The sequence below is a fragment of the Erigeron canadensis genome, chromosome 7 (genome assembly GCF_010389155.1).
Source record: "Erigeron canadensis isolate Cc75 chromosome 7, C_canadensis_v1, whole genome shotgun sequence".
In the NCBI taxonomy this organism is placed as follows: Eukaryota; Viridiplantae; Streptophyta; class Magnoliopsida; order Asterales; family Asteraceae; genus Erigeron; species Erigeron canadensis.
Window position 1 is genome coordinate 35,581,080 of NC_057767.1, and position 51,692 is coordinate 35,632,771.

At 33.6% G+C, this 51,692-nt stretch overlaps 3 protein-coding genes and 2 long non-coding RNA genes across 5 annotated transcripts; 2 read left to right on the top strand and 3 right to left on the bottom strand.

Annotated features, from left to right (window-relative positions):
* Positions 1 to 1,204: 1,204 nt before the first annotated feature.
* On the bottom strand, positions 1,205 to 6,253 carry LOC122608096 (probable terpene synthase 11). Its single transcript, XM_043781188.1, has 8 exons — positions 6,057 to 6,253; positions 5,763 to 5,848; positions 5,409 to 5,676; positions 4,111 to 4,486; positions 3,357 to 3,575; positions 2,256 to 2,394; positions 1,906 to 2,157; positions 1,205 to 1,569 (listed from the first exon to the last, which is right to left on the bottom strand). The coding sequence occupies exons 1-8, from the start codon at positions 6,235 to 6,237 to the stop codon at positions 1,273 to 1,275; spliced, it is 1,818 nt and encodes a 605-aa protein (XP_043637123.1). The 5' UTR covers positions 6,238 to 6,253; the 3' UTR covers positions 1,205 to 1,272.
* A 7,191-nt stretch (positions 6,254 to 13,444) lies between these two features.
* On the bottom strand, positions 13,445 to 14,126 carry LOC122608626. Its single transcript, XR_006325278.1, has 2 exons — positions 14,085 to 14,126; positions 13,445 to 13,682 (listed from the first exon to the last, which is right to left on the bottom strand). It is a non-coding gene; the product is annotated as an uncharacterized LOC122608626 (long non-coding RNA).
* A 4,507-nt stretch (positions 14,127 to 18,633) lies between these two features.
* LOC122607218 (mitochondrial substrate carrier family protein ucpB) lies at positions 18,634 to 23,447 on the bottom strand. Its single transcript, XM_043780149.1, has 10 exons — positions 23,391 to 23,447; positions 23,165 to 23,227; positions 22,908 to 23,021; positions 22,045 to 22,106; positions 21,713 to 21,949; positions 21,461 to 21,628; positions 20,822 to 20,871; positions 20,209 to 20,341; positions 19,424 to 19,461; positions 18,634 to 19,035 (listed from the first exon to the last, which is right to left on the bottom strand). The coding sequence occupies exons 2-10, from the start codon at positions 23,202 to 23,204 to the stop codon at positions 18,939 to 18,941; spliced, it is 939 nt and encodes a 312-aa protein (XP_043636084.1). The 5' UTR covers positions 23,205 to 23,227; positions 23,391 to 23,447; the 3' UTR covers positions 18,634 to 18,938.
* Positions 23,448 to 41,556: 18,109 nt separating this feature from the next.
* Positions 41,557 to 42,519, top strand: LOC122607747. The gene is made up of 2 exons (XR_006325087.1): positions 41,557 to 41,874; positions 41,991 to 42,519. It is a non-coding gene; the product is annotated as an uncharacterized LOC122607747 (long non-coding RNA).
* Positions 42,520 to 45,707: 3,188 nt separating this feature from the next.
* Positions 45,708 to 49,008, top strand: LOC122607040 (U1 small nuclear ribonucleoprotein C). The gene is made up of 6 exons (XM_043779962.1): positions 45,708 to 45,848; positions 46,079 to 46,095; positions 46,618 to 46,660; positions 47,209 to 47,250; positions 47,330 to 47,552; positions 48,389 to 49,008. Exons 2-6 carry the CDS (start codon positions 46,088 to 46,090, stop codon positions 48,805 to 48,807), a joined length of 735 nt encoding a protein of 244 aa, XP_043635897.1. The 5' UTR covers positions 45,708 to 45,848; positions 46,079 to 46,087; the 3' UTR covers positions 48,808 to 49,008.
* Positions 49,009 to 51,692: the final 2,684 nt, after the last annotated feature.

The window sequence follows — 51,692 nt, forward strand, 5'->3', positions numbered from 1 at the left end:
CAAAGGAAGAACGACATTGAAAGAGTGGTTATAAAAGGTATCATCATGATGAGTTGCTGGTTCATTTGGAAGACAAGGTGCGAGATCAAGTTCAACAACGGAAGCGGAAATGAGAAGACTATCATGGACAACATCAAGTCAATGGGGTATTTATGGTTTTGTAATAGATCTAAAAACAATAGGGTGTCTTGGACCGATTGGTGCTCTTTCAAGTTCATGTAAATATTTGTACATATATACTGCTGGCGTTTCGCCGGGGTGAGTTATTAATAGAATTTCACTTTTCAAAAAAAAAATAAAATAGACATAGTGAATTTGATACCAGTTGGGCCTGATCAATCTTTTTTTAGCCTACTTTAATATCTGATAAACCACAAGTTAAACTTTACTACAGTAATATTCTAGTTAAATGGAAGGAACACTATATGTGTATTCTTATGCGATAGCATTTCATATTTGATCATGAAAAAATATGAACAATTGGCTTCTCAGATGGGTTTCCAGTTATGAATCTTAGGTTTTATTGACCTATCAACCTGCCCTAGGATCTTTACAAGAAGTTTTAGGATTCAAATTTCATGAGCTACCATCTTGAAGATGGCCAGGGAGATATACGGAAATGAATTTTAGATAAAATCAACTAAACAATACTGAAGTTAGTTAATTTCTGTTAATGATCGATAACAGGTTATGGAGTACTATTTTTGGATGATAGATAAAACTTGATTTCCAAAAATATTAATTGTGATAGATTGGTTTCAGTAATAGTATGTGACCAAAATTCATTTTTATTTTATGAGTTTTGCTAAAAGAATTGAAGTTTTAAGAGTTTCTTTAAGGTGTATTATTAGAATTTGAATAATCAATTAAACCAGTGTTAGCCAATGGGTTTTGTGCTCCATTGGTAATTAGACGTTAAAAAAATCCACGAGGGTTCGAATACCACTTTTTACATTTGTATGAGTGGATTATTGATAGGTTTTCCAGAGTTCTGAGTTTCATCTCAGAATCTCAAACATGCTTGGTTCGAGCCTTGTCAACTGCCAAATTCAATGTAACTGTGGTGTCTCGATTGTTAACCACTAACTACTAACTGCTAACTCACTTTTAAAAAAATAATAAAAATTAAACCAGTGTTATATAAGGATACCTTGTAGACTACAATAAAATGTAACCTATTGGTAATAAAGATCTAGAGGCCAAGTATTAGATAATACCAATTATATACAACATTCAAACACATATACACGACCATGCAATCTAGAAAACAATCTAGTACTGCATATCAATAGGTTCGTAGAACAAAGTTTGTACTTGATTCTGTACATTTGATAAATAGCTATCTTCATTGTGATGATAAACAGCTTGAGACGCTCTTGATATGTTAAGAGCAACTCGAATCATCGGCCAGAGATCCATATCTGGTGTTATTAGTTCGGCATTCAAATCTTTCCAAAAACCATGTATAATCTGCAATATGTGTTTTATTGCTTCTTCCTCACATATTATGTTTTTCTCCTTCATAAGTAGTTGTATGCTAGATATGACCTCCCCTCTTTTCTCTTCCTCCTATATATTACATGTAAGGAATGAGAATATGTAGTTGTTGGATACCTAAGTTTGGATATAGAACCCTTCACATAGTATTTTTTAATCCATAAAAAATATGGGCTCCAATGATCATTTATACATTATAGAATAAATATTAAGAAAATAAGTATGTAGGGGATTATATACCCAAGCTTAGGCATTTAAGCACCATATATATGACCATACAAATATCACCACTTAATCCCAAATCAAACATATAATAAAAAAATTATTAATACTCCAATCAGTCACAAATAATGAAATTACTAACGATTTGCAACTTTGATCATAACATTCGTTTTGGAAAATCAATACCTTGGACGTTCCGAGGTCATCCCAAAGACGAAGCATGGTTCCGGCCAAGGTGAAGAATTTAGGATACGTGATAAGATGATCTATAATATTTTCTTTTGCAACTCCTCCGGATATAAGAACGAATAGATGTACCATCACCATATATGTCCCTGATGTTATGACCCCATTGTCTATGTAATCTTTGAGGTTTGGTATGGTCCTTTGTTTCGTCCATTCTACTTGCACCATGTAGGCTTCAACCATGTCAATCCACTATATATAAATGACACAAAATTTGAATATGATCAATACAATGGGCATCATTAGTAAAATACTACTAATTATTAACTCATAGTAAAGGAAATAATTACCGTCTTTCGTAGAAATGGTTGGACATTCAAGCCATCTTCTTTGAGGACTTTGTCACAAATCTCATCGTTGGTGTTATATAATGCCATGTAACATAGTTTCATGTACTCCGGAAGTCGTTCAACTTCATTCAAGTCCCATCTATTAAGTTAATAATAAATGTCAGTGTCGCATGATTCGATCTAATCAATCATTTAAATAAGGATAGTGATAATTGTACCACAAAATTTGATAAATCTACCACACTATACATATATCATAACATATTGTACAATGCATAACAATGGTAGATTTATCAAGTTCTGTAGTACGATTATCATTTCCTTTTAAATAAGGGCAAGTGATTTCTATACGGATTATTTTTATTAATGTACATAGACACAATATGTATAAAGACAACAATACCCATATGATATTATTTTACTGTTTCTTACCTTCCTTGTATGTTGAAGTCTTTATAAACACATTAATACTTTTAAACAATACAATCTAAAAAAATACTTTTCAATGGTTCCTCGTTAATAAAATCTTATATGTTGCATTGTTTTCTTCACCCCTTAAATCATCATCGGAAATGTATTGTCGCTGTAAACACTAAACAGGATGACGAGTGAGATTATCGGAAGCACAAAAGATAGATGTTAGAATGGGGTTTACTCCGTAATTATTTGTGAGTTTCTTTAGCTAAGTGGGTTGACTAATATGAGGGCCTTATGGTATTTACATTAAATTTTAAGTAAAAACATAAAAAGTGTACGTTTGCGTATATCAGCTCCCTATCTAATATGGATATATATAGCGGTATAGCCCTTACTACTGACAACGTGGACCAACAAAAAACTATAAGAAAAAACTAATTCCTGTACTAAAGAACCGGTACATGGGATGAGGACCACTTCTCCAACTCAACTTGTCTTCCTCATGAATTGGTCAAACTAGAATATCACTTTCTAACTATTAAAAACATGCTAAAATAATAACATTAATCTACTGACTTAATGAAACATGCTACACAACAATTTAAACCAACTAATAATCAAGATTAAACCCAACATCCATAACTCAAGGAAGAGGGCGAAATAAAAGATATATAATTGAAGAACCTTTGAATAGCTTTGGTGAAGAGTACAAGGTCATTGTATGACCCGTAAGTGTCATATATATCATCAATAACCAACAAAATGGCAATGGTTTTAGCGAGCACAATCCTGCAACTGGTGTACTTTGGTTCTGGCAAAAGGCCAATAGTCCATAGAAAACACTCAACATGTCGATCTCGAATAAAACTTGTCTTATTAGCTAAACCCAATTGTCTCCACCAACTGTAAGAGATGATTAAGTTAGACAGATGAGGTGTTCGGTTCAAAGATTTCAATGTAATTTGATCGAAAGAAAATTTAAATTTCTTATGTTAACCTAACAAGAGCAGAAAGGAATTCCAATTTTTCTTTCCATCAGTTTTCATTGAAATTTTTTTAACCAAGCGGCCCCTAAATTAGTATCTGAATTACAAATAGGGTTAAGTGCGCTGGAATGTAACTAATTATGGCTGAAAAGTTATAGTGTGCATTACTTTAAGTCGACTTTTATTGTATGCATGAACTTAGTAAAAATGATCAAATCATGTAATATGGCATACGTGACAACCCATATTAGCTATCAGCTGCAAGTTTTTCATTGGTCGGTCACAAAAGTTACATGATTTAAACTTTTTTACTTAGTCCGTGCATACAGTAAAGGTCGACTTGAATTCGTGCGCACTGTCGTAATTTTTCAGCCATAATTAGTTACATTCCAGTGCACTAAATCCTTACAAATATGTACAACAAAACTCTGGGAAAGTAGTAGATTAATTACCTGGTTACCTCAACCTGCTCCATTTGGATTAGTGACTGGACATGATTATAATCTAACTTTGCAAACTCTAGTATAATTGGGTTATGATCATCTTCATTACCGTATTCTGCAATATACCTTCTTGCTTCTAACCTTTCAATTCTCATGTGTCGTGGAAGCTCTAAGCTTTCAACAACTTTTATCTGAAGTTTTGGGCTTAGTTGTGATACGAATTTGTGAAGTTGTCTTGTAGTAAATTCCTTGGCATGCGATAAAAAATATTCTCCGTTTGTACCCAAATACGAAGCTTCGTATAAACTCAATAACCCTTCTATGTCGTCGGTTACTGACTCCTTTACTTTACCGTTTACATCCATGAACTTTTGGAAAACATCTCCTTAATTCATTAATCATCATTATTTGTGTTATATTTGAACAAAGTACGAAATTAATGATGAAATGAACCAAAAAAAAAATACAAAGAAGAGCCTTTTTTTTCCATGTTCCATGTTTGGATTTTTGCTTAGATACAAAGTTGTAACAGACTATGTACGAATGTAAACTGGTTGAGCGCTATCAACTCCAATTTTGTTTATTGTAAAGTATGTAAATTGTTTTTTTTTTGTCCAATTCGTGTAACATTTTAACGGCAAGATAAATATATCCAGTTCCCAGCTGATTTTTGTTAAATCAAGCTCTTGAAATGGTGTCTAGAACGTAAAAAATATACACAAATATATATTGTGTGTAATAAACTATGTATAAATATTCATGGCACCAACCTGCTTAGACAAAATACACAAACTTGAAGTTGGTTACACGTACATAATGGAATATTCGTTATAATAATTTCTTATGTTTTAGTGCACTTCTGGGTTGAAACGAAATTAAACAAATTATTTGTGTTATTTACAGGCAAAAGAAGAAATGTAACATTGAATTAATAGAAGAAACACAATTAAAAATCAAATGGAAATAATGAAAAAAAAATAAAAATAATGGAGAATCATCTCTAAAAATTTGAAAACTATTAAAAAGAAAACATATTGAATTATATATTAATTCAATTTTGCATTGAAAAAATATACATTGATATCTTTCTATGTATAGTTAAATATGGTCATAACCACTCTATACCTTTTTATGGAATCAAAAAAAATTTGATAATAAACACATTGACAATAATGAAATAAATCAAGATCAAGAAAGGATTAAAGAAACAAAACAAAATAAAATTGACTTTATTTCAGCCTATGACTCACTATAAATAAGAAGATATATTGGATGAATATATATAGTTCATACAAAATAGTACGTACCAGGATTGGTATAAATGCCATTTTGTCGTTGAAGCCGGAAAAGTAGAGCAGTTGTGTATAGATCTTCATCGGGCAAGACATGGGTTGGTAATTTATTGATCAATACTGTATTAATTTCCTCTTCGAAATAATGTCCAACTCCCAATCTTTGAATCGCGTCAATTAGCTTCATTGTCTTTGCAGGATCTGAAATCATCAGTAAAGCTCTTCTCGTATATTCTTTGAGCTCGTGGAGTTTGTTCTTAGCATCAACGTACGGGGAGATTACCTGTGATCACGCGCGAGTTATCAAAACAAACAATCGTAGTGAATAACATAAACACGTACGCATGTACTAACTAAAAACTTACGTACCTTGAATTCTTGATGTCGTTCCATCTTAAAAGAAATTCTGTCTTTGATCATTTCCATAGTGTTGGCCGGTGGCCCGGCCATACGTACTGTACGTAAATGAGACATCAAATCAAAATATACATTTTTTTTAACTAAAATCAGATTAAAAAATAAAATAAAATTGAATCTAAGTTTTTTTTTTTTCTTTGCTAAAACTAAAAAAAGATAATACTATTTAACAACTTGCGTACGTTAGACATGACAATTGACAAATATTTAGGATAAGATTTTTTAATAAGGTTGTGTTATACGTACCTATTAGTAGTGCCTTGTTGTTAATGGTATTCGCATGTGGCCTCGATGAAGGAGAGATACACATATGTATGTTAGAGCTTTTGACTTGTGAAATGGTCGCAAGTTGCCATTCATAAGAAACTTTGCTTATTGAAACATCGTTAGGCTTGAAGAAGGAAGTATTGAAATATTGTAAGGCCATTTCTTTAAATTTTTCTCTTGATATGTAGATATATAAGTTGATGTAATATACTCGTATATATATATATATATACTAGTGTTCAGGCTCGTTCAATGGACGGGTAGTCTCAAAATATATTAATCAAAGCTAAAAATTGAAATTCAAATATATTAAATACATATACCGAAATCAACTTGAAAATTTGCTAGCTAAATAGCCACTACATCGGTCAAAATACTCCTAAAAATTTCCGCCCATTCACCATTGACCGAGCCATGTAAATAAAAAGAAACATACGAAAATAAACTCCATATAAATATTGATTACAGTTTACCCTTTTTTTTCAACTTTAGTTAAATAAAAAAATTACAGTTTCTAATATTCTAAAAGTGTAAACTATATAATTTGAAAAAGACATACTAATTCATCAACAAAGACCATCTCAAACGTTTTAATTTTTTTCGGGTTGTTCCATTCTGAAATAGTCCATACATGCACAACACGGAGTCGTAAATCATGGTTAACATGTGTTGACTTAAGATTTTCAAGATGAACTAATGTGGTCATATTTTTTGTTGTTGAAGAAAAAGCCATAACGAACCTATAATGAACAGCAAACTAAATTAAAAGAAATAACAATAACAATAACAATAACTTAAGAATTCAATGTTAAAAAATAATAATAATGATTAATTATGTGCAAAGTATATAAAAAGAAAAACCCTTTTGTAGTTGATTGTAGCTTTTTTTTTTGTCGTACGTAAGTTATATTATAGATTACCAATAAAACCGAAAAGTGTAAATTAATTATTTTTAAATTGAGTGAAATTGTAAATTGGTGATTGAAAACCAAAAAGTGTAAGTTAATTATTTTTAAGTGTAAATTGGTTATAAAAAACCAAAAAGTATAATTAATTTTTTTTAAATTGGGTTAAAGTGTAAATTGGTGATAAAAAATCAAAAGGTGTAAGTTAATTATTTTAATATGGGTTAAAAAGTGTAAATTAATTATTTTAGATCGGGTTAAAGTGTATATTGGTGATGGAAAAACAAAAAGTGTAAATTAATTTAGATTAATATTTAAAAAAGTAGAGAATTGATAAGAATGGAGGATTAGGCTAAAGGAGGGGATTAAGGATGCCAAGTATACCCCCAACCCCCTCTTTTAGTTATATTATAGATATATGGTGGGTTATTTGTAGTACATGTACTTATTATAGTACATGTGTAAGTTAACTTACACACTTCTTCTTCCTTCTTCCTTCCATCTCCGACCACCACCATTATCATCTTCGACCAATACCATGATCTTCTGGCGACGACGACCATCTCCGGCAAGACTTACACATGTGTAAGTTAACTTTCCGGTGAGAATCATGTTCGTTTTCGGGTGGATACGGTATGGGCCAGAGGCCCTTATCCGTTCTAAACTAACCGTAAAGGGACGCATATGGGAATCATATGGATTTGATGGGTGGCGATCCAAAAGATGGTGATGGTTTGCTACGGTACGGGCGAAACCCTTGCTGCCGGTGCCAGCGCCGTGGTTGGGGTGGTCGGAGATGATGGTGGCTGGTGGTAGTTGTCTCGCGAAGGAAGAAACCTAGAAATTTTAAACTCTAAAATGCTAAAAAAGTTGTACTTACACATGTTTAAGTTTCGCCGGAGATGGTCGCCGTCGCCAGGGGATCATGGTGGTGGTCGGAGATGATCATGGTGGTGGTTGGAGATGGAAGGAAAAAGGAAGAAGAAGTGTTAAGTTAACTTACACATATACTATAAAAAGTACATGTACTGCAAATAACTTTCCTATATATATATATATATATATATATACAATCAAATAAGAACAGTCTTAGAATAAAACACGGTAAGCACACATAAAAACTACATTTTAATGCATTAAAAGTCCATAAAACTAACATAGTGTATAACTAATTACTCGTATCATTATTTAAGTGTTTAACAACGCATTGGTCTGTCAAAATCGAGAAATCATGTTTTTTGTTTTGTGCATCCATCTTGGATGCATATTCACCAAAATGATGCATCCAACAAAAAAACGTAATTTTTTGAATTTGACGGATCAATGTGTTGTTAAACACTTAAATCATGATAATTAGTTATGCACTATGTTAGTTTTATGGACTTTTAATGCATCAAAATGATGTTTTTAAGTATTATCACCGTTCTTATTTTAAGAGTGTTCTTATCGGAATGTTACAATATATGAGAAATGCTACAATAGCGAATGAATCTATATTAATAGAAACCAATAAAATTATGTATCCTTTCTCTTTCTTCACTCTCTGTTAGGTCCCGTTGACCCTAGAACATCGAGATCTGTACGAATCCAGATGTGCGGAATACACCTGAATCTGTTCTTGAGGCTTTTAACATTCACATGAATAAATGATAAGAATAGGAGATAAACACAGATGTAAAACTCATATATTATCATTAATCGGCAAGATTAAAAGTAGTGGGACGGGGCATAGATCTCTACCCCGTTCCAGTGAATAGCTTTAGATTAGTCTAAAACCATTAAGCTGAAACCCTAGACCTATAATATATTGTCACATACATATCTGGGCTGAACTTGGGCTAACAGGACATATACTACACTATTATCTCATAGTATTAATGTAGTATAGACATTATCTTATACACAACGTCTCATACACAATGTAGTATAGACAATGTCTTATACACAATGTCTCATACCCATTGTCTCATACATAAATAGACAATGTAGTACAATAGCCTCTTAACTTGAATTGCATTGCAGCGGACAATAATATGTGCACAGAAGCTGCACCAACACTCTCTTCTTTCTTTATTGATCCACATATATTTTTGTAAAGGGTTTAGTATTTAGAACTGTAACGAACTTTTACCCTTTTTTTTATTGTGTGAATGTAGGTGCATTGTAGGAAATAACTTTGTAAAACTGTTCAAATAATGTAACATTTTGACATGCATCAATCGAAAAATTATACGTGTTAGCTCATATAATCTGTCACGTATACACTTTTACATTATTTGAACAATTTTATAAAGTTTCTTCCTACAATGCATCAAATTTAAGTTATACTCATACAATAGGAAAAATATAAAAGTTTCTTACACTTCTAGATACTAAACCCTTTTGTAAAGCTGAAAAGTATTTGTAACTATAGCAATAGAATTTAGCACCTCTATGTAAGGGGATATCACTTTGGCATGTCGTAACTATGTTCATCAATTGGAAACGCGTCCAACCATTGAGTAAATTAAAAGAATTATGTTTTCATAATATTCATTGTTCGGGCCAACGGTGAAAAATGATCGTCACTTTTTTCTTCTATTTATATTATACGAGAGAAAGTATCCGTACGTTATGGCGGTGAGATGGTGGGACTGATAGATCATAGAGTGTGATAAGTCATAGGAGGTGATAGGTCATAAAGTGTGATAGCCAAATGCCTTAGCCGTACGGGTTTCGCCTTCAAATTTAAAAATTCATCAAAAGTATATTGAATGACATCTCTAATGAAAGATGCTGAAACTTTATGAACACCCATATAAATTTTAGAATTTATCTATGTACGGTTTTTGAAAAAAGATTTTAAATGAATCAAGGAATAAAATGATTTATGAATGAAAGAAAAAAAATTAGTGATTGAGATTTGAGGAGAGATGAAAATAAAAGTTAAAAGTTGTGGGGCATTAATGTATAATATATCATGCATTATCATGTGTATATTGTTAAAATTGAAAGTTGAAAACTTATTTGCTTTATAGTATAATATAGATATAGATTATATAGCAAAATTTTTTGAAATTTCTAACATTTAACTTAAATTTTAATATTGATTTAAAGTTTCAATAATTTATCAAAACTATATTACATAAAACTACTCGTCACCACTGTCATCACCGCCACTAATCCTCACCACCGCTACCTTCGCACGCAACCACAATTTGTCACCGCCGCCATTACACAGCCATATCGCGTGGGCATAACTCCAGTAAGTCTTATGACCTTTTTACCCAATGAATACACAAATTCATCACTTAATTTTAATTACACCTTCACCAAATTATTACAATTATTTTATACTATATAATTTTTTTGTTTGTAAATAAAACACTGTTACAATTATTGCTCTTCACCCTATTGGTACCTATTAGATGGGATGGGACAATGTTCCAGCCAATCACCTATCGATCACCACTTTACTCTCTTACGTGCTCCGTGTCTATAATAATCGCATAGTACCAAGAGGGTCGCAAAAGTGAATATAAGTGAGAGCGTCTCCATCTTGACATTCTAGCAATTCCATTCTCACACGTTGCGAGATAAGACACCACATAGTTTTGTATAAATCATAGTATATAAAGGACCACGAAAGTGATTCGAGAGCGACCCTATCCCACAATTTCAATCTCACACGTTAAGATATAAGACACCACAAAGTGTTATATCTGGAAAAAGCCCACACATGCATGTATCACATTTACTTTTAAGGTACCACGATACATTATCCGTATAGCTAAGGGGCAAGAGTGTAGTCGGCTAGTTTTATCGGCAAAAAGTATTGGCTAGCATCAGCTCTTTGGCAAGCCTTAGTACATGCATCGGCTAGTTTTGGTAAATTTAATTGGCTATATATATCAGTTAGTTTTGGCCGATCCTTGTGAACGTTGAGAGCGTGCCTTGTGACCGTTTTTTTTGTTCTTGTGCCAAAACTTTCTCCTTTCACCGGAAACCTAAAAAAAAAAAAATTTGGGGGTTTTTCGATTTGAGGCTATTTCTATTTTTTTTTCTTGGCTTCTATTGCCGAAATCCATGTCGAAAAAACTTATCGAAACTCCTAACGTATAGTACCTTTATTTCCGGTGAGATCAGAAACCCCTTTTTGGGGTTTCCGGTGGTTGCCAACCAGAAATGTTCACTTTTTTTTACAGACCAATCTTTGTTTGGCTTTCACAAGGGTGTAGTTGGCTATTTGGTTACTCTAATCGGTTTTCCGGCGACCCCTTTTTTGGGGTTTCTGGTGATCTCTTTTATGGTGTTTCTAGTAAGATCTTGGCTGCATGTAATCCGGTGACCTCTTTTTTGGGTTTCTGGTGGTGTTGTTTCGGTTTTCCGGTCACTCCTATTTAGGATTTCCTGTTATTTCGGTTTTCCGGCGAGCCCTTTTTTGGGTTTTCAGGTTAACTGTTGCTGTTGCTGCTTATGGTGGATGTGGTTTTTCGGCGAGCCCTTTCTTGGGTTTTTACGGTTAACTGTTGCTGCTTATGTATATATATGTATATTTATCTGTTTACATTGTCGTTAATTGAATATTTGTGATTAGCTTGATAGTGTTAACTTAGCGGTAGCGTTGCCGGATTTTTCCTTGGTAGTGTTGTCGTATTTTGTTCCATTAAAGCAATAGGTAGCCGGAAAAAGTGGTTTTAGCCGATGATGATATCGTTGAAAAGTTAGGTTGCCGGTGTTAAGTTAAATGGGCGATGATGATACAAAATGTTTGTAAAAATGGGACTCGGATGATCCGAGGAGTATCTTGGCGGGGTAAACCTTCGGGTTAGCAGCCATGGCATCTCCAACTTTCGAAATTCGCGACCCCCAAATTCTGAGCCCAAGTTTATATTTTATAAAAAAAAAGGTCACTTTTTATGTTTTCCAACAACTTTGTTTATATTCCAGTTACCTTTTATATATTTTTCGGCATTGATAAATTGACAACTTTTGGCTAGTTTTGTACACTACATCATGTAATTTGGCAAGTTTTTGGCAAAAACACGTGGAGAGTTTTCATTCGCCGAAAACTAGCCAATCTGCCAAAAATTGGCACTACATCCTTGCCCCTAAGTGTGTGTGTGTGTGTATATATATATATTGAAAAATTATTTTGAGAACCCTTTTTTTTGCGAGAACCTTTGAGAACTTTTCAAATCAAGCCCAACCGATGATTATTCTTTACATGAAAATTGTTTTTTGATTGTTTTCTGAATAACTTATGTGTAATTTTGAAGTTTATAATTGTGTGGAGGCATAAATTATCATCTATGCCCCCACACAATTATAAACTTTAAAATTACACATAAGTAATTCAAAAAACAGTCAAAAAACAATTTTCATGTAAAGAACAATCATCGGTTGGGCTTGATTTGAAAAGTTGTCAAAGGTTCTCGCAAAAAAATGTTTTCAAAATAACTTTACCCTATATATATATATATATATATTAGAGAGAGATCAAATAAGAAGGTGTGTTAAGGAGAGAAGGGAGAGAAGGTCCTATTGGCCAATCCGAGTGTGACACGTCGTCTCTAAAAAAAATGCGCGATGGCATTTTTGTAAATAATTTGACTTCAAACCTAAGCTGACCCAATCCACCTCAAGCTGACCCACCTTAACCTGATTTAGCCCAAGTTGACCCACCCCAAGCTGACCCAACCGAACCCCAAGCTGACCCAAACCCGTAATCTACATTTGTGTAGATTTAATCTACAATTGTGTTGATTATGTGTAAATTGTGTCAAGCTAAGCCAACCCCAACCTGACCAAACCCCAAGCTGACCTAAACCTGACCCAAAACCTAGAACCCATAATCTACATTTGTGTAGTTTATGTGTAAATTGTGTCAAGCTAACCCAACCCAAAGCTGACCCAACCTGACCAGACCCCAAGCTGACCCAAACCTGACCCAAGCTGACCCAACCCAGAACCCAAGCTGACCCAAAACCCATAATCTACATTTGTGTAGATTATGTGTAAATTGTGTCAATCTGACCTAACCTGAATAGACCCAAACCTGATGAAACGCCCCAAACCATATTAACTCGAAAGGCATACAATCATTTGAAAACTCATGTTAAACAAGCTAGAAAATTTTATACTTTGAAAATTTAAGCCAATTTTCGCCAAAAAATCAAAGTTCTCAAATTTGAAAAATGACAAATTGAACCTTCTTAGAATGTTAATATAAGTCTATTGTATGAGTTTCAGGTCCCGGAAAGGTCAACCGAAGCCTCGGTAAAAAGTGTAAAAAAATTACAGAGGAGCACGGCTCTTGTGTCCTGCAGAGGCCGTCCACAAGAGTCGTCCTCTGCACAAAGGCCGTCCTCTTCAGGTTTCGTACTTTTGACACTTTGAACAACTTTCGACCCTTTTTCTCAAAACCGAGCTTCCGACGACTGATTAGCAACTTAGTTTTGACATAAATCAACTAACACAACATTTCCAAAAGTCTCCATACCATCCATTTATACAAACCAACCGAAACTTCTTATTTCTTACATTTGACAAAAATGAATAATTATACCAAAACAATCAATGTATCATGAGCCATAGTTCAAAGGGGTCTCTACGGGTCCAATCAACATTACCATTATACGCATTTATGGTATGCTTCAAGCTTTACAAATTCAACTTCAATCTTTATGTTATTTAGCTTTGTTTCCACAACTGGGACAACCTATAAAAAGGGTAAACAACTAAAAAGTAAGCGAATGCTTAGTGAATAAACTTGCATACAAATATACTTACGAAGGAGGGCAAAAACACAAAAGACTATCTCATGTAGCCAATGATACCGTCATATTATCACTTGCATACTCACTTTTGCGCTAACAAAACATACATGGATCCACATACGCTAAACAATCATCAACATGATTAACTATCGGGATTCTTAGGCCCCGGAGGTTCTTAGGCCTCATAAACACTATGCCCCATATGGGCCTACGCCGAATCAATCACCGCACATGGATAAATAAATTTCAACATGATGTGGTCAACACCACACATGGACAAAAGGCTTCAACATGATGTGGTCGATTGACCCAACGTATACATAAAGGTATGCAAGAGTACTCACCTCCTCCGCGAAAACCAAAATCATAAATCAAGAAGACCGCATGAACACAAAACATGTATGCTTCAACCTAGCAACAAATCACAACGCATATAGGATCATCAATCACATACTAGGCCATCTAGCCATAATCACTAACATTTCAACACCCAACCCATCATTTACAATCTTATATTAATCTTGGGTTGATTCACATAACATGTATCTCTTATATCATTTTCAATTGGCCAAGAGTTACTTTCGTATCAAAATCGTCATTAACATATTTGACCTAGCAGACTTCAAACAAGCATAACTCAAGTTCTACTTACTCTTTTAACATGATTCTAGTGGCCAAATTTTCATGACACATACACCTACCTTTTATCTTTAGTGACCAATATGTGAATTGTCCTTCAAAGGTGACTTCTGGTCGTTTTAAAAATCAAAACTGCTGCTGTTAAACAGCTTTGACCCTACTGCCTTCAAATGACCATAACTTGAGTTCTACACCATATATTGACCTCATTCCAATGGCCACTTCTTCTTAACATATTTAGGTACATTTTATATTCAATGACCAAGATATGAATTAACTTGCAAGAATGTGTTTTACCCATTTTAATGACAGACATAAAATCAGTTTTGCTGAAAAATCAGCATTGCGCCTCTGAACTCAAAAATTCATATCTAGAGTTCTACTTCGTATTTTTAACCCATTCCAGTGGCAAAATTTACTTAACACAATAACCTACATTTTCTTTTTAGGACTCGACAAGTGAAAATTCTGTCATGAGGGTGTTTAACTCGTTTCAAACTCAGGGACAGAATCTGTCCAACATTGTTCTTACTAGTATTCATCAAAACCTTCATGCAACCCAACTAAAAACCCTAAATTTGATTAAATTACAATAACCCTAACTTGTATTATAGCAACTAACTCATTTTTATGAAAACCCCCAAATTCTAAATAAAAAGATAGTTGCATGAACCCTAATTTCTAAAGGAAAATAAGAATTAGGTTAAAGGAAAAAATATTACCTTCAAGATTAGGAAATTGGAAATTAAGATGGAAATCACAATCATCATCTTCTTTCTCTCTTTTATTTTTCAGCCCATACACACACAATCCCATACTCTCAATCTCTCCCAAATTATTCAATTTGATGTTAAGATTATTATTATTTACATAGGAATTTGATTAATTGACTTGGAATTATGAAAGTTCCTAGATGAATATGAGATGTAAGGTGAAGAAATTGGTAGAATAATGAGTAGAAGAATTTGGAAGAAAATGGGGGTGAATCATGAAATGAGAAATGGCTAGCACTCCTCCTGAGTGCCACGCCTCTAATACATAAAGATGGTATTTTCGCCCGCTATCCGCTAATGTTCCAACTAATTTAACCACATATCTAAAAATAAAATACTAGGAAATTATTTTAATGTCAAAACTATAATAAAGGTTAATTTTCATTGGTCTAAAAAATATAGGATGCTACACCTGACCCAACCTGACCCAGACCCAAGTTGACCAAACTGATTATGCTGACCAACCAAACTGATCAGAACTCGAGCTGACCAACCAAGCTGATCAGAACCCAAGCTGACCCAGACCCAAGCTGATCGGAACCCAGGCTGATCACTTCAGAAAAGTTTGATTTATTTACCAAAATGCCACCGTACATTTTTTCATTTTGACACATGTCTCGTTCTGATTGGTTCATAAAACTTTCTTTCCCTTCTCTCCTTAAGACACCTTCTTCCAGGATCTCTACCCTATATATATATATATATATATATATCAACTTGCAACCATTTACACTCCATGTTGAATGAAACCCATCCCGCAAAATACAACTTTTTTGATATTTTTGTATATTAGTAGACCATAGTTGATAGTTCATTCTCTCACACTAGTAGACAGATAGAGTATTTTTGTGGTTCAAAAATAAAAAATAGCTTTAACATTGACATGTGGACAAGAAAAACTTACAAGTTCAAGTTTTTGCGGAAAGTTTCGTAAAATGGTTGCGGGTAGATTAGGCTGGTCACGCCCTCATCAACAAGGGTGAGTAGTTGGTTTGACTTATATCAATCTTCTAGTCTATTTACAATGGTGGTAGGTGGTCATGGGTTCCGTGGATGGGGTAGGTGGCTTGCGGGTGTCGTGTATGAGTAGTTGGTTTGTATACGTGTTAGTCGTCTAGCTTACTTATGGGTAGGGGTGTTCAAAACTATCCGTATCCAAATCCGTCATCCGAAAATCCGATCCGATTTTATCCGAAAAATCAAATATCCGAAATTTTAGATATCCGAAATTTTGGATTCAGATAGTAGTTTTTGAAAATTTCAGATATTTTGGATTCCAAATTATCCGAAAACCATATAATTTTAGAAACATTCAATATCTTATTTATTATCCAATAATATCCGAAACTATCCGAAATTATTCGAAACTATCCGGAAAAATCCAAAAATATTCGAAAATCTATATCATTTCCTAAAAGTTTGGATATTTCGGATAGCTCGGATATCCGAAATTTTAAATATGTGTTCGGATATTGAAATCTACTATCCGAAATTTCGGATATGTGTTCAGATATTAAAATCCACTATCCGAAACTTTTGAATATCCGACTTTGAACACCCCTGCTTATGGGTGTGATAAGCGGGTGTGCGGCTGCGGAATGCGGATGTCATATATAACAAATATGATATTTTATTGGCTTTGAAAATAAGAGTTTTTAAATAGAGTATATGAAGATTATCCACAAAGAAAACACTACCTAGGCACTTAACATGATTAAAATCTTAAACGCGTGATTTTCTTCTATATTATCATCAAGACATTAAAATTCCTAACCGGTAGCTATCCAACTAATTCAGCAATGATAGCATTAGTACTAAGAGAACACATTTTTGGAAAGTTTTGGATGTACTTAATTCCGTTAGACAACATAAGTATTTGTAACCATTAAGACTTAAAGACATGTTTGTTTCACAAAATTTTTTGAAAGGAATGCAATTTTTCAAAGGAATTGGAATTCGAAAGAATGGAATTTGACGGAATGTTTTTTTATTTTTAAAAAAATCAAATGACGATAGGAATGAAATTCTTTCATCTATCCCCAAGGAATGGAGATTTCATAAAATGATGGAATGAGATTTTCTTTCTTTGAACAACCAAACGCACTGAGGAATGAAATTTAATTTCAATTTCATTAAATTCTGTTTAAGGTGCATAAATTATTTGTACATTTACCATAAAAATCAGGGGGCGGACTTTTAATATGGAAGGTACAAGTTTTTGTATGCACGTTAAATACAGCTCTAAGGGCTGTATTTAACATTTCTTTTTTTTTTTACTATCGATTGGGACATGGTCACATGGATATTTAACTTTTGATTCCTCACTGGATTTGTTTTAGAGGGGGGAAATGATGAGACAAAAAGACTTACAATATTCAATATATTGCAGTCTTGTTTAACGACAGACATAACATGCATAAATTAATTATAATTTTATCAAATTAGTAGATTTTTAATATGAAAAGTATAATTTTTTTATTCATGATAAAAAAAAAAAAAAACTATTAAGGCTATAGTTAGCATTTTATATCTTAAGATATTCAAATACGTTACCACTATAAAATATTTCATAAAACATCTAAGGGGTTGTTTATTTTTTTAACAATTCAGTTATTGAATTAATAAATTAGTTGAATGAATACAAAATATCTTTATGGATTAAGTTCGATGTATTTTTTTTTATTAAGTTAAAAACAAACATTTTTAGTTGACTTAATGGATTATATATTTTATATTAAATCCATTAAGTTTTAAACAAATAACACCTAAATGTTCAAACACATTTGTCAAATATAAAGACTCACAAACTCTTAAAGCATTATTATTTCAGGCAAAACCAATTTATAAATTGAATCAACCAAAGTACCACTACAAAACTATAATAATTGAAACACAGTCTTGGTAACTTGCTAAACTTTTTCCTTTTTTTTAGAGTTTTAGGCTTTCTCGTTTCTCAATATACATAATCAGGCGATCAGCTAACGTTTGAGTTTAAGATATGCGATTTACAATACCGGATTGAATGTACTACATAACCAAACTGCATCTGTAATCATTTTCTACTATGTTCGTATTTAGTTAATGTTAAAATTATTTTCTTTGCAATAAAATAAAACTAAATCAATTTAACTTCTATTTTCTCTTGGTTTATTAGAACATTTTTGTTTGTAAATCTGTGACATTTGAATCTAACATCATTGTTTTTAATATATACTATGAGATGATATTTGATGCAATTTTATATATTATACTGAACAAAATATAAACCAAAATAGTGATTCTACAAAGGAGGATCGGCTACTTTTCAAAAAAAAAAAAAAAAGGAGGATCGGCTGGTGATGAAAAAGAACTTGATACTGTGTGACTGAACTAGAGACAGGAGACGGGGTTTCTTTATAATGGGGCTCTCCTAGAATTGGACTTGGGTATTTAGAAAAACGATACCGCTTCACTCAAATTTGTCGTTTAGAAAGAAAAAAAAGGGATAAAACTGAACTAGTTCCAGTACTGAACCATTAAATGATGGTGGCACGTCTTAACCATGCCAAACATCAAATGCAATAAATTACAACATTCAGTCAAGTAAAAGCATACAGTGCCAAAAAGAATTCGTTTGCTACATCTAAGCGAAAAATATTGAACTTTATGAATGGGCTACAAATGAACGAAAAGAACAAGTATTGAGAACGCTAAAATTTGTCTAAGGGAGTACTAGAAATTACTTAGGTTCTGCAGGATGCAAATAAAAATGCAGGCAAGAATAAGACATTCCGGTAGATTTAGAGACTAGATTGATTTCAGTCCAGCAAGCTCTCGCAATTTCTCACATACTACAAATGTGATGGTAGTTTGTGGACCTAATCTTGCAAATATAGCAAAGCCCCTGCAGTGTTTCTTTAGTCAAATGCTTGTGAAGAAAACATATAGTATGGGAGGCGAAACTGCTGATCAGTCAAGTTGGCTATTGAGTTTCGTATAAAATAGATAAATTTGGGTGCCAGTCAAATACAGTTGGATACCTGGTATACTTCTTTTGTTTTCTTCTAGAAAATAGAGTCAGAAACATGATTACAAACACTATATATTACTCGTATCTCACAAATAATGTAACTCTTTGAAAAATAATTGATTTAGGAAAATTTATGTGAAAAGTTTTCGCTTGTTTGACTGGTTTTCCAACTAAGCTAACTTGTTGTAAATTCGCCAGGCCACATCTAAAAATAATATATTGAACTTATGGTGACGGGGTGTAGTTGGGACTTAGGTCTCACCCTTTATAGAGCCCACGAGTTCCCTCTGTTATCAGAACCTACAATTGGGACATATGAAGATGTTAGTCAATGAAATCAGGAAACTCTTTTTACGAGCATGAAACCAAGAAGATTACAAGTCACTTAATTGATTTTATACCGTTTTTAATTAACTAAATTTTCATTTAAAGGGCTAATTTCTTTAAACTCGTAGATATTTTTGGTATTTGAGATATAGGGTAAGAGGAAATAGTTGGACACGTTGTTTGACCCTTTACAAACATGAACAAGCAGACACTCAAGCTTATACAAACCCAAACAAACCGAAGAAAATAGGCCTTATGAGCCACGTTGAGGCTCTAGCTTAGATGATTGACAATTAATATAGCGAGCTTGATAGATCTGGGTTATATATAAGAATAAGTACTAGAATTATATTATTATACCAGAATCGGTATTTGCACTTTTATTGAAGTTTGGTTTCTTAGCTAAGAACTCATATAGAAAGGGTTTACGAGTGTTATTTTATTAGGTTTGATAGAAGAGTTGGCTTATATCTCAAAAATAGTGTCTTGTTCTCCAATCTCGCTAGTATGAAATTCCTATATGGGTTCTATCAGAATTTCCTAAGCTTGGTAAGACACACGCCAATCCCTACTCTATCTATCATGACCTGAAACCAAATTTAGCAGGGTTAGGATTGGCGACTTTAAAAGGTGATAAGTCAAGTTGTCACACATCCTTCTATGACGTTTTGACTTTTGAGTTGAGAGTTCATCAAAAAGTAAGAGCAAAAACAAAGTTACCTTATATGCACAGTGGAACCCGTTTTTGTAAGCTCCGTCTCTCATAGATTTTCGCTGTAGCATGAGACGAGTTTTAACCATGTCCATTGGTGCAGTTATGAGGGTGCTGACAGAGCCCGCTATGGTACTCGAGCTTCACATGATATAATGTCACAGTTAGAAACAGGCTATTTATATAGGATCCACAAAGTCAGACATTGTGAGTATTGCAGAAATGTGAATCTGGCCACCTGGGTTGGACATGAACATGTTACAACAAATTGAGAAAATAGGGTCCCAAAAGATGATACATGAGCGTAGATGTGATAATAAGGGTGGGTTGAACAAGTCAAAATGTGTCAGGTTGGGATATAACATAACCCATATTGTCGCATGCATAAACTAACTAGTTGAAATTTCCACCAGAGAAAGGTTGGGATAAAGTGAATGCATAAACTTATACTTGGACTCTCATACTACCTAAGATGGCACAACTTACATATATGACACTTAACACATTTCTATGGAATTTTATTGACTAACTTAACCCAAACCACTGTTTATAATGAAATGACAAATCGAGAAAATATATTACAATGCCTTACTTGAAGCCTCGTAAGTAGGGATTGCTTACATGAGATGAAGATAAAATCCTTCTTTAAGAGGCGTCCATTTTAGCAAGACCTGCACCATAGCCAGATATACGAAAATGACAACAGGGTTTATATAAAGATCCCAGAATTTTATCTAGTTAACGCATATGGTTTGCATAACTTCATAACTAGAGCTAAATTTTGAGAAAGGTATGTACTAGTACCATAACCTTTTATGTTTCATTTCTTCAACTACAAAGCACGGCAACTTTCCGTTATATAAAGAGGTGGCAAGATGGTCAGGTTGGGTAACAGGTCAAGGCAGGTATCGGTTGAGAAAGGTGAACTTTTAGGACAGCCGAATCGATGTCGGTCGAGTACCCGAGTTAACCTACAAGCACCTTTGTCAAGGTTTATAAATGCTTAATGCATTAAAAACAGACTTGCGACTTACACCCCGTATAGCCCACTCCCCTTTTACCTATTGTTTGATTTGGCTAAATTGAGTCATTTGAGAGAAAATACAACCCAAAAGTAAATGGGCAAAAATGCAAACTTTAGCGGTATGCACAAGCACAGTTTCCTACTTTGGCTTCCATGTAGGTTCGCTCATGCTCTTTAGAGACAGCAAAGATACTATGTAGATAATATAAGTCTAAGTCGCAGTTTGAAAACTTAACCTGCTTGAACTCATCATATGTAGCCAGCTGTGATGCAGTTAAAGCTCCCGCCCTAGCCATTGCAGGTCCAACTCCCTTCCAAAGAGCTGCTACACCCTCTTTTGCAGCAACTTTCTGCAGCTCATCTATAGCTCCTTTACGCAGGTTATGGTCCATTTGCAGACGCACCTATTTGAACAACCAAAGATATTCTTAATATGTAGAACGAAGATCTATAGAAATGGACGGACTGAGAGTCTTTTAATGTTTTACCTTAATAACTTCCATAGGGTTGGTCAGCAAAGTTGCAAAAGCACCAGAAACTGCTCCAGACGCAATCTTCATGAAGATGTTAGTGGACTCAAAGGCCAGTTCACATAAATTTTTAGAAGGTTCATACAAACCTAAGCGTAGACCTCCATATAGAACTGACCTCGACAATGCTGGAGTCAAACCGAGATACAAGGACCGCGGTCCTTCTTTCCTAACAACTTGAACCATAGTTTTTCCCTGTAAACACCAAACCACGACACCCATAAGTCAATCCTTCTTTTTGCAGATATTTACAAAATGTATCAGAGAACTTCATACTTCATAGTTCATACCATTCCAGTTAACGGACCTCTTTGTCCAACAAGTTGCATTTGCAATCTAACTTTGAGTACATCTGCATATCAGGATCCTTATAAGAGGCAAATTTATTCATTTATGTGAAAATGTGTCAATTCTAGTTATGTTGTAGGTTATATGTATAGATAAAGGCCAAAGGGTTAAGAAATCGGGTCAGATAAGACGGACAATATCCCAAAGCATAAGACTGTATCGACAATATCCACATCATTTTAATAAGAAAAACTGGATAATTACTATGGTGATTTCTTTGAGAATTGGATAAAGGTGCTTTTGATTATTGGTTAAAATCTTCACAACTGGAGAATTAGTTTAGAAACTTCAGTATGCCCAAACCATTTCACATATTGTTAATAAAAGAGCAGAGCAAACCAGACACCCTATAAGGCTATAACCTATTCCCTTTTTCATGGCATCTATGCAACAATAACCTCGTATAATTCACATTCAAATTTAACCCGATTAAGCTTGAAGATTTCCAAAACCAACTCAAAATCAAGTTTTTCATGCTCAACCAACTCTACTTAAACTATATCATGAAGAAACTCATTATCGCATCCAAACACATTACAAAATGACGGAAAAAAAACAAACAAAATCCATCGCAACTCGCAAGTATTGATTTTGTCGGGCAATTCATGATTCGGGGTTCCTTTGGAACCCGCGGAACCATCCTCGAGGACCAATGGGGCACCTGAGAGACCTATATAGCAAGTCCCCTCCTTTCAAGCTCACAACACTTGGGGTAATGATGCCATGTCATTATGTATATACAAATATATAGATATAAAAAAGTACAAAAAAGAATTTTGAGAAAAAAAAAGGGGGGGGAGGGTACCTAAAGGATGTGTAATGGCAGTGGCAGCAGCAACGGCAACACCACTTGTTCCAAAATGATATCCAACTTTTGATAACTCCCATAAACTCTCATTTTTCTTCACTCCCATTTTCCCTAAATTCTCAAATAATCACAAAAAACAAAATTGGCCCAAAAGAAAATATATGACAAAATATGTAATTTGTTACAGAACAAAAGCATATATTAATACATATAGATATAGATACATATTAAAAAGGGTTTGTTAAGAAAGGAACCATTTTTGTTTTTGATTCCATCATCAACAGCCGGAGGCATATTCAGCAATTTCACTTTACCATCTGTATATAAAATAAAATTAGAGAACGTTGACCCTGGATTGCAATTGCAATACTTAACGATTATTTTATGACCAAAATTGTAGAAACAAATAATAAAAAATTAAGAATTTATGTATATATATATGTATATGTATATATCATTTACTCAAAACAAGGGATTTACCAGGTACGTGTTAGAGCTCGCCTTCAATACTTGGACTCAAAACTACATGAGTCAAACCTCAACACACAATATTTAATTGAGAGTAATTGAGATAAAACTCTGTTTCTCAGCAGAACTCAAATTTGCTTTACCAGAAGACTTTATTTGTGAAATTTTCTTTATATGTCTTCCCTATGTCCTGAACTCGATACCTCAAGCATGTAAAACTGGTGCTTAACTAAATTTAACATTTTAACGAGTCATTGATTAAGTTAAACTAGGTAGGCTTCACACCCGTGCAGACGAGTAAATAAATTTGAATCGGAATATATATAAAAAAAAGGCGATAAAATCACTGCCAACCCCGAAAACCAAATAAACAAAACCTAATGCTATCATGATAAATCTTACTTATTCCAAACAACATAGTCCACAAGTATATTGATGTCCTTGAGCAAAGTCCTTCTCGCTTTCAAGGCAAGGCCTTCTACCATGATAAATCTTCCTTGTTCCGAATGACGCGGTCTGAGGAATTTTCAAAGACTAGCCTGTCAACTACTTAGTTGTAAAATAATGAAAGAAACAAATGTTTTATAATGTAGTATAAATGTGGTTAGATCAATTAGATAATAAAAGTTTGTTTCAAATTCTTTAGTGACTTCATTTCAATTATTTTTTCTGAACGAAAAACTATACTACTCATATTTATAAATTAGACGCATGTCTGGGACCTTTTATCTTCATAATCAATGTTACATGAATGGCTTGCATATACACGGCATGTTCAAATAATATCATTTTAAAGAGGAACAATGAGGGCGGTACCAAAAAGGGGGGGCAAGGGTCAATGCTCATTCGAAATTTAAATTTTGTCATTTTTTAAAAAAGTTTCATAAGATTTTCCTTAAGGTTTTTTAAAAATTTGCCATCGATTTATCTTATATGCATTTTATAATTTTGCCTTTTTTGAGATTTTCTTTTATTCCGCCTCCAGAAACACCAATATGTCGGTCTTGAAGATTTGCCATCGATGCCATGAATCATGGATTCGTCGATACAATTGTTAATAAATGAAAATGAATGAACGACATCACATCCATGAACTCTCAACCTCTTTTATTCGTGGCAACATACACTCAGGATTGAAGTTCTATTGTGTATGCCAGTAGCACGATCAAAAGTTAAGGCTTCACTTTCCTGATTGGTTCAAGTATTTGATTTACTCTTTCGTTCGTTTTTTGTCCTCAAAGGATGATCAATAGATATTTCAAGGACATTTTTCTTTAAAGGATTTGTTAACAAGTTCCCGGGGCACTGGTTAGTGGGACAGAAATTGACCTTGAATAAAAGTGTTGACGTTTTAGGTCAAAATTACTGGTTTTCAATTTCAAAATTCTTTCAAGTAAGTTGATTTTTGTGGAAATTTTGGCAATTTCCTTGAACTTAATGAAACTTTTTATATAGGAATACAATATTCAAACTTCAATAGATAGAAATCAAAATTACATTTGAACTACTAAAATAATCTGTTTGACCTGAAAAGTCAAATCCCAACATTGCCTAATAGTGTTGCTTTTCTGTATTTTATTACTGTGTACATCGCAAATGTTACATCAATGGCTTGCACATAGACAACATGTTCAAACAGTATCTTTTATGCTAATTACAAAAACGAGATACATATTAATAGGTATGAACCATAAGTTTCTGAGAGGCTGTAGGTATATGTCACACTCACACGGAACCCATTTGGAGATCTTTAGAGAAAGAAGAATATGTCAGACTTGAAGATTGCCATCAATACCATGAAGCAAGAGCTTCGTTAAAAATCACAATTGTTAATGAGAAAGTGCTCCATGAGTTCATTAAGATCAGTCTAGCAAATTTGATTAATATAAGAATGTAACTTGCTGCTTAAACGAATATAAAGTCTAGCTACTTCAAACGTACTGTAACTTTGGGTATCCGAAACACTAATTACCGCAGTTAATAGTACTTGCACTCTTGCAGCTCAAGTGTTCCTCCAATAATTAGATTCTTAAAATTTGTTAGAATACTGAACATATGTGTCCAACTTGTACAGCCATCATCAATATCACATGATCACCTACGAAGCATTTCTATGTACAAGCTTCCACCAAGATAAAATGTACCAATCCGTTGCACTAAAAAAGATCCGACTCGCAAGAAACCCATGCATTTGTGGACCTTTAGAGAAACAACAATTTGTTAGACTTGACGTTTTGCCATCTTCACCATGAATCATGAGCTTTGTTAAATACTCACAATGGTTAATGAGAAAGTGCTCCATGATCAGCGTCGCAAATTTGATCAGTACAAAAATGCAACTTCATGCTCAAATTAAGGACAAGTTAATTACTCGTCTTTAACAAGTAAGTTAAACGACTAAATAGTCTACCAGAGCATAACCAAACAGCATAGGACCCTCTCTACTTCAATCTCCATCATATATATATAAACCAACTCAGCTATTTTCTCTCCACATTCAGTCAATTTTAAACACAATGTTATTTTGGGGGAACAAACTAGCTTGAATACTTGGATTTGTATTGAACATATTCAAATACTAGTATGATAATAAGACATTCAAACAGGACACGATAAACATTAACAAACATAAACCATTCAGCAGCGTAGACGTACAGGCATTAAAACATTAAAGCGATTAAACATCTCAGGTTCCGCTTGCCCACTCCACCCTCTCATTTTTTCCTCGCATTCTCGAGAGACGATGCTTCAGGTCTGACATGTTTATTATCCCCAGCAGCATGATTCTCCCCACCTCTCACCTTCTTTTTTTTTTTTTAGTCTTTTACTTGTCTTTTACCCTTATGTTCGGCCCATATTGGTTTGCTAATAAGCCCGTATGTTGGGCCTCTTTCCCTAGCTGGAAGCTGACAACATCAACAGCTATACCCAAGGTTTCAATTTCAATGCATAATCCTTCCCATACTCGTCATTCAGATCTACAAGACTGGCAGCAAAGAAACACACATAATTAACACAAACGTACATATACATCTATACACACAATTTAAGCATAGAATTATTACATACCGGCTTCCAACAAGAAGAAGCATCCTTTTTTGCATATTTGGGGGAGCCATGGAAGAAAAACACAAGGGCACCCCAAAGCCCAATGTACTTGTCTAACCACATGACACCTTGATTGGGACGTATCACTAACAAACAAGCACATGCCCAGATTTTTTTAAGGGGCTTCCTATTGGCACCTTTTTTTGTCTATTGACACCCCACAGAAGGGGCGAATTTCGCCCCATCCGACCTGACATTTTTTATTTTAATGTTGTCAACTTTACGTCACTTCAACCCGATATGTCAGAGCAGAATGGGCAAAATTTTGAGCAGAAGGGGGGAATTTATAAGCAAAAGGGGCGAAATTTGCCCCATCTGACCCCACACTTTTGTTGGGATTTCATTAACCGGCTAACATAAAAGGGGTCGGCTAAGCGGAAACGTGTTAATAAACTATTAGAAATTATTAAAAACATGTGGTAATATTTTAAGAGAGATTTAATAGTTTTAACATCTCGGACCAAGATCACCATGCAATGCAATATAAGTAACTTAATAGATACAAAACTGACCTCGTTGAGGTAGACAAGATCCCTCGTGATGTGGAAGATTTCGGAAACGAGATTCCAAGTGTAGAACCCTCCGTAAGTGCATACATGAACAATGTCTTAACGAAGGATCTGCTAGACACCTTGAAGCTTACGACCGCAACAAACGAAACCCTTACAATTCCACCTAGTGGAATTTGAACCCCTATAGCTAAAACAATTTTGGGGTTTTGCTTATTTTGGGATGTTTTGTTTGACACACACAAAAGGGAGAAATCAGATTTTCACCTTTATATGTGTGTTAGGGATTTATGAATAAATGAATTAATTAGGGATTTCATAAGGTATTTATAGGGGAGTATTCTAATCAAATTATGAAACCAAAAACCCAAAAAATCCCTTGCACATTTCATCCTCCCCCTCCTAGGATTGATCTAGAACCGCCCCATGTGGATATTTGGGTCAGACCGGACTTTCCTTATTTAATTAATTAACTATTAATTAAATATGGACATTTATTATTTATCCAACCTGTTAACTCAATTAATTAATTAAACTCATTTAATTAATAAGTTAATTATCAATCAATTAAAACTAACTTTAATCGACTACTATAAATAACGGTTGTCGTTTTATCCGTTTATCCTCAATTAACTCGCGTTAATTTATAAACGTATAAATTAATTAAAACTATTTAATTAAATGCGTAAATGATCAAATATCATTCTGTAGCTTTATGGTTAAATATTATATATGTTTAATTGTGTATGACCCTACAGGCTCAAAGATCCGAAGACATATGGTTAGTCGGGTCAACGAAAGTTCACACAATTTCAACAATTTTTCTCATACCCCTATTACCTGTATGTCACTTTTATCCGACAATGTAAGGGCAGAAAGGACGAAAGACATTCACAGATTCGCCCCTTTTATCTGACAATATCAGCCCTAATAATTAGTGGAGACTAATTTGAAAAAGATAAAAAAGACATACATGATTGTGAGAGAACGCTCAACGAGACATTTTAATTCAATGGGGTTAAAAGTAGTCAAGGAAGATAGAGATAGCTAGTCTGTATGATTTTGATTTTTTTTAAGGGTATGATTTTGATTTTGAGAAAATCTAATTTGAGGGAGGGAAAGACCAATGTTTAAAAAATTTAAGAAGAAATAAGGCGGGACGTTGGCCATGGTCTTACACCAAAAATCAAATTCTATTTAACTTGGGGTTTCATTAGGATTCCTAAAAGTGGTTTTAATATGACCGGTGTTGAAAAAAGCAGGTTTTATTTAGGGTTATTGTTTAGGTGCCTTTAATATGTCCCGGTTAATAAGAAAAACAGGTTCTATTTAGGGTGATCTATTTAGGTGGCCTTAATATGACCTAATTAATAAGGATAGCGGGCTCCATTTGGGGGGTTCCATTTAGGTGGCCTTAATATGTTTCAGTCAATAAGAATAACGGATTTTATTTAGGGTGTCCTATTTACATTTGTGTAATAGTGTCATAACTCATAACTATATAAAATGTTGTTTTATTTCCTAGTCAAGGGTAGATCAAACAAAAAAGCAGCCGATGATATTTCTATGGTATTATTCATGTGTGATGGTGGTAGAGTATACCGTAAGAGGAGGACGAGCATCAAAAAAAAGTTATATTGAAAAAATGTAATTGTCCTTTCAAGTTGCATGGTCATTATTCAAAGGCATATGATTGGAGAGTAAATGTGATATATCATACACATAATTATGACACAGATGATGTGTATGGTCATGCGTTTGCTAGACGTTTATCTCCGGCTGGATAAGAACACGTAAGGACATAGTATTACTTAAGTCGATTCGGTTTTTAACATTGGTTTTTATATATGAAATTGAAGCCGAACCGATCCATTTGGTTTCTAAAAGACCAAAACCAAACCAATCTGTTGATTCAGTTTTTGGTTTTTCAAATCGGAGATAGTATAAATAAAAGTATTGATGATAAAAGAACCATAATGGCTACGTTAATCTAAACAAACAGAATATGCTTTCAAAGATATTAACAACAGTAAAAGAAGATTGCATGAATAAGATTATTATAATCATGTTCTCGTTTTCAAACATAATGAGTGAATGATCAAATAATCGCACTATGGTCCAACTGGATGTGTGAGTGTGGTTGTTGGTGTTAATCGGCGATTCCCTTACAGTCAGAGGGTCGGAGACCGCTTTACGCCTATGATTTATTGGTCCTAAGTCGTTATGTTCGACTTAGGGTTTTGTGGGTATTCGTTACCTTTGGGGCTCCGGGGTAGTCATGTTAAGCGCAGATCGAGCTCCGTTATGGGTATAAGTGTTTTTACCTGTACGAAGATGACTTCGTATTCTGCTTCGGGTACGGAGCTAAAGCTCCGTATGGGTATATCATGAGTGAGTAAATTGATACTTCCACATCTTCTTCTTTAATGTTTGAATGACCCATAAGATCATGTACTAAATATTAACACTGGAACACAAATATATAATAAGTTAAGTCATATATGATTTTCGTTCGTTTCAGTTTTATATATGAAACCGAAATCCGAACCGATCCTTTCGGTTTCTAGAAGACCAAAACTAAACCAATCCTTTATTTGGTTTTCGGTTTCTTGGTTCGGTTTTTTCTTTATTTCTGTTTTTGGTTTTTCGGATTTGTTTTTGCGCACCTCTAGTATGTATGGATTAGGAATTTAAATATATACTCAAAAGGGGCGAATTTCGCCCCTTCTGCTCAAGGTAAAAGTCAAAATTAATTAATGACGTTGAATAAAGGTTGACCATCACTGGCAGAAGGGGCGAATTTTCAAGCCAGAAGGGGCGAATTTCGCCCCTTTTGAGGTATGGTGTCAATAGCCAAATTCCTTGGTGTCAATAGTACGCCCCATAAATTTCATTGTTCACTAGATTAAAAAAAAACTAAAAGCCACCCACTTCAATTAGTGGTATAGATGGGTTTTACAGGTATATTAAAGGATAAAAAGGTAATTAAATAAAGCTATGAAAAAATAGCAAAAAATGGCTATAAAATCTTCACACGTTGCGGGAGTTAAACAAAAAAAAAAGTATTATCTTGATATGTGAGGGTTTCATACTTGATAAGGAATCCTTAAAGTTATATATATAGTAAAATATGAAATGATGATATGATATAAATTTTACTAGCAAATTAACTAATCAGAAAGAAGGCGGCATATATATACTTGATAAGGAATCATCGATTTTTTTGAAATCACTTGTAGATGTCTGCTTACAAGGTCACCATAGTCTCAGGATTAAACTGCAGTATAACAAATTACATATAATAATATTAGACAAATAATTGTTGTAAATGAATATAAGGCTGTCTGACACCTAAGCTTAGGTGCGGAACCCCTCACATACCAATATTTTATTATTTATTGTTTAATGAATAAATGTTTGGGCCCCCATGATATTTATGGTTTAAAAAATTAGTATGTGAGTGTTCCACACCTAAGCTTAGATACCCGACAGCCTTATATTACCATCCCCATATATATATATATATATATGAGAAAAATGAGTATGAGGTTGTTTCCCATCTAAGCCTAGATGAAAAACCCCTCACATATAAATATTTTATTATTTGTTTGAATTTAAAACAAATACATGCCCCCCATGATTTTCATGGTTATAAAAACCAAATGTGAGGGGTTCCCCATCTAAGCTCAGATGGGGGGACAACCCCGAGTTATTTTAGGATCACCTCTTATTTTAGGACCAATTAGGACATGTGTTTTTTTGTAACTTACACACCACCATGATCATCTACTACGATATACAAGACTTTTTTGTAAAAACACTAAGACTTTCCGGCGACGGACCCATCGGAAAATCATGTGTAAGTTAACTTAATTACACATGTGTAAGTTACATAACACAACGCGTTTTGGGTGTATTGGCTTTGGATGAGAGGAGAACTTCACAGTTAAGCGTGCTCGGGCGGCAGCAATGCCAAATGGGTGACCCTTCTGAGAAGTTTACCCGAGCAACCAGAAACAAAGCTGTGAGCCTGCAGGCAAAGCGGACAATATTGTGTTGTGGTAAGACGGGGTGTTACAAGTGGTATCAAGCAACCCTTGGGATTGTTAGGAGTGTATGTCGCACTTGCATAACTCAACGAGGACGTTGAGTTGTTTTGAGGGGTGTGAAAGCATACATCGCTAACATCCAAGGGAGATCCTAGCTATAAGTGACATCAATGGTCTTACATAACACAATGCGTTTTTGGTGTATTGACTGTGGATGAGAGGAGAAATCCACAGTTAAGCGTGCTTGGGCGGCAACAATGCCAAATGGGTGACCCTATTGGGAAGTTTTCCCGAGCAACCAGAAACAAAGTCGTGAGTCTGCGGGCAAAGCGGACAATATTGTGTTGTGGTAAGGCGGGGTGTTACAAGTGGTATCAGAGCAACCTTTGAGAGGAGAATTCCACAGTTAAGCGTGCTCGGGAGACAACAATGTCAAATGGGTGACCCCACTGGGAAGTTTGCCCGAGCAACCAGAAACAAAGCCGTAAGCCTGCGGGCAAAGCGGACAATATCGTGTTGTGGTAAGGCGAGGTGTTACAAGTGGTATCAGAGCAACCCTTGGATTGTCAGAAGTGTATGACGCACTTGCATAACTTAACGAAGACGTTGAGTTGTGTTGAGGGGTGTGAAACCATACATCTTAACATATAAGGGGGATCCTGGAAAGTGACATTATTGGCATTACATACAAGGGGGATCCTGGATATAAGTGACATCATTGGCATTACATACAAAGGGGATCCTGGATATAAGTGACATCACATAACACAACGCGATTTGGACATATTGGCTGTGGATGAGAGGAGAACTTCACAGTTAAGCGTGGTCGGGGCAGCAGTGCCAAATGGGTGACCCTTTTGGGAAGTTTGACCGAGCAACCAGAAACAAAGCCATGAGCCTGCGGGCCAAGCGGACAATAATGTGTTGTGGTAAGGCGGGGTGTTACATATATATATATATATACATACATTAAACTAGCCTCTAACACCCCAACTAAGGCGGAACAATGAGATATACAGAAAGTTGAGTATTCAAAACAATAGATTATAAATAACATTCACCAAAGCTTTATTTGATATTAAGTCCACGAACCAAATAACAAGCACATGAAATAGTAAACCACAATGATCAAGGCGGATTCCATTGCCTATCACAAGGTTTGATCTTTGACTCCAAAGTGCAATGCAAATAATCATGAAGCATATAAATCCTCAATGCTTAAGCTTATTTCCTGAAAAGCATGAAGAAAAAGTGTCAACTACGAAAACGTAGTTGGTGAGTGCATAGGTTTTTATATAAATCTTGGTACATCACCGTTTTAATACTTAGAAAACCGATTACTATTACATTTCGAAATATCCAAACCATATGATCGACAAAATTTTCATATCATGTTATCAAGTTTCCAAATACCATAATGTCATATCAAGACTCGGAAAAATCCATAGTAAAATTTCAGGTTCTCATTTGTCAAATCATCATGAGAGAAAAAGTATATAAATCGATTAATCGTATATCATACCAAAATCATTCGGTTACCAAAATCATTTCAATATCACCAATTTCAACGTCTTTCAAGATATCATATGAGGGACGATACCCAATCCGTATGTTCAAACAATTTCCAATTATCAACAATATTAATATCAATTTCACTTAGCCACAAGGGCATAATTCAATATCAATTTCATTTAGCCACAAAGGCATAATTTACATAATTTTGATGAGTAAATGCTTGAGCCACTACTGCTACCATTTTATCAAGTCCAACAATATATATAATTCATTTCATGGCACAAGCTGTCAATCAAGTGTCGTATTAATAATAATAGGGTCGTGCCATGGAGACGACCATTTAAATATAAGGTAGCTAGAGCACCACTATGGTCGGACTAGAAGTGAGGGTCGTCACAAAGGCAACCAACCTTCCACCGTTACACTTATGGGTGGGTGGACGAAACCTAGTTGCGCAACTCTCTAACTACAGGCCTCCACTTTCGGAGTAAATAGTAGTGTACCGAAAGAAAACGGATTGACAAAACTCAAGCTCATCATAAAACATTTATCACATTGAACATACGAAACAATTTCATTTCATAATCATATTATCAAAAATCATTATATATATATATATATATAGATAGATATATGTATATAAAAGCAATTTCATTTATATATCATGCTTTTCACCCCGATAGTTAAACACATAAAATAGTTTGAAAGGGGGCTATGACTCACCTTGATATGCTGCATATTATACTCATCTATCCAAAATGGGTATTTCCCATCTATAGCTTCCTTGACCATATATCCATTATGTTCCTCCATCATATTTCAAGCCAAGACTATCCCTACGATAGAACTAATATATGTAAGTTCCTATCTTAAGCCATCACTTAGAAATGCCATTTTCATTATGTTGCTATCAATTGTGAGATCCAAGTATATTGGTAACACTCGCATCGTTTTGGTTGTAGAGATTGATGGTGTAAAAGGTTACTTTTATTACATGCGTAGTTATAAGTTGTTAGGTTCTCGGTAACTTGGCTTCATTTGTGGTTTCACTTGGCATATTAGGTTATCATATATAAATGCCATATTAAGTTATATTATCCTTATTCATCATTTGATGTGTAACCAACTTTAGCACGAATTAGCATTTGTGATATCAATATATAGCTTGGTTAATATAGTTACTTATGCCTATCTCACTTAATTATCTTTGTTTTATTTAGATTACACTTATCTCATGAAATTTGTTTAAATGTTATGGGCCATTATCAATTGGGCCAAAATGTGATGGGTTTTTAAGTGACTTGGGCTTAGTTTAGTTATTGGACTTAACCTTATTTGGGTTATGTGCTTAATGGGTTATATTGGTTATTGGACTTTATGGTTTGTTGGGCCAAGTGGGCCTACTGATTTATGGTTCTATGGGTTTAGTATTTGGGCCGGGTTAGCCCATTATGGTCTTTTAGTGCATCTTTTAGCCCATTATACAAATGGTTAGTTTCCTTTCAAATTTTCTGTTTTTAATTCAGATTTTTATGAAATGTTGGATACTATTTTGGGGTCAAGCTGAATTATTTGGACCTTCATGATTTTTACACAGTGACTTATATGTATCTAGTATTTTTGTGAATTTTTGGTGAATTTTTAGATGATTTTTGGTGTCCTTAAAAATTATCCAAACACAAACTGTCCCGAAAGGGCACTGTTTGCGAGATCAGAAGTTTTATAAAAGTTCTTGATGTTCTGATTGTTAGAAAAATCTCATGATTTTATTTTAAGTTCACAACACATTGAAATTACTTTCCACCAAGTATGACCTCCTGGAACCTTATGGATTAGGAGATAAAAATTTTTAAAGTTTATAAAATATTCATACCAAATTACAGTTTTGACCAGTTTCAGTAGAAAAATCATATCTTTTGTTTGGTTCAGTATTTTTGAGTAATTCTAGTTGGAGGTAAATATCAACTCATTTTTCTACAACTTTTATTTTGAAAGTTTTGCTTGAAAATGCCCTCACATGCCCATTTTATCTGTTCCAAGACAGAAAATTGATTCTGTCATATTTGTCTTTGATCCAAACAACCAACCAATGGCTTGGTTTACTTATTTCACACTCTAAATTACCACTAACATGTTTGTTGGTTATTTTTGTATGATTTTAACATCAAATGTACAGATTATATCAAATTTAAAATCATAACCATTCATCTCAAATCCCCAAATCAAAATCAATCAAAACTAGTGCAAATCTAAGCATGCATGTTAAGATCTATCACTTTCAAGCTCAATCAACTTATTATCTTTTATGTGTGAGACTTTTTAATGATTATTTCTTATTATTCCATCATTTAAATATGCATGCATGGATAGATATATGTGTATTTAGTGATAAAATGAAAGGTAAAAAGAGTGGTAATCAAAAGAGTTCAAGTTATCAACCTTCGAAGATCAAAATAACAAGATGGGATGTAGTGTTGGGTCTTGTTCTTGATGGCAGCCCATGAGTCGTTTGTTGGCTGTTACAAGCTCAAAAATAAAGGAAAATAAGCTATCAAATGAAAGAAGGGATGAAGAACAAACAAAGGAACATGTTGGGTACCCTTTAATGATCAAGAATCAAAAGAAAGGAAGAAGATTGGGTTTGTTTTGCTCCTGTTTCTGTTGCTGTTCGATCAGCCTCTTAAAGGGCTGATTTCGTGACCTTGTTGCCTCCGAATCGACTTCATGCTCCCACCATACATGACTCTAGTTGTTGGATGATCAAGAGAACTTATTATTACATTAGATTAGTTAGTTTCAAGCTCCATTTTGCCTTGGAGAAATTTGAAAATGGAGAAGGAGGTGGAGATAGTTGAGAGAGAGTTTTTGGGAGGAGTGTGTGTTGTGTTTTCAAGAATGAAAGGTGTGGGGTGGTGTGTGCAGATGTATGGACGTGGGAGAGAGGAGGAAAAGGAGTTAGGAGGATGCCTATTGGTCTAATGGAGTGGTGTAGTGGGTTAGGAGTGAACTCATTAGTTAACCCAAGTGGTTTGTGTTGGGTTTAAGTCCTAACTAGTGTTTGTATGTATGTATATGTATATGTGATGTATATTTATGTGTGAGTGTAAGAATAAGTGGGTTAGTTGTATGTTGATTGGTGGATTTTATAAGAGTTTATATGTATAATAAGTTTAAGTTGTGTGCATATCTTTTAATTGGAAGACTTATTCAAATGTTGCAATATATTTATGTACTTATTATTATTCAAGCTTACTATTATGTACATAATAGTTTATAAATCTATTTTCAAGATGGTCATTATATCTTTGTGTTCAAATGTACGTCAATTAGTTTGGCGTTTGAATTGTTGGTCCTTTGTGAAGATTTATGATTGTTATCACAACTTATGAGTCTTACCTTATTATTTGTATAACTTAACTTCTCGAGATTCAATTTTTGGTTCATTGGCATTTTGTCAAGTTCAATTAGAACTAATATCTGTAGCTTGAGATCGTATTGAATAATTATAGTTATTGTTTATGGCATTTCTAAGGCATTTCACTGTACTAGGGGGCAATTATCGCTATGCTTTGAATGTCTAGAAGGTCGATTCTCTTAATAAACCTCTAGGGATAAGGACCTAGATAAGTCCAAGTAAATTATCCTAATTGGAAATTGAGGGTTGTTACATAGCCTAGTGCCCGCGCGTTGCGATGGAAACTGTTAAAAGTCGGTCGTTATGTGTGGCGGTTCTTTAGGGTTGTATGAATGTAAAAACATTAGAAATGGTAAAAACAAATTGACATCACACCAAAATAATATACAAGTTTATTATGTAAACAATCCATATTAAAAACTTTATTTAAAACTCGAGTACAATTGAGTATAACGAAACATTATCCATAACATCTTTCAAAATATAAAACAATTGTTGGGATGTATACAAATTATTTCCTAATAGGAAAAAAATTTGCAAATGAGTAGGTAGTTAAGTAAAGAATCTGTGATTAGCAACTAATTGCTCCCGGGGGATAATAAGAAAGGATGGAGCAAGTGCATACGCAGCAAAGTTAATTATGTTGCCTAATAGTATCACTGCAATTTCTGAAACCTAAAAATAAAGAAAAAGAATCATCATCTAATTTAGCAAAAAAGATTAAAAGCAGACACCTCGAATAATAAAGTAACATGTCAAAATGAGTTTGGATTTAAACAGGCCAACTTGCAGCATATGTCGGGTCAGGCTATGTTGACCCAAACACTCTTTTACCCGAAAACTCACAAATTTATATATAAGATTAATGTAAGATATGATTACAAAGCTTCATCAGTAAGCTTGAACTTGTTTTGCACCGTGATCAACCAATCAATCAGAATAACTATCATTTGTCATTAATTTCGGTTTTAAAAAAATTATACTTTTAATAAGAAATATTACATTGAAGTTTGCTGCAGCCAAAAAATTTAATAGATCAAGAAAAATATGTTTAGTGCACAAACTTTTTAAAACGATATACTACTCTACTTTTATTAATAAATTATAGGAATATTTAAAGTAAAATCCATGACTTTTGAAAAATCTCTCACTAATCCATTTTCACAAATGTTGTATATATTGGGAACGAAGTGTTATTTTTATATCATTTATTGCTGTATTGCATAGATATTAATCAAAAAAATATGTTTTGTTTTTACTAAAAGATTTGTAAATCGTTTGCAAGAATTTTTTTTGTTGATATCCAATAGATACTCATCTACCCAACTCACTGTAACATCTCAAACTTTTTATTTAACGGTTGACTTTAGTCGTTAAGTCAACGTAACGTGTCCATTAAGTCTATGTAAGATTTAATGCTTATATGTAGTTAATGTGTTATGCGTGTGAGACTTGAATGTCTTATTGATTGACGTAGTAATGTGTTTAAGATGTAGTAATATGTCTTTAGAGGTGTTCAAAGTGTTTATTGAGTTGTATATAGTTCCTATAGATGTTTTGGGCTAATAATGTGACGTTTGGAAGCTTAGGGACGAGTTTTGACATAGGGTGAAAGTCAAAAACGGGATTAGGGTTAAAGATCAGGTCTTTAGCTTCTAATCATTCATAATATCCTTTTTCTCTTTGAGCCCTAACCACCACCCTTTACCATAATCAATTCCTTGATCGATTTCATTGTCGTTTGGTTGATACGAGAGTGTTTTGATTAAGATTTGCATTCTCTTTTGTCATCTTCAGGTATAGTGAGTATTTTTCCTTTGATTTATGACTAATGGATTCATTCATACCAATTCCTTTTGAGTTTTAGGGTTTGGGTTGGATTAATGGTGTTTTGTTAATGATTAAACGTGTTTTTTGGGTGATTAAATATCATCATAATGTTTGAAATCAAGCCTTGAATCAATTGATGTTTTCATAGCAGCAAATAGGCTTGAAATAGGCCATTTTTATTTTTATTGGTCGTTCATGGGGTGTGGATTGGATTGGAATTCGTATAGGATTGATAAACAATAGGTTTTTCCCGTCCAGCAGCAGGTGCCCATGTGGGAGGTGCGGCACACTGACTTGTCCCGAGGGAGGTGTTGTGTTCTGGTGCGGCACACCTAGTGGTAGTCATTGGGTTGCGGCGCACCTAGCGTATTTTTGCTGATGTTTATCATTCGATGCTTAGATCATTCGTGCTTCATTATAGGTTGTCGGGAGTACGTATCAAGCACCGTAATACACTTTAACTTGTTGGTAAGCTCTATTAAGGTAAGATACACTACTTTGACACGCTGAGGGTTCAACAAATGCATAGTTTTCATAATTTAACTTCCCTAATGATATCTTGTTGCCTATGGGTATTCGGGGTTACACAGGAGGTTATATGGGCTATGTAATTGACCATTAAGACCTGAATTGCAGGCCCAATGATATGTGATGTGATGTTATCTTATGAAATGATATGCAATGTCTTATGATGTAATGGATTGTGTCACTTGTTGATGATTATTAAAATGTGCGTGATTGTATGGCTTGTTCATCTAGTTCACTAGACTCTTTAAGTTGCCATGTCACGTGCACGTTTAAGGGACCAAACGTTAATGTGAATTGATCTGATGTGATATATGTTAATGCTCGAGCTATTTTACAAAGATGAAAGTGTTAAGCTTAACCCGTACATACCTTTGCCAGGGTTGTGCGTTTGATGTGGTTGCTTGGGTGGCTCCTTGCAACGAGGTACAATGTGTAGAGTAATACGGGAGGTCTTACCAACCCCACTTGTCTTATACATACGGATTACCCAGGGATTGGCTCGCCGTTCCTTAACGACATTGATGTACTACCGAAAGGTTGTACATCTAGTCGGGTGTGACTTATATCTCACTAATAATGATGTATGTGTTGTATGAGATGTAAAAGGTGATTAGGCACATGTAGGGTGATTCATCCTAATATGTTGATGACGATGCTATGATATGTTTGTATGATGATATGTTGATGTTTGTGCCTTAACGATCGTAATAACTTTTCTATTATGTTTTAAATGGACAAATGCTTTCTAAACCTTGTGTATTCTTACTTAGCTAACACTTGTTTTCTTGAAATTTGTTGTTCCTTCAGGTTTAGCAAGCTTATGATCGTTGATGAATAAAAAGCGAAGCATGGGTAGATAGCATTTGAAGATGACTGTAGTTTACCCATAGTGACTGCTCCTTTTAGACATTTGAATTATGTTTTGGTATTTAAGACTTGTAATGACTTGGTGATCAGTTGTTTAATGTTGGGAAACCGATGAATTTTCATTTAGACTTGTTTCTATGATATGACAAGTAACACCCTTAATGAATAAATCAAACTGAATTTATTGGTTTGGACTTTTAAATATTTGTTCCGCTTTCCTTGACACCGTTAGGTGAAAATGTTTGAAAATCCTTATTTTTAAATGATTGGTGTTACACTCACTAATTAAGTAAGTATAGATGTGGATGAACAAATAGATATATGAGAGATGATATAGATCATCCTAAACCTTTTTGTGACAAAGTTAAATTAGATAGTAAGTAACAATGTCATATACACCTCAAAGTAACAATGTCGTATACAACTCGATAGTTGTGTAGAGGAAGACAGAATTGAATTCCATTACATATTTTACATATATGCGTATGGTCAAGTAACAAACCATTTGAGTCTTGTACGGAAATATTTAGTTGCATCATATTGCTTATGGTCAGTTTCTTATCAAGTATTATGGACTATGGAGGATATATTAATACATGGGTCATCTATCTATTATCATATATATATATATATATATATAACAAGTTCCTAAATTTATTCATAAATAAATAGGAACCATTGGATGAATTTCATCTTTAATTTATAACTATTAGATCAAATTTAATTATTTTCATCTTTGTTAAATGACAATATTAATACTTTCACTTTATATGATTAGACAAAAAAAACTCCTTTAAATCATAGACCGTAAATATTTATAATAGTAAATATTTATAATCGTATATGTACAGGCGTGAGCTAAAGCTTCCTTTTTGAATCACGTGTACCATAAAATAAATAATAATTAATAATAATAAAACACCATATTATAATAACAAAGAACTAAAAAAAAACAAAGTTAAAATAAACAACGAACATACTTGAATAAAGCCCCAAAGCTAAACCTAATTGGCCAACTTGTATATGGTATGTAAATGTAAATCTAGACTTAAATCTCTTACGGTAATATCGACATCATTATCAATTTGTTACGTATATTTTTGTTACGTTTCTCTTTAGTTTTTTTTTATATAGTTTTTTTAGATAACCATGGTTTTCAAAAAACTAAAAGAACCAAACACAAAATAAAATAAAAAATTTGGATACAAAAGAATACTTTTGGATGAATTTCATCTTTGATTCATAACCATTAGATCAAATTTAACTATTTCATTATTGTTAAATGACAATATTAATAGTTTCATTTTATATGATTAGACAAAAAACCTTTTTTAAATCATAGACCATAAATATTTATAATAGTAAATAGTTATAATAGTATATGTACAGGCGTGAGCTAAAACTTCCTTTTTGAATCATGTGTACCATAAAATAAATAATATTTAATAATAATAAAACACCATATAATAATAACAAAGAACTTAAAAAAAACAAAATTAAAATAAACAACGACATAATTGAATAAAGCCCCAAAGATAAACCTAATTGGCCAACTTGTATATACTCTGCAAATGTAAATCTAGACTTAAATCTCTTATGGTAACATCGACATCATTATCAAATTGTTACGTATATTTTTGTTACGTTTCTTTTTAGTTTTTATTTTTTATCTTGTAGTTTTTTTAGATAATCAATAGATAACCATGGTTTTCAAAAAGACTAAAAGAACCAAACACAATAAAATAAAAATTTTGTATACAGAAGAATTTTTTAAATATAAATAAGGTTTATTCATCAACTAGTTTGGTTCCCCGCGCGTTGCGGCGGGAACAAATAGTTATTAGACATACACCCGCGTTTTGCTGCAGACACAAGTCGAAATTTGTATCGATGAAGGCACAAGTCGAAATTGGTATCGCTGTGGGCACAAAAGTAAAAGTAATTTAGTATTTTGATTACTCATAAACATCAAAGCTTTACAAATATGAAAAGGTTAACATATGAAAAACTTAATAGTGACAGTGTTGATAGCAAATACATAAGTCTATATCAAAAAGTTATAGTTATAAATACTTAACTTTTAATACGCATGTAAACCATAACAATCTGGCTAGAATGGATGGGAGAAACCCAACAAAAGCGGACCAAGAGAAGCCTAACAACATAGCTTAGGGTTAAAAAATGAAGTGGAGGACACGTTTTGCCGTTTTGGTCGTGTAGCGTACATAAATTGCCAAGTTGTAATATATTGAGTAATATTTAGTTTATTATTAATATATCTTATTTTTTTTCAACGGCAAAGAGTAACCTAATCCCACCTTACCTACTCATCCATTTTTACAAAACTATGGGTATTTCTTGTTTTTCCTTTATATTAACTGTTTTTAATTCTATCTGCCTCTCACACACACAATAATACAAATGGTTTTTTTCTCTCTCTCCTTATTGAGTATACAATTTTCAAAACCATATGTAAAGTTTATAAAGCCTTGTTGAGTTTTTTTAGTTAACAAAAAATCTTTTGATGGTGAAATAAACAGATTTTCCGGTCACGGATAACATCTAGCGGCGGAGTATGTGGTTATTCCAAGCCGCCGCCATCCCATCGGAGTTTGGACATATTATCTTTTAGTTGTTACGAATTTTTGGCTGAAGATCGGTGTCGGTTAACACTGGTAGGTTTTTTTTATTTTTTTATTTTATAGTTTACATCTATGAATGTTCATTATAGTGTTGGAATTTTGTAACTTTTTTTAAAGACTCTTTTTTTTATATATAATTGAGTTGTTAGGTTTGAAGTTTGTTCTGTAAGTGTTGTTGGGTTGGTGATTTGAAAGCGTGATGGCGTCAAATCAAGGAATGAGAACCCCGGTTGTAACCGGAGGTGGTTGTTACTGGCGGTGGAAGGAGACCGATTGTTGTTCATGTTGTTTCTTACCTTCGTCAATTGTTCTCTAATGTTGGACATATTATCTTTAGTGGTTCATCAGATCCGTCGCCGACGTCGCACCCGCCGTTATTCGGTGCGGGTGGGCGTTGCCAGTGGTGGTTACCGGCGGTGGTTATGGATGATTCCGGTGGTTACAGAAGATTTCTTCATGTATTTGTGTATACTTTGTGGGTATATTTTATGCTTTAGAAGTTGTACTTTGTATTTAAGAAATTGTACAATATTTTTGGAACTAAACCGGGTACTGTGCAAACTGAACCGGGTCTTGTAACTGAACCGGCTACAACTGAACCGGCTACAACTGAACCGGTACTGTAGCAGTTTAAATTGGGATTGTTATATATAATATATATAACATACATTTGAAAAATATCTATTTGTTTGACACATCTAATTTATCTGAAGTCGCTTTATTTTTTTATTACTTTTATGAGAGTAACTATATTATTTTTTAATCTTCGATTATCATTACTTTTAATTTACACATATACAAGATTTCTAAAAAACCTTAACTAATACACCCCATAAATATGAAAAGTGAAACATATACATGGTCAAAGACCTTACTAACCATATATATCACGAGACGTCGAGACTTAAAATGTAAAACTATGATGACTCAATTTAATAATGTATAAATACTTAATTAAAAAATAAACATTATTTTACTATACTCATTAACTTTATAAATCATATGAGGAAAATTAAATTTTATTATTAAACATTACTAATACAACACATTAAAAAATATATATTACTCCATTCATCTATTAATAAGTGGTAGACTTCTATTTCAAAATTTTAAAACTACTACATTATCATGACTTCTAAAAAAAATATTAAAAAAAATAACAACAAATGTAAATGAAGAAATACAGGTATACAAAGAAGAGTCGATTTATGTTTTACGAATAATGCATATGTAAGCCACTAATTTATCAATTATTTTACTAATTATCTTTGATAAAAGTATTTATTTGGAAAAAATCTCATTATATTTAAACATATTTTATCTATAATTATTAATTATATTTTTATGAAATTAAATATGTTTATTTCACGTATTCTAAATTCTTTTACTAAGAATCAAAGACCATTATATGAATTTAAACTTTTAGTTACAAACTTAGATCAAAATAATGATATAATTACCAAATGTATTATTAATTAATAAACAAAACATTAGTCTTTCTATTATGGTAAACTTTAAGAATTTAAGCTTATTACATCAATACATGTGAATAATGGATCAACTTAGACGTCCAAGCTGGCCTAAGTTAATTGAGCAAAAGTTGACTCAACTTACAATTGAAGAGTTAAATGTTCTTTTACACATTTTGTTATAAAAAATCTAATACATTACACTAGGACTTAACATGTATATTTTACTAAACAACCTCGATACATAAACTTTTTGAATAATATTATCGTCATATTTCAACATGTTTAATCTATAACTATTAATTATGTTATTATAAAAACCTAATATGTTTAGCTCACGTATTATGCGGGAAACTAATCTAGTTTTATCCTAAATTATGGGTATAGAATCTTAAATGGATGAAGTATAATTTAAAAATAAAAAGAAAACCTACCCGGTGCCAGTACTTTCACCTCATATTAATTTTCACATGATCATGAAAAAGCTAGAACCTCACTCAAACTGCAATAATAAAGGTTAGCAATAATATCTCAACCACCTCATCTACAGCAGTTATCACCTCTACACCTCCATTAACTATACTCATGAGCAGCTACCTGCATCATCTGCTTAATTTTGAGTCTGTATTAGTTTTATGTGTCAGATCTTTCCTAATGGGAGCTCTTCCTCAACTTTTCTTCACTACACATCAACTTTTCTTTCTCATGAAATACCTCATCCACACCCAGTAGCAATAACATCCCTTTCTCAACTTTTCCTCACCTCTTCCTCAAATTTTGTTTTTAATTTCTATGTCATATTTACCCAAAAATAAATAAAGCATATTTTTCTTTAAAATAGAACATTACATTAAATGAAATAATATTACATTTTTTAAAAAATACATTATATATAACAAAATACATTAAAAAAAAGACAAGTCTTACATTATTAGTCGAAGAAAAAACTTCAATGTTGACGTTGGTTTCTGACAAGTGCCAAATGTCTTTGATTAGGGCGCCTCCAAGACGGTTGCGCGTCGCTTATCACGTAAATCCCCCATCATACGTAACTATATTTCAACCCGTTCATCCCCAAGTACGGGTTGGCATTGTAGGTGGAATTAACTCTAAATCAAAATGACTGATTACACAACCGTTATGTTCAACGATCATGTTGTGAAAAATTACACAAGTGTACATGTTGCATTTAATTTTGTTGATGTTGAATGGGCGGGCTCCATGATGAAGGATTTTTCAGCAACCTTGAAGCACCCCAAATGCACGCTCTACGCCTTTCCTTGCTGTTTCTTGGTAACGCTTGAAGTTTGTAATCTTGGGGCCCATGGGACATTTGAAAAACTTCATAGTTGTAGCCCGTTATGGATAGATACCGTCAGTTAGATAATACCCCTTTGTAAACTCTTGGTTGTCCGGGGTGAACGGTACCTCAGGAACATTATCGCCAAGTAGCTACCGTATATCGTATGGATGCTAAAACTAGTATAATATCTATATCTATATTCCCTTATAAAAAAACCTCTTTTTATTTTAGGTAATTCTACATTTGAATTACCAGAATTGCCCTTGACTTTTTATGTTTAGCCCTTAATAAATTAATTTAGATTCTAAACTTTTATTTTAATAATTAACACTTTAAGTCCTTATCTTCAAAAAATTTCCACTATCACAATTGACACCGCCACCATCACGAATAGTACCATCACCAATATCACTAAACCGTCTTCCCCACCACTGCCGCCGCATTGCACAAATACCATGCTCGTATATAATAACATAAGCCGCATCAACATATTCATAAGTAAACGCCTTTTCCCTTTTAGCATCCCTAAGGATGTAATTTTTCTCGTTAATAACGATATTGCTTGCTCGGAGATCTCTAGCCTCAATGGTGAATGGTGTCACAAATGGATATACCCCATGTAATCTTTCATTCATATACCACGACTTCTATTTCAAACTTCTAGCAAATAAGAGATGTGAAAAATCTAGCTAAATCATAGATATGAAAATACCATTGTCACATATATATAAACAACAATAGAATAACCTTCTAACAATTCTATAATCTATACAACTATCTTTTTGCGATTCTTAGGTAACATATATAGTTTTTTTTCCATGATAATTCTTTCGGTAATATACTTGAAAGAATTTACAACTTCTGAAAGTTACTTAAAATTTAAATATATCAAATTACTAATACTAATGTATCTTTACACAACACAAATTTTAATTTATATTGTCTTTAAACATTAAATCATACTTTTTCATTTATATCGTTACCTATTTTAATTAGGGAATCAAACTTTAAGGGAATTCTCCTAGAAAAAATTCCTTAATCTTTTATTAATCGACCCATGGCTCCATACCAAGTATACCATTACGATTTTATGAGGTCAATGGTCAACAAAAAATATTTAGTGAACCCAGTTAATATCAATAGTGTCTTTTGACCAAATAATTCCGGATCATCTCTTTCATCATCTCTCCGGCGAACATTAGGGTTTCTTCTTCCGAAGCTCAGCTATCATTCTTGTAAGTACATACATACATATACATATATATATTGTGCATTCTTTTCTATTCATATAATCTCAATCATAATTCTTTTATAGTTTCCAAACCCTAGCTTCCCAAGTTAAAATCTTTGTCAAAAAATTATACCTTTTTTGTTAGCTTCCACACACAATTGATATATGTGATAAAAGTGAAGATTTCTAACATTTAATTAATTTTGTTTTTTTTTTTTTTATGATTTTTAACAGGTCATACAAATGCCGCGGTAAGATTCCGGAAAATATATGCTTTTTATATGATTTTTTTTTGTATTACTGTTGAATTTGATTTAGGATTTATTAGCTCGAATGCCTGCGTACTTTTTCATTTGTCCCTTGCAAATTATCGAACTGTAGTTTGTTTGGTTAGGTTGTTAACGGATTTCGGTGTGTCCGTTTTAATTCATCGTAGGATTCTTGTTTTTATAATTTTTGTAAAAGTTTGTATCTTTGAAATATAAGAATTTGCTTACTAATTAGATGTTAATATCGATACATAAAGGCATTAGCTTTACATGTAATGTTAAATGTTAAATGAAAATAATTGATTTAAAAGTTTATCATGACTCTAAAGGGACTTAAAAAACCAGTTCGATTTAAATGACATGATTGGATGCAAATCGGTTCGATTAACTATAAGGGACAAATACAAATGTACATGTACTTTTGGTATTTTTAGCTGTAAAGTCTTTGATTTATAATGGGGATATATGATTACGAGTGTTATCATATTTTGTTTGACTTTGCAGGTATTACTGTGACTACTGCGACACTTACTTGACCCACGATTCTGTAAGTTTACTACTATCAGTTCGCTTTTTTTTTTAAATTGCATTTGCTGTTATTTGGTAATGTTTGTAAAAAAATATGGGTTGCATTGTGATGCTTTGGTGATTTTTGGATTGCTTTTTAAACTGCTTATCTGCGTATTGATAATCCCACATAAGAAGCTGCTAGTATGCTTATCTGCTTATTTTAGAGTCAAGAAGAAATTTGGAATACCTACCTTTGCTTAGTATGCGTATAAGCACTTTCAAGTAACTGATCCCGAACACCCCTTAAGCATCTTGTATAACACAATGAGTATGTATATTCTTATTGTTGTTATTTGGTGACATGGAAAGAGTTAGAAATGTATATCCATTCTTCTGAACTTTTCATTAATTAACCGACAGACGCGGTCTTTGATGGAATTAATTTATGAAAAAGACTTGCGCTAATTGTAAATCCTATGTCAAATTTCATCATTATTTTCAAAGATTTATTAAGCATTACTAAACGAGTGACTCTTGCCCAATATTGTGTTAATTAAAGTTCATATCTGTTCTCTTGTTTTTCAGCCATCTGTAAGGAAGCAACACAATGCAGGGTACAAGCACAAGGTAGCATAGTGTAACTAGTTTCCCACAAAATTGAATATTACATGTCATTATGATTCTGATATGTGTAAATCCATCTCAGGGAAATGTTCGGGTATACTATCAACAATATGAGGCACAACAAAACCAATATTTAATTGACCAAAAGGTTAAGGAGCATCTTGGGCAAGCTGCGGCATTTCAACAAGTTGGTGCTGCTTACAACCAACTGAGACCCCGTCTTCCAATGATGCCTATGCCTGGAATGAATCCATATTTAATGCCTGGAATGAGACCACCAATCTCTCTGCCAAGACCTCTTCCTGGTAAGTTATATGTGCTGGTAAAGATGTATATTGAAATGTTTAATTGACATGTTGGTTGAAAAGTTATTACAGTGACTTGCAGAATTAGATTATGATATAACTTGTTTAACTAAAGTTGGGTCATGTAATTAGGTTTGTTCAAACTTTTATATGCTTCTTAATAATCAATCCTTTTCAACCTAAATAATATATAGAAGAAATCAGAATTATAGGTTGCCTACTTGCCTTTGCCAAACACTAAAAAATCTTCTCTATTGCGGTTTGACAGTAGTTTAAAATGATGATATCCTGAAAGCCACTTGACCGTGTTATCTTTAAGAAATTGCTAAAGTTTGTAATATTCATGGTCATTGTTGTTGGAGATGGCAAAATAGGTGGGTTGGTTAATGGTTGAAAATGGGTAATTTTTTTGTATGGGCCAAAATAGGGGCTAGATTGACCTGATATAATATTTGTCCAAACTTTTATACTTGTTATACATTATTTGATTATTGATTACAAAATTTATATTGTCCGAAATAAGAAAAGAATTATGTGAATAAAACGATTTTGGATGTGTCATGCATTAAGAATCCATTTGGGCGACCCTCAATCTGTTATCCATCTAATCCTTTTCTTCTTATTTTTTCTTCATATATTACCCCTGTAAATTAACATAAACTGACACAATCAATCATTAGTAAATGGGTCGAAATTGTCACATCTAATTGTTAAACCACTTCTAAGGTATATAAACCTGAATCAACCTCTTCATGCATAAATGGGTCATAATTTTCAGTTGTCAAATCTAATTGTTATGAACCACTTTTAAAGTGTTTCTTTTGTTGAATTATCAGGATACCCTGGAATGCCTCAAATGTTAACACCGCCAGGTGCACCGTCGATTCCCGGTCAGGGTAACCCATCAATGCCAGGTCAGGGTCCATCAATTCCAGGTCAGGGTAACCCATCAATGCCAGGTCAGGGTCCATCAATTCCAGGTCAGGGTAACCCATCAATGCCAGGTCAGGGTAACCCATCAATGCCGGGTCAGGGTAACCCATCAATGCCAGGTCAGGGTAACAATGGTGTGCCAAGACCAATGTCATTTAATCCCCATATGATGGCCCCAGGGAGCTCAGGAACCCCTACATCAGGTGCCCCTCCAATGTTCACACCAAATATGTATCAAGCCAACCCAACGCTACCACCACCACCATCTGGTGGATTCGAGAATTCAAATGCTAATTCCCGATCTCAAGATGCCGATCACTAATTAATCTTCTAGAAAACAGTGAGAAACAAACATGAAACTTTTGGCTGGAGATGTTGGTTTAAGTTTTGTTACCTTTTACTTTTGTTTCAGAATTAGCCTTGTTAAATTAGTCTTGCGGTTTAGTGGAAATATTGGACGAATGTATTATGGTATGTTATTGTTTTTTTCAATTTAGCAAAGAGAGAGTTGCTTCTTGGAATACTTGTAATTCGTTGTTACTTTAACGATGTAAAGTTCGTCCTACTTATAGTTGCCGCAACACAAATATGGGCAGGTTATGCATGCCGAACAAGAGAAGCTTGGGTAATGAATCAAAGCAATAAATTCATCATAAGTCAAAACGATTGACTCGAGTTGAGCCATAAACTGATCACCTCTTCGAAAGAAATTTGAGACAACTTGATGAATGTATGACTAAAAAATGTCTAATATTTTGATGCCATAGGAATTTAGATGGTTTTCATGAATTTGGGCTTGACATGTTTGACCCACTGTGTTACAAATAAATGGGTCAAAACAAAACGATGGATGAATTCACTGTTAAATGTTGGGCATCTGTAAATTTGTAGCAAATCAACTTTCATCGATCAATACATAAACTGATCAATGATGCGATTTTATATGATTGGAAAGAGAAATTACTCGTGGAGACTGGAAACTTTCAACACGGTATATTCACAATCACAGCCAACAAACAGAATTATGATTTATTTTTTTTAACTTACAGAGTTAGAATAAGAGATAGGCAGTTTATAGAAAACTCAACCTTGACCTTAGTAAAGCCAAATATGCAAGTAATGTCCACTTAAAAGCCATTTTTAAAAATTCGAAAACATCAGTTATGTAATCTGGGACAACTATATAATCAAGTTAACTGGGCTTATTCTGAGACTTGAGTTCTTGCTCAATGCCAACTGGTTTTCTGAAAACATGAACACTTGACAAATTATCCTGTAGTCGCCAAATAAACGAAAATACATAAAACAAAAACATTCCCAAACAAGGGCCTTGTTACACCAAATAAATCACCTTAATGATCTTATACAACAACACATTGCATCTGTGGTGTTGTTGACAAAGGGTATTTGATTAAATTTTTGATAAACTTTTAATGAATAATCTAAATGGTATTTGGGATTAGTTGCAATACACCATGAGTACATGTTACTAACTAACAAAAACAATGACTAGGATGATGACAAGTCATTCAAGCACTTGTGGCAAGTTAACCAATTCATGGGGGAACACAGATATACCGAAACAAACATAAACCATTCGGCAGTGTAAACTACGCTAGGCATTAAAACGATTTAAGCAGCGGAAAACACATTAAAACAACTAAATAGCACAGATTGTCTTCCTGTTGTCCAGCTTCACCCTTGCAGCTTTTTTCTGGTGGCCTTTTTTTGTGCAGACTTATACTTGTAAAAAAGTGAGATAGGGCCCTCGAAATAGAAGATCCAGGTTTAACATGTGCAATGTGGCTGTTGTCATTATAGTTGGCAGCAGCAACAAATGCATCAAGCTCCATCTTACCAAATTGGTGATCCATGGTGATATTTCTGGGATTTTTTTCTAGATAGAAGTTGACAACATCAACAGCGATACCCATGTCTCTCAAGATCAATCCATAATCCTTCGCATTCATTTCACTCAGATCTACAAGACTGGTAAAACAGAAACACACATAATTAATCTAACACACACAAAGACATATACATATATCTAATACACACAAAGGGTCCCTTTCCAATACAAACCACCTTAAAATACAAATAGTACAAACAGAGGAATATGGATAGCCGAATCGCTATCTCTAGAACCAAACTACCAAAGTCATATTATGTTGACTTGACCAAAGTCCTAATGGTTTGACTTTAAACCACTAACAGGTCCTATTCCAACTTCCACAAAGCTATCAAAAACACGGCAGAGACCACGACTGATTATCTGACCCCGGCGGGGATGGAGCAACAGATGTTTTGAGGATTCAAGAGATGGTCACGGCGAGACCACCCCTTTTTTTTTCTTCAGCAGTTTAACTCTTGAATAGAAATTTTACTTTCAGATTTTACAATAATAAATGAATGTACAGACTTTAATAAAATTATATTGTACACTAAATTCAGATTTTAATCCTTTTTAATTCAACATCAATTTTACTAAAATCAAGCATCGTTTGTGCACTTGATTACAATGCGAGTAGTTTTGTAAAAATTCAAGCATAACTTGATACTATATCTATACTAAAAATCAAAAAAAGATACACAAATAGATGGATGGCATCCAATTCACGTTTGCACGCTTAGTAAATACAAATAGGATATACAAAAGTCAGATGGATGCACATATAATTAAAAGATTCACCCTTATGCATCCATTACTCCATCTAAACAATTGTACACAAACAGAGTTCATAAGATTCGAAATCTCTGAACAGCTGTTTCAATGGTGCATAGATGACTATGTTGGATGCAAAAACGAATAGGTATTTTGCAGAAACCGGTGACAGAAAAATCAAGGCATCGAAGTGGTGGTTGTTTATGGCATTCATGACCATCCCATATCCCAAATGTGATTCAAATATCAAGGGTTCAAATCCATTCTTATTTTGTTTGTCATTTCCACTAGCATGTATTAAATTGGTATCACACACACACACACACCCTGTTTTCCATTTATATTTTCCAAGAAAATATGAAAAATATAAAACGCGTTTTACTCATAGTTTTCTAAAAATGTTTTCCAAGAAAACAAAAACAATGTTTTCTATATAACTTGAAAACATCTTTTTCTTGTTTTTCATTTTTCATTTCATTATTCTCCTCCCCTCACATCTCTAACATGTTTTCTAGTTTTCCTAATTGAAACGCGTTTTCAAAAAC

Excerpts from the sequence above, each read along its gene's own strand:
- LOC122607218 (XM_043780149.1), bottom strand. The coding sequence starts at position 23,204 with ATGCCTCCGGCTGTTGATGATGGAATCAAAAACAAAAATG. Across the intron at positions 20,342-20,821 it reads GGATTTTATCTTCATCTCAT|CTCGAGTACCATAGCGGGCT; the intron begins GTAAGCAATCCC and ends TATCATGTGAAG. Across the intron at positions 19,462-20,208 it reads GGTTCCACTGTGCATATAAG|GTTCTGATAACAGAGGGAAC; the intron begins GTAACTTTGTTT and ends TCCCAATTGTAG.
- LOC122607040 (XM_043779962.1), top strand. Across the intron at positions 46,661-47,208 it reads CTTACTTGACCCACGATTCT|CCATCTGTAAGGAAGCAACA; the intron begins GTAAGTTTACTA and ends CTTGTTTTTCAG. Across the intron at positions 47,251-47,329 it reads ATGCAGGGTACAAGCACAAG|GGAAATGTTCGGGTATACTA; the intron begins GTAGCATAGTGT and ends AATCCATCTCAG.
- LOC122608096 (XM_043781188.1), bottom strand. The coding sequence starts at position 6,237 with ATGGCCTTACAATATTTCAATACTTCCTTCTTCAAGCCTAACGATGTT. Across the intron at positions 5,677-5,762 it reads AACGACATCAAGAATTCAAG|GTAATCTCCCCGTACGTTGA; the intron begins GTACGTAAGTTT and ends GCGTGATCACAG. Across the intron at positions 4,487-5,408 it reads TGGCATTTATACCAATCCTG|GAGATGTTTTCCAAAAGTTC; the intron begins GTACGTACTATT and ends TAATGAATTAAG.